This window comes from Natator depressus, chromosome 24 (genome assembly GCF_965152275.1).
Source record: "Natator depressus isolate rNatDep1 chromosome 24, rNatDep2.hap1, whole genome shotgun sequence".
NCBI classification, from domain to species: Eukaryota; Metazoa; Chordata; order Testudines; family Cheloniidae; genus Natator; species Natator depressus.
The window spans coordinates 7,547,880-7,618,669 of record NC_134257.1 but is presented as its reverse complement, the minus strand read 5'-3'; the positions used below and the strand labels follow the sequence as shown (position 1 = coordinate 7,618,669).

Sequence of the window (70,790 nt, the reverse complement as noted above, 5' to 3'; positions counted from 1 at the left end):
GATCATGAGACTCACCTCCTTTGTAAAGCCCTTGGAGGTCTACAGATGATAAGACCTAGGGATTATTATTATTCAGGCAAAACTTCCATGAACATCACTGGGAGTAAGGCCTGAAGTCCTGATTCAGCAAAGCTCTTAAACAGGTGCTTAACTTTAAACATTTGCTTAGACTCCATTGAAGTTAATAATATACCCTTACATTTAAGTGCTTTGCTGTATCAGGGCCTGCCTGAGTAAAGAGCAATGAATAGGACCCTCATATATTTGCAGTGTTGTCGTTTGAACATGCTCTTAATTAGCCTTGGTTTTCCCAATAGCACCCTGTTGTTTTTTTCCTGGCAAACTTTCCCTCTCCTCAGTTGTGATTTGAGACTCTATGAAAAGGACAGTCAGGTCTAATTGTCTAACCAGGCTGCAGCCCCTTTCCTGACAGTCTCTCACTCCTTGAGCAGTTGCTTCCACCTGATTATCAGTTCTCACACTGGGGATTCTCTGTGACTGTCTCAATTAACAGAAATCAGGCCTCAGACCTGTATAATGGGGGGCGGGGAATCCTTGCTTAAGTTACTTTCTGTGCCTTGGAGTATTAAAACAAATTTAAAATTCCCATTGACGTTTCACCATCTACGCTGTTTGCATTTCACTCAGCTAGGATGGTGACTCTTGCTCAGTCAATGTCAAGGCCCTGATTCTAGTCTGTTTCACTTTCCGGGTCTCATGGGACTGCATCCAAAGCCCATTGAAATCAATGGGCCGGTTCCCATTGACTTCAATGGACCATTTAGCACAATGCTGTTTAAATGCTTTCCTTCTGTGATAGGTCAGCGCTGGGGAAAAAACAGAGGGGCTAGATAAATAGACAGCTGTGGGTTCCAGCAAGGCAGAGGCCTCTTTAAATAATGATTTAAAGAAAACACTTTTTGCTGGGTTTTTAAATTATTTCTGTTGTTAATCTGGGCAGTTAAAAAAAAAACCCCGACCTAAATGTTGGGCCTAGACTAGCGTATCTGGCAAACAACCCTTTGAAGTAACTTCTTTGCTGTTAGCATTCAGATCCCAAAAGAATGAGGCAGATGAGAGACATAACACCCACTAGCTATGTGTGCGTTATATTACTATTTACTTGTATTACAGCAGCCCTTATTAGCACCAGTTGAGATCCGGACCTCATTGTGCCAGGTGCTGTACAAATTTCTAGTAAGAGACAGTTCTTGCCCCAACCTAGGTAGAGAAGACAAGGCGAATGGTGGGAGGGGAAACCGAGGCAAAATGGCTTAAGTCACAGCAGGAATAAAACCCAGCTACTCTGAATCACAGGTCAGTGCTCAATCCACTGGTCACTGCCTTCTCTAACAGGCTAGCCCCACTCATTGTTCCCATTCAAAATCCCTAATGCCTGGGTTTTATAACTGGACAGGGAAGTAATTTGCCCTTGGTTGCAATGTCTCCTAGAAAAGATGTAGCCCAGAAAATAATGTGCCAGCATGTTATGCACAACAAAAGGGCCTTTGATACACACAGATTTCCGAGGGACAAGGTAATGCTACCTAAGTGGGAATTTATACTTTATCTTTAGTTTAGGTGTTAACACCCATTCTCTTATTTTCTTCCCTATTAAGGCATAAAAGCTCTCTCCCCCTGTGGTTTGTGGTCATTTCACTGGGGTTTATTTTTCAACCAGAGCTTTATCCATGAAAGAGTGCAAGTCATCCTCCCAATGTATTTTTTTCCATCCATTTTTTTTCTTGGGGAAACAAACGTAAAGAAAGTCACACAAGGATTTATTCTTATTGATTGTTTGTATTGTGGTAGCACTGAGTGGCCTGGATCAGGGCCCCACTGTACTAGGGACTATTGAAATGTAACACAGATAGTCCCTCCCTCAGAGATCTCGCAATCCAGAATTTATTTACCTTTCCTTCTGTATCTGACTAACCGTCCATACCTCCCTTAAAGCATCAGATCCTAATAGGGTGGGATGGATGGCTCTTTCTTATCAGGAATTAGTAATAACCCAGAGTCGATGCTCTCCCATTGTAGTTCATCTAACCATCACTCCATGGGTTTGCTTGTCTCCTTGTTTGTTTGTGGGGTTTTTTTTATCTCAGCCAGTATTTCATAATTATTTTATTAGAAAAATCAACATTTTCCATGTGACCTTTTTCCTCTAGGGACAGAGCGAGTAAACTCTGCCTAGCAAACTCATAAAAAAATCAAATCCGGTTAATCAGAAACGTAATACTATGTGGGTTTCACACGCCATGTGTAAGGATCCACACACAGACATCTGAAAATGTGTTAGGCTGAACTAGCAAAGACTAAATCCGGATTTTTCCACATGCTCTGTGGCTTGCAAGAAGGTGCTATGAAACTGACTAGATCCTTCAAACTCAGCTCTGAAAAAATCCCCACCCCCTGCAAAATACCAGCAAAGAAAAATCTTTCTAGCTCCAGCTAGCCCACTGGAAAAGCTCATATCTGGTTTAGGAATAATTAAATTGGATTGTCAAATTATCCTCTAATGATTATTTGTTTTCATTAGCTGATAAGAGCTGTGTGTGCTGGGGGAGGGGGAGCTTTGGGAAGTGAAAGTATGATCATTTCTGCTTTTCTGATTGAATCTATTGATTGGAATCTCTGTTCGTTAACATCTTGATTAGCCAGGAACTGGGCGGGCATGGGGGCAGAGATCCCCAGAAGAGAAGGACAGCTTTGGAAGCAAAAGGTGGATTCATTTTATTTTACTGGCAAGGGAAAGCTGCAGGAGGAGGGCCGAGACAGAATATCCCAGGGGCAGGAGTCCCTGGGTCCCTTCATCAGAAAGCAGGAGACCCAGCCATGGGTCTACAGGAGAAGAATCACAGGGAGGCGAAGAAGCGGAGGTGAGATCGTGGGAATTTCTGACGGGCACGTAGCAAAGAGGCAGCTGCAGACTGCTGGGTCCCTATGAAGCACTGGGGAGAAAGGGGGCGGGACCCAGACTGAAGTAGCCACAAACTGAGCGTTTGATGGAGATTCTCGCCCCTTCCCCGGTTGATTCAAGGACAGGCAAGTGGGAGGCGGTGGAAACTTTGGGAGCCAGCTTGGACTTGTGGTTTCTTCTTTGGGGAAGACGTGGGGCTGCCAGGCAGGCAGAGGTCTGGATTCCACGGGGCGGAGGGGATTAATCAGAGAGCTGGTGGTCAGGTGAAAGGGTTGGATGGAGAGCGGGCAGCAAGTCACACGCAGCGAGAGTCTGGTTCTCTGCCCCCCCCCCCAATCTCTCTTGTTTCCCTGGGCTGCAAAGTACATACTCCAGCAGTTAGCCTGTGTTTTTATTCCTGCTGCTCTCTCGAACCCTGGTTTTGCTACTTTCACAGGACAAAGGCAAGGAACAGAGGAAGGTTGATCCCACTCCCCCTCGCTTCGTCCTCACCTTAAGGGGGAATTTTACAAAATTCCCTTCAGAGGTGGGGGTAAAAGAAAACCCACAATTGCTGCAACTCCTGAGCTCTTTATTTCTCAAGGAGCTGGCATCTGATTGTTATATAAAACACCCCCTTTTAAAAAAACTATTCCCCCTCTCCCCCCCCCCCCCCCAGCTGGGAGCCAGAGCAGACCGGTCAATATGCATCCGTGGCTGCATTTAATGGTGACGTGTATTTTCCTTGCAGGAAGCTGTACTGTAAAATCTCCCCCCCCCCCTTTGTGTTTCTTTTAGCATGACCTTCTCGCAATTAACCCCCCTCTCCGCCCCTCCCACGAAGCAGAATGGTCATGTTCATATCACCGTGCATCTTGGGGTTAATATTCCAGCCTGCTCTGTCTCCACCGGCTTTGCATTCAGCACTGAGGACGGAAGCTCTGCGCTTTTATTGTTATGATCACGACAGAATCTTTCCTAAACTGAGCACAGACTCCCTCACACCTTCACCTGTGGAAAAAAAAGATCGAGCAGCGTCTGGATGGACCAAACTGTAGTTTTCTGCGGGTGGTGGAGTACATCTAAAGAGATCTGAATTTAGCAAATTGTTTGGTTTTCTGCTACAGCATCCCTGCAACCGAATCTAGGGAGCTGTCTCGCATACACAGCATTAGAGAAATTAACCACAGCATGATCCAGAAGAGAAACAAGACAAATGTGTAGCTCATTTAGGGACGATATAAAATCTCTGCGATTCTTACAAAATCTGCATTTTATTTTATTTTTTTCTGATTCAACTGGTAGATCCGTGCGAACACAACACCCATGCTTTGAGCAAAGGTTTTAGGGATTGGTGGGGGAGGAGAAACAACCTTGCTTTAAAATACATTTCCTACCGATGAAGTGAGCTGTAGCTCACGAAAGCTTATGCTCAAACAAATTGGTTAGTCTCTAAGGTGCCACAAGTCCTCCTTTTCTATTTCCTACCTACTGCATCAAAGATGAAAGGGGGGTGGGCGGGGAAACCGGGATCTAAACGGATCCGTTAAAGTTTCCTAGTTTTGTTTGTTTTTTAAGGGGCTTAGAGAGAACAATAAATTGGCTCCCACTATTAAAGATGAAAATGACCGAGCGTTTTTTAAAAAGTGCACGCCGTGCAATATTGTGCTGCAGATCAATAGACAGGATGGAAATCAATGTGGAGAGGAGGAATACAATAAGCCAAAGGGCTCTCACTAGCCGGTTAGAAATGAAAAAGAATAAAAGCAACCCATTCCCTGACTCAGATCTACTCTCTGCAGTTCCCTAGAATGATCACTACACACGCCCCTGATGTAGGGGTTCGCTATAATGAACCCTACTGCGAGGTTTGGCTAAGGTCTCCTATAACCTTTAGCTTCCCCTGCCTTCAACTCACAGCTGAAGCATAAGCCCCTTTTAGCCCCCCTGCCACAAGCAAAGGGCATCATCTCTGATTAGCAGCCAAATAAGTGGTCTTGCTGAAGGATCTAGTGAAGACAACACCACACAATCCCTATTGATCCCTTTAATGCAGCACTGAGATTTCAAAGAGGAGAAAGTTTGCACCAAGTTGATTTAAAAACCATTAACTCTCTTCCCTGCAGTTTTAAAGCAAAAGGGGGAAGGGGGAGGGGGCTCCCAACAGATTATAGAATAAAAAGTAAAAAGTTTGGACAATACTAAAGATCGTTGGTTAAAACAAGAAGCAAACTCCCCAATGAACGCAGACGTTTTGTCATCTCTCGGCCCTTGTTAATTTCACTCTCATTAAGGGATACTTTATTACAATATTCTATTGATCAGATTTAAACAGCCTGGAAGAGCCATGGGTTCCACTGTAATAGCGTCCAAATTAAAGCTTAACCCAATAGAAGTAGTATTTATTAAGAAACATAAAATACTGTAAATGCAAAATGATTCATAGCTGGGACAGATACTTCACCTCCTTGCTGTCAGGAACTTGATCCATAGCATGGCAAATATAGGAATGTAATTCAATTTCCTTCCCTGCTATTTCCTTTATCTGTAAGGTAAACTACATTGGGGAATAGTCCAGGGAATAGTTTAAATAATGTTGATTACATTAAATCAAGTTAAATTCTCCTTTTTTTACTTACAGCCACTTTTATAGCCCTCTAAAGGTTAACAGCTTACCAGATTTGTAAAAAAATTTCCCTGACTTCAAGATAATTCACTCTGCTTTTTATTAGGGACTTTAAATGGAGAGGAAAGGAGCTGTACTAATTTTCTCTTTCTCTTTTTTTTTTCTTTCTTTTTTTATATTTGTGGACGTGTCGTGTTATAGTTACATTAGGTCTGAATGACCAGGAGTCACTTTCCCCTCTTTGTACTGAGTGGTCTTTTCTTGGCTTATTTAAAAGCCTGTTTATGCAAAGTTAATATTTTCCTCCTCTCAAATAGTATCACTTATCATTTTTATGTTTTATTATTTAAAATACTCAGTGTTTATCTATGTCTTCATTATATATAGGATATTCTGTATAGCTTGATTCTATACAAAGCTGAATAATCAATATGTGAGCAATTATATATATAATTTTCAGATCTCTACTGAATCAGATCCACAGAATATTTGTGTAATTACAACCACTTTACATTTTTCAACTGATAACACCAGTAGCCACTGATAATCAGATGGTGTTTCAGATTGTTCTTGTCTGCTACTTTACTTCTATATTTCATCTCCTGTAACTGCTGTGATGTCTCACTGCAAAATGGGTTGGACGGATTCTGATCTCGTTTACACAGATGTAACTTCCCTGACTTTCCTGAAACGGGTTCACAATATGGTGTGAATGAGATCAGAAACCCCCCAGCGCCAGAGGGCTGCTTTAAATATTGAGTCATGTTAATATTTGTTTATCAGGTGAGAGAGAATTCCTGAGTCTTTCACTAGGTAGCTATTTAATGTTTATTTTTATTTTGGGGGCTGCCTCGCAATATCCTGCAGAACTCTGGTTTTTTTATTGATGAAGTTTTTATTTTCAAGTTTCTCCTTTTAAACCCGTAGCCCTCCTATCAATTAACTACCAACTTGCCAAGTGGTTTCATTGTGTCAGGTTGGATTTGTTTATTGACTGGGGCAGAGTTGTTAAGGGGGAAGGTATTTTTTAAAGGCTTCAGCATAATTCCCAAAGAGTTGGCATTTGTTGGAAGATTACTTAAAATGAGTAAATACAAACAACTCAACGAGCTTTCAAAAGTGAATATTATTTGAGAGGCAGCGAAATGATTTTTTCCCCTCTTGAAATTGACATTAGACATAATTTAAATGTCCCTGTTTGGGTGTGAAATTTGATGTGCAGGTGCATGGGCATCCATATGGGTGCATTTGTGTGTGTGTGTGTATAGATGGTGTGTGTGTGTGTAGGTGTGTAGATAGATATAGATATCACATAGGCACAATCCAATTATCACAGGATGTTTTATCTCTTTAGATCACTGCCAGTTTGAAAATTTGAAGTGTTCGTGGTTAAACATCCATTCAGCTGATCTGGATAGACCCCTGAATAATGTAGACCTCTGAATAAACGCATCTCTCATATGCACTGATCATTTTAAATAATAAACACACTGACACGAAACAAATCTCGAACTCTCATTGTTATAACAAGGACATGCCGAGTTCTGACAATTTTCTTCCTTTGCATCTAAAATGTTACATTCCTGGTTATTTTGAGCTTTTAAAACTATGGTTGGCGATTATTTGCCCCCGAAACGGTGCCTTTTAATTCCTTTAAAAATCTATTCTTGTTTCTAGGATGTTTTTTTTTTCATATTATTTTAGCTTTGAGCATACTTATTTTTTAAACAATTTGAAATAAATCCCCTAAATACATTAGGGCTCTTGACACCATCCGTCCTCTGTGGAGGCTAGATCTGACGAACAACAGGAGAAAGTTGGCTGGCATTTCATTAACAATGTTAGTTATTATTTCTGAAAAGCCCTAAAGAGGAGAAATATTAAATTTATGTAATGCAATTTTCATTTTTAAGGGGGCTAAATTGCATTAAACACAACTTCATTTCCTCGAAGTGAATGATAACTGAGAGAGCCTGTCTTTTCTGCTTAGCCATGGGGGTGGGGTGGGGGAGCCAACCAAATTGTAAAACAAAGTATTTTGTGTCTTTTAATGGGCTAGGGAAAGTATTTCAATATATTCAGTGGAAGGGCCAATGTTCCTGCCAAACAGCAAAGTGATCAATAAAAAGCAATTAATCAACTAAATGGTGTTTTAAACTCTGTTCAGGAGAGCTAAAAACCAAACTGATGAGGCTAGTGCCTTGAAGTGTTTGTGTGGGGGCCATATACAGAGGTGCCGGGAAACTCGGGAGTATGATATTATTTCATAATTAGGTTCCACTGGAATATAGATATGGCAACATTTGTCTCCACCGTAAAGGCAATTGGTTGGTATCTTTGAAGTCATTTGGGAGGCGCGATAAATTTCCAATCGCAGTATTTCCGTGTATTTTAAGTGTCCCAGTTATTTTAAGTTTGATTTACCCCTTTTTACACTTTTTTAAAAAAATAAAGAATATAGTAATCGACTTTTAAATAGCGATGTGTTTTGGACTATGGGGTGTGTGTGTGTGTTTCATTCTTGTTACACGCCATTTCAAATGATTGAAGACGCTGTGATCTGGAAATCGAACACGTCTCTCTTGGCACAGTTCTGACCAGGAATAAAGTTAGTAACCTCATGTTGGCGTCCGCAACAAAACCTCTTTTTTGGCCATTTTATCACTGGATGAAACGAGCTGAAAGTGTGGAGAGAGGGGGACATTCCAGTGGCTAAGAGGTGCCCCTGCAAAACGTGGGTTGCTGAGCGATGGCTGGCAGCTTCTCCTGGCATTTCTCTGCTTTTGGATTCGGAGCTCAAACCTGACCCTGACACCCTCCTTGCAAGCTGAAATCTAAACTGCTTCTCCCGCTGAATAAGTAAGAGCGCGCCTCCTTCTAAAACCAGTGAGCTCATATATTTCTAAGTATAAAGTGAACCCATTTGACATCTCTCTCTCTCTTGCCTGCGTCCCCCAAATAATTTAAAAACTCCCCAAGCCTGCAGTTGTTTCAGTGGGAGAGGTGCCCGGTTTGTGCGTGAGTGTTTGGCTGGGGTACACGCGCTTCTTAACTCGGCTTTATTTCCATGTAGACACAACAAAAATATATTTTTTGCGTTCCTGCCTGGAAGCTTTGGTTTAGCAAAATGATTATTTTTAAAGAGAAAGTCCCTGTATTTGCTGTTTCCATCCGAGCCCCTTTGGAGCTATGGGGTGACTTTGATTTTTGGATATGTTGTAAATATTCCCCTCCCGCCCCGACACCAGTTCGTCCGCCCCAAGCCCCTTCAGCACCGACGGGTTGGACAGCTCCTCCGAGAGCCCTGTCGTCGTTAGGGGCAGATTTGTCAAGGCGGTATCCGAGGGGGCAGTCACTTCAACCACAGGGCAGCCTACAAAAAACTTTCTCGGTTCAGCACTTGGGGAGGGAGGAAAATTACCGCCACCTGGGCTCAGACCCCAGCCAGGGAGCCGCCTCTGTCTAAACGCGAACTGATCTCTCTGGAAAATCTGCCAGTAGCTGCGCATCGATTGGCCTCCATGGGGCCTGTTTTGCTTTGCAGCTAGACACACAAAGTGCAACTGGAGGGGGAAAAAAATCCCCCAGACTCTCAACCCCTCACAACAAAACCATTAACCACAGAGGAGAGAGGATCATGGGGGAGGGGGGCGGAAGCGGGGCATTGCCTCTCTGGGTCAGTGGGTGGGTTTTTTTTTGAGGGGGGGGTGGTTGGAGCATTTTTGAGACGCATTGTGTACTAGGTTGAAATGTGTAATGTTGTGTGGGTAGCGTGTGCGTTGCCCTGGGAGGTGGGGAAGTCAGGCGGGACTGAGTTCAGGTTACCAGCTGGAACCCAGGCGATCTAGGGAGTCTGACTCCAGGGCTGTGAGCCTCTACCCTTGACCTCGCCCAGCAGGGGCTATGACAGTGGGGTAGCCCTTAAGCCTCTCCCCTCCCTGCGTGGCCATGAACCTCCCTCCCAGTACAACACCCGGATCTCTCATGTAGCCTCTTCCCTTTCTAACAATCCCCCCCCACACACACACACACATACACCAGCTCCCCCATTTTAGCCCTACAGCAGGCGAGCCCAATGGAAGAGGTTAGTGCACAGATCTAGCTCGTCTGTTTCACACACACTCCCCTTCTTTCTCCGTTCACACTGACCCCACAGGAGCACGTGCAGTTCCCGGTCCACTCTCTGCAGCTGTTTTGTTTGTTTTTAAAGAGGGAGATGAGCCCATCTTTCAATCCAGCGGCTGGAAATCGGTTGGTTGGTTGGGTTTTGGTTTTTTTTTTGTTTGTTTGTTTGGTTTTTTTGGACAGGGACAATCCTGCCTCCTTGGACCGGTTAAAATGCAGATTATCCAATTTTCCAGAGCGCACCTGGTGAGATTTGGGGCGGAGGGGAAGGGGACACACATTTGTGGTGTGTCCACCCCACCCCGCCCACCAAATCCTAACTTCCTCCCCACTCTTCACTAAACAACCAGTCTCCCCAGTCTTTCTCTCTCTCTCTTTTTTTACGCTGGCTTCGTAGATTGCTGCATACTGCATTGATTACTTCAGTGATGGCTCTTTGAGGAAAAGAGGGTAAATATTCAGAAATGTTCCATGGAACTTAATACTTGGCGTTTTCCAGGTTGTGAACCATAAAGGCTCCAGCTGGAGAGAAGGATACAGCAGTTACGGATCCTAATGGAAACCCCCCAGCCCTCCCTTGCAACTGGAGCTTTTAAGATCCTTTGAAGAAACTGCCAACCATGAACTGATTTCTCTGGGTCCCTGTGTCTGTAGCCCCCCGGACCCCCCTTTGCTCGCCTATTATCATTATCGTCATTTTATTAGGATGCCTATTTGAATACACTTACTTAGATCAGACAATAGGATGAATCTCTTTCCATTTCACTAGGTCTGAGATCCATTCACAAAAGGGGGTTAGGATGTTCCCCCAATTAATCTATACACCGGGGGACTCTTGGCGAGTTTTTACTTTGTCCCAGGGCCGCCGGTATCTACTTTTGTAATTGTTTCAGTTGAAATCATTGTGAGTATAAGGGGAGGGGATTCGGATGCTACATCTGCATTTTGCAGAACATAGATACAGAGGCTTACCAAGATTTAGAAGCTATTAATATTGTGCACAAAGCTAAAAAATATCTCACGTTATTGGCTCCGTGGGATCATTATTGGTCGGACAGGAATGATTTTAAAACGGATGAGTCCCGTTTAAACCGCCTTTCAGCTCTGTGGCTAATTAAATGTCCCCTTATAAAGTGTGAAAGGTTATGAAACTCTCATAGCTTGGATAGTCACACTTTTTCCGTCTACGTATAAGCAAGGCAGAGAGGTGAATATGTGTGTGTGATTTATATATTTAGATTTGTATATATTATATATAGATTTTTTGGTGAGTTCTGCATAAGAGAGAAATCACAAAAATATAGGAACATGCATTTGCAATTTCTATACTATTTAGATTTACATGGGGGTTTTTATGATCTCCTACATAAGGTAGGTAAATCACAAAAATATAAGAATGCACACAGTTGTGTGGCTTTATATAGATTTATAACCCAAGCTTCCACATAGACTCTCTAAGTGGGTTTGTATAGATTCATCTATATTTAAATACAGACTCTATATAGATTATTTGCGATCTCATACATAAGAGAAAGGCATTACAAAAATACAGGTATTATACAGAGGAGAGACAGAGATTTCCTGAAATCCACGAGGGACTTCGCTGTTGGTTCGACGTGAAAGGGGCTCAGATACCACGGTGATGGGCAGCAGTGTAAAGCTAGACAGATATGGTGCATTTATTCAGTTGGATAGATAAAGATATAAATATTTTGGGGGAAGTATTAAATATACATTTTAACCCTGAGCCACGAAGTATTGCAACAAACTGCAAAGTCAATATAATCCAGATTCCCCCCCCCCCCCACCCCTTTTCGCTCTGTCGAAGCCGGGCCCGATCGGGTTAAATCAGGTTGGTCGCTGATTGCACATCTGTCAGATTTTAGGCTTGGTGACGTGTGAGAAGCAGGAAAGCGGAGTGTTTGCTAGTGAAATCGATGAGAGTAGCTATGGGCTGGAGTAGGGCAGTATTCTCTGGAGGGAGGGAGGGAGGGAGAGAGGAGATGTGTGTGTGTGTGTGTGAGTGTGTAGCAGACACAAAGAGGATGGAACTGTTCTGAGCTACACCTATTAAAACCAGAGGGAGCGAGAGATCTGATCCTTCCCCCCACACCACCAAAACACAGCCGGTAGCTAATTGCTGGAGCCCGCTGCTGCTTGCAAGCACTTTGCTGGAGATCTCCTGGACTACCCTAAAAGGGCTGAATGATCAGGGAAGAGGAGACCTTTCCTTCCCCTCCACATTCCCGGACACAGGAGCCCCTCTGCTGAAAGCTCCAGGAAGGGGGGATCTGAACCCCTGCTGCTGATTTTCATTTCTTTAGTATTACTCTTCTTGTCGTCGTTGTTTTTATTTTATTTGTTTATATTTTTACATTCCTCCCCCCTCCCCCCATGCCTAGAAAAAGCACCCGCCGGCACTAGGTAAGCCAGGTTCTTCATGAACTTTCTCACTTTGATTGGGGTTTAAAGGGAGGGGGTGGGGGGAATCCTCCAGCCTCCCTCCTCTCCCCCGCTTCCTTCCCCCAAATCCATCCAGCATTGGGTTAGAATGTGTCCAGTTTCTGATCAGTTTGAAGGGGGCTTGTGTGTGGGCTGGGGAGAAATGATGAGCCCTTGTCTTCCTGGGGCTGCAGCTGAGACCAGTGGATGTTAGATTTCCCACACTGGAGACAAGATCTGGTCGCTGAATACAGAGGGGACTTTCCGCTTTGGCTGTCCATCCCCACTGATAAAGGCAGAGAGGTTTCCTCAGACCCCCTTGAAATCTGGCAAGCCCTTCCCCACACTCAAGAACCGAAAGATTAATGAGTCGCAAAGTAGATAAAGAGAGGATGCACTAGCCGGCAGCCATGAATGTCCAGCTGGGTTTGGAGAACACCGGGGACATGTCCAGCCAGGAGCAGGAGCTGATGCATGGCCAAGGCAGAGCTTTACACTCCGCTCTCTCCAGACCGTCTCTGGTGGCCTCGGTGCTGGATGGCAGTGAGTATCACCGAGCCGAGCACCACCTGGCCACCTCTTTGCACCCGGGGCTTGGCTTTGGTGGGGATTCGCCCACCGGGGCCGCCAACAGCTACACCACCTTGACCCCCCTGCAGCCGCTGCACGAGAAATTCCACCACCAGCACCATCACCACCAGTGCCTGCCGGTGGGCAACGTGATTGGGAGCTTCACCCTGATGAGGGAAGAAAGGGGCCTGGGTTCCGGCGCTAACTTTTACAGCCCTTACCACAAGGATCTTGGCATGGGGCAGAGTCTGTCGTCCCTGCCCAGCCCGAACCTGACCCCCATGCATAGCTACAGCCACTCTGCCGGACACTTGGGCAACGAGAAGATGGTGGCGGCCAATAACTTCGAAGCCCACCCTGCCATGTTTGGCAGGATCGACCAGCACTTTTCCAGGGAGCTTTCCCCCTCCCAGAACTCCACCATGGGATCCCCCAACAGCATGGGCCAGAACCACTATGTCCATGCCCGGCCAGACGTGAATTCCAGACCCAACCAGCCCATCTCCACCCAAACCACCGTCCTCTCCAGCCAGCTGGAGGAGATCAACACCAAAGAAGTGGCCCAGCGGATCATCGCTGAGCTCAAGAGATACAGCATCCCCCAGGCCATCTTTGCCGAGAGGGTGTTGTGCCGGTCTCAAGGCACCTTGTCAGACCTTCTCAGGAACCCTAAGCCCTGGAGCAAGCTCAAGTCCGGGAGGGAGACTTTCAAAAGGATGTGGCGCTGGCTGCAGGAGCCCGAGTTTCAGAGAATGGCAGCTTTAAGGTTAGAAGGTAAGATATTTTTTATGAGCATGATCAGGAACTGAGCCTGGAACAATACAGGGATATATGGAGCTGCCTCTTGATTTTGGGGAGAGAGAGAGAAAGAGAGCAAAGGTCACCAGCTCTGTGACTCTGCTAATCTCTTTGCAAACTGGAAGGCCTGAATGAAGCCGCAATGCACGAATAATTACACCCCGAGCCTTTATTGCTTGGTAATACAGATCAGAGCTATTGATTAGAACTTGCAATGTACACGCCCACATTATGGGGGGTGGGGGTGATTGGGTTGCAAAGGAATCTCCGGATGCCTTCCCTCTCCTGCATTCCCCTGTATTGTTTCGGGGTGGTTTCAACATACACACAAGGGGCTTCATCGTTTTTTCTCCACCTGCCTTCTGCCCTTTATGCTGGTAAAGCCATTTTGTCACCTCACCCTGCTCCTCGTGTTGCCATGGTGTGATTGAATGTCTCAGCCTCACGGTCAAGATGGAGACCTTGTTCTCAATGGTTGTGTACCATATCCCGTGGCGTGGAAGCCTGAGCCAAAGCTGATGGGAGTCTCCACTGATTTCAGCGAGCTTTGGATGGGGTCCAAATAGCACTGAAGACAGCGATGTTTCTGGGCTGCTGTTATTATTGTAGGGTCAGTGGGAGGAAGTTGTAGGGGAGAAACTCCACAGATGGAGGATTTCCAGTGCTGCCCCCTTGCAACAGATGGGAGGGGACGGCCTTTTTCATTATCCAAAACCCCCAAGATTTTCTAAAGTGCGGGCCGGAATTTCAGCTGGTATAAACCAGCGTGACTCCCATTGGCTTCAGTGGCGCAATCCTGATTTACGCCAGAGTCCTGGTTAGGCAAGCCAGGCTGGATCAATCCCAAGGCCCATCTATTTTAGTATCCGACTGGGGCCGGCACCAGATGCCTCAGAGGGAGGTGTAAGAAACCCTGCAGTGATGTGACAACCTGGCGTAGGGGCTTCTCCCCTAAATAGTCTAGAGCTTGACTTAAGTCCTGAAGCAGGAGACTCTTAAGCACATGATTATCATTAAATGTGTGCTAAAGTCCCATTAAAATCAATTAAACTAATATCCTTTTGTAGGGAGGGACTTTGCTGAATCGAGGCCAGTTGAGGATTTGACCCTTATCCAAAGCGAGGCTCCTAAATCCCTATTTAGGCTTCTAAATAATTGGCCTAATTTTTTTCCCCCCCAGCCGTTACCGCTGGGAGCTGGTGAGCGTTTAGCGCTTCCAAAAATGAGACTATTTATTTAGTGGCCTCAATATGGATCTAGGAGCCTAACTGTCGTCCTTTGTTTTGAAAAATCTTGGCCCAAATCTTGGTGGCTGGTGATTCTTCAGATCATCACTGCAGTTCAATGAGTTTGCATGGCTGGTCGGAATGATTCTGCTTCTTTTATGTTCCTTTCTCCTTCATGCTTGCGAGGCTCTCCCGTCATCTTCAGAAGGGATGGTGCGGTTGAAAAGCGAAGGTTAAAAGATAAAGCCAATGCGAGGCACTGGCTGTGTTTCAGGCTCTCGGCCTGGTCCCGATCTCTCTGACTTGCCTCCCGGTGAGCCAGTTAGCGGCGGTTGTGTGCGTATGTCTATTAAAAGCCATGTGACAACGGCCCTGGCCCCATCATATGACACAGCAGGGCCCTGCGATAACAGCTTCTCTTTGCTCGTTAGCCGCTAATGATGCTGTTGGGAGGCTTATGGCTCCATTGGGAAAGGGGAAACAAAATGGGGGTGTTTGTGGCTGGTGGGAATGATATTTAGACACCCTAGGACTCTCCCAACCTGCGAGTTTTATTGCCGTCTCTTAGCAGGAGAAGGAGCAGGCCTGGGCAATAGGAAGCAGGGCAAGCTCAGGGACTGAGCCATAGCCATAGTCCCCCGGTGGCTGCCGTGAGTTTTAGATCCGGCGTTCAGTTATTTTCAGAGGCATCTCGCTCCAGTTGTGTGCCGTGCTTTCCGTCCTCCGGCTCCTCTCGTTTTACCTTGATCGCGGCGCGAGACGTTGGCAGTGTTTAGTCCTGCCGGGGCTCGTGGGAAAGCAGAGGGCTTCTCTTGGGTGCGGTTCCACACACACGTCTATTCCTAGGGCTGGGGACGGCTGTGGGGGCTGCACTAGCTGCGTGAGGCCTTTCCTCACCTCTGATTTCTAGCATTGACTAAGAAAGCCATTGGCGTGGGGTTCTTGTCACAGTGCCCGGGCCCTGAGGTTAGCACCGTGAAGGCCGAGGGCCAGATCCTGTGATGCCGAAAGCATGGCAGAGGGGTGGTTGGTTGTGTTGTCCTGATCCGACTACTGAGCCATGCAAGCTGCTGTCCCGGGAACTGTCGGAGCAGCCTCATGGCTGCTTAACATCGGGCAGCAGTGGCTGTCTTTGATTGTGTCCCCTCTGCTGTAGCAGGGTGGGCAGCCGGGAATGAAGCTGTCCAAGAGGTGTGGGGGGCAGAGAAGGGTATAGAAGGCCCTGCTGCACACCAGCCCCCAGGTTAACCCAGCAGTGGTGAATGTCAGTATCGTCGGTTGTGACTGCGTTCCTGTGGGCTTGTGTTGCGTGATCTGGCCTGCGGACGGTGACCCTGGTCTGCATGCAGGCAGCCACTGTCGCTAGGGCGGAGTTGGTGAGCACCGGGGAGTTAGCTGCAGCCCTGTGTTAGCAATGCCGGTTTGGCTGGGCTAAGAGAAGTGTTCGGCTTCCCGCTGCGTTGGCTGGAGGGGTAGGCTTGGGGCAGTAAATCTCTAGTTTGCAATTCCTATGCTCCCTGGACTTGCAAGTTTGAACCCCAATAGAGTTGACTCATCTCCACCCTTCTGGGAGAGATACACTGAGCTCTACGGGGCCTGTTGCCCTTTGGATGATCCCCAGAGAAACCCAGGTCTGTTCTGCATGGATGAGAAAACCCGCCCGGAGAAGGAGAGTTGCCCTCACAGATTTTAAGGCCAGAATTGCTCCGTTAGATCATCCAGTCTGACCTCCCGGAGCACAGCTGAGTTCTAGCATCTCTTCCAGGCAAGCAGCCAGTTTTGATCTGAAGATATCAAGAGATGGAGAATGCACCACTTGCCTTGGCCGGCTGGTCCAATGGTTAGTCACCTGCACTGTTAATAATGGGAGCCTTTTTTTGAGCTTGGATTTGTCTGGCTTCAGCTTCAGGCCATTTGGTTCTCATGCTGCCTTTTTCCACGAGACCAGTGGTTCTCAACTGGGGGTATGCAAACCCCTGCGGGTGTGCAGAGGTCTTCCAAGGCGTACATCAACTCAGCTAGATATTTGCCTAATTTTACAACAGGCTACATAAAAATCACTAGCGAAGTCAGTACAAACTAAAATTGACAGGAGTTTCAGACCCCGAGCAGGAATGTCTACACTACAATTTTTAGCCCCCCAGTGCAAGCCCGAATCAGTTGACCTGGGCTCTGAGAATCACTGTTGCGGGGTTTGGTCTGCAGTGTAGACTTACCCTTGGTCTCTCCCCATAAGGCATTTTCTCCAGTCCTCAAATAATTTTTGTGTCTCTTCTCTGCCCCTTCTCTAAGTGTTCAGTATCCTTTATAAACTCTGGTCACCAGAACTGGCTGCAGTATCCCCATAGCGAGGAAATCCCATCCCTACTCACTACTTCCCTGTGTTTACGTCCAAGTATGACTTTAGCCCTTTTTTCCCACAGCATCACAGTAGGAGCTCATGTCCAAGTGTTTGCCTCCTATGGTCCTTAAATCCTTTTCAGTCACTGCCTTCAGAGCCCCGTTCCATAGCTATGGCCTCATGTCTGTGGATTCAGTTGATCCCTCCGCCACTGTTCAGCATACTGCAGGCTAGACGGTTGTTTCCACCCCAGAGGTGGCTGCCTACCGGCGATTTATGTTGTTATTTTTGGTTATGCCGTAGCGCCTCGAAGCCCCAGTCACGGACCAGGCCCCCACGGTGTCCAGTCCTGGGCAAACATGGAACAAAGAGGGGGATCCGGCCCCCAATCCAGTCTTGTTGCCTCCACTGAGTAAGAGCCACCCATGAGATCAGCCCCTGTGCTTTGGGCTCTGAGCTGGCCCAGCGAACGTGGGAGACAGAAAGGACCTGGGGGCCTTCCTGTGCTGCTGACTTTGAAGTTGTGCCCGGCACGGGGCCTGGTGGGATTGTGCCCTTATGCAACAGCACACACGTCCCTCTGCCTGCGGCCCACCAGCAGCTGTGCTCACCTGCCACCAGAGGACTCGCGCCCATCAATCCCGCTTGGCGCACTGGCACCATTACGGGTGGGAAGTGAGCTGCAGGGAGGCACTCCGGGGGATCAGGATTGGGGTATGGAGGCAATCCCTATTTCGGGAGGAGGCGAGACTCCAGATCTCTGGTTGGGGGAGGCTGCAGTTCACTGGGCCCGGGGAGGGAACTCAACATCAGGTATTTTTGCCAGGCACTTTTTGCCAAGAGAAGCCGGGCTCGCCGGGGTTCATGGCGAAATCTTGACTTGTGAAAGGGGGCCCTCCATGCCGAGGTATCAGGTTTTGCACAGGGATTGTCCTGCAATGTAAATCGGAAACTTTGCACAGATCCAGTTACACTGCACACAGTGACACATTCCCCAGAAAAACAGCCCTTGTCAGCGGGCGCTACTCCCTGTAATAAAGTGGGGCCGTACTCCTGGGCTCTGTTCCTCCCCCTGGCATGTGGGGCCCCCGGGGAGGGCGCTTTCACCTCTCTGGGCTTCTGCTTCCCCCTCCTCTCCAGATGAAGATGATCACTCATCCGGAAGGGTGGTGAAGGCTGATTAACGTTTGTAAAGCACTTTAGGGTCCTGGGATGAAAATGGAGCATAGGTTTTGTGCCACGCCCCTGAGGCAGGGCGAACTTCACCTGGGAGGAATAGAACCGTTTTTATGAAATTTTAAAACCAAACAAAAACTTAATGGGATCTCCCCCCTGCGCGCGCACACACGCTTTTTAATATACATTTTCCTGTGCTGTGTCAGGACAGGAGCATGGAGCCTGGTCCTGAGAGCCAGCAAATGAAACTGGCTAGACGTAGGTAAAGCTACTTTTGCTGTCCAAAGCTGTGTGAAGTGGAAATCGGAGCATCCGTGACAAAAGTCAGTTGCGGGGGGGGAGGTGTATGTGTCTTAGGGTTTTATATTGCTGCCCATCACTGTGACATCAGAGCACCTTCCCCATAAAATCAATAGCGTGATATATTTACACAGAAAAAGAGAGGGAGATTATTTAAATCAGTGGTTCTCAAACTTTTTTTTCCGCGGACCACTTGAAAATTGCTGAGGGTCTCGGCCGGCCACTTAATGATCTTTCCAAATGTTGATTGTCCCATTAGCTCACTATTGTAAAGGGCTTTGGATAAAAGCGCTACATAAAAAAATGAATATTAATTAACTTTTTTTTGTTCTACAAATAAAAGCACACAACTCATATTTTAATAGCAGCAGTCTTACCTTTCTAATGCGAGGGATGTGCCCTCTCTCCCTCGCTGCAGCAGCCCCCGAGCTGGGGCTGGGAGGGAGGGGGGTCTCTCCCTGGCTGCAGCAGCCCCTGAGCTGGGGCAGGGAAGTGTGGGGGGGCCTCTCTCCCTGGCAGCCATAACCCTGGAGCTGGGGAAAGTCGCCTCTTTCTCTGGCCGCCACAGCCCTGCACATCCCAGATTCCCCCCGCCCCCTCTTCTCACCCCACTGCCCCCTCCCACCTACTCCCTATTCCCCCCCAGGCCACCACCTCACCTTACATGTGCGTCTTCTCCAGGATCCAAGCACCTAATTAGTGGAGCCTCGCCAGCATGGCTCCACTAATTAGGTGGGTGGCCCTTCATTCTTGTGTGCGGCCGCCCAGACAGGCACCTTAGAGGGAACTGTCCGGGGACCACAGTTTGGGAACCTCTGGTTTAAATACATTTAGGTGCCAAAAGATGCAGATTGGCGCCTAGTGGGAGTTTCAAAAGTGCCCACCTGTATGTTCAGGTGCCTAAAAACCTTTACAAATCTGTCCCCGGGCCTTTTTAAAAGATGACGAATGCTTTTAGGCACAAGCACCTGGCCCCATGGGCTCCTGAGGTCTGACTGGGGCTCCTAAGTGCTATCCCAATACAAACAGTCAGTAACAGGTGCCCCAGTTTTCAGACGCCCGTCTTGAGACCTTGTTTTCGGAAGGTGGGAACTCAGGCCCCTGTAAGATGTCTCAGGTTGAGCTTCCAAACTTGCTAGTCCCTTTTGCAAAATTCTCGGCCTTACGCGTGTCACTTTTAGTACAATTAGCTGTTACCATACTATGGGATTGCAGGGAAGGTTGTTTGGGTTGTTTTTTTTTTAAATATTGATTTAACTTGAAATGAGTCTCTCTTTAGTGTAGCTAAATTATTCCTATTGATTTGAAACTGAGTCCCTTTACAGGTACGTGGCAGATACACAGGGTCCAATCCTGCTCACGCTGAAGTCAGTGAGCGTTGTGCTGTTGACTACGATGGTGGCTAGCTGTCGCAAGATCCAGCATCCCGGACTCCTGAGAGTAGCGTTGCTGAGTCCACTGCGATTACTTGCAGGAACAAAGGTTGCGGGATTTGACCTGTTGTACTGCCAACTCTTTGCAATTTTATTGCGATGCTGTTGGGTTTTCTTAAAGCCCCAGCTCCTGGAGTCAGGTGATGATGTAAGAATCTTGCATTGCCAATGACTTTTTTTATTATTATTATTTCTAACCTTTGGAGTTGTAGAGAGAAGCTTGCAAATGTGGCTGTTAAAGGCTCCAAGAGGAGATGACAAATAAAAACAACCCAGGATTTATTCTAGTTAAAATTCCATGCCTTTAGATCCAATCACGTGATTTTTTGGGGAGAAGGCATTAACTCATGTTGTTTGATTGCTTGTGGTGGGCAATACTAACACCCTATAAATTAATAGCTTTCCTGAAACAGTGGGAAAATTACAACTAGACATCAGCTGAGATCTTATTAATTCTGCACCATTAAAGTCTATGTAGGTTTTGCCATTGACTCTAAGGAGTGCAGGATCAACCCTTTAGAGACTAAATTTAAAAACGAACTTGCGGGACTTTCTCTGTTTCAACGTAAGGCAGCCCCTTTCCAAAACTGAGGGTGATCTGAAATAGGGCTCCTAGAAGGACAGTGCTTGTTAGGAAAAATACAGTAATACTTAGAGGCCGCTTCTCTGCCTGAAGAATACATAATAAAAAGTCGGCCCACACTAGACCTTAATGTGCAGTTTGACCGTTTTTCCCAGCTTCCTTAGATAAATGTGCTTTGGATTTACAAACAACATGCAATTGCGATGAGGCTGTCAAAGGGGCAGGTACCCTGCCTAGCCTGAGCCTCCAGAAACTCAGACTGGTCTGGTGCCTAGGGTTTGGGACTGGACTGTCTTTTTGTTCCTGTGTGCAGCACCTAGCACGTGGGGGCTGGGGTCCAGCCAGCCAGGGCGCTGAACGGGGGTTCAGGAGGTCAGGGATCCTGCCTCTCCTCCTGGGCGAGTCACTGACCCTTTCTGTGACTCAGTTTCCCCTCCCACCCTTTGGCTTGTCTCTTTAGCTTGTAAGCTCTTTGAGGTAGGGACTCTCTCTCTCACTGTAGCAATAGGGTCCCAGTCTTGACTGGGGACCGTAGACACTACTGTAATACGTCTCTGGCTACGTCTGTCCTTTGAGAAGGGAGTGTGGTTGAGCTAGCATTCTCACAATAGAGTGTAGCCTGGCTGGGCACGGGCCAGGAGGGGCCAACTGCCCCAATATGATCCTGTCTGAGATAGGAGGCAATACTCAGGGCCCCCAACCCCTCTGCTCTGTTTTTATCACGCAAGCTCGATGGCAGCTAGCATCAGCATCAAGCTGGGAATCACGCCACCAGCCTGAAGTGCGTCCATACTCTATGTTCTAGTCTAGCTCGCTGAGTCAACTCTCCGCCCTGGGTGCTACCTCCGTTTAGTCTCCTGAGGGTTGTGATACTTTGGTGTAACTCTGGTTATGGGGATGAATGTGGGGGCAGGTGGGAAGTGTTCATGGCTATCCAGGAGGTCTGGGAGGATGATCGGTGGGTCCCATCTGGCCTTTGATCTATAAGCAATACAGACCAAGGCTATTGCCGTATAAGTAAGAGTTGGATTTCGATTTACTTATGGCCTTAGCTGTGTGAAAACAAGTACCGCCCCAGACTTCAAACCCAGGCCAAATGGAGCCATATGCTGGCAACTCATAATCAGTAGAAACTTTAACGCACCAATAGTGGATAGTACGTCTCATCCGTGGTTCTCCAAGGAAGGTGAGTATCGTTAGCCCTGTTTTACAGATGGGGAAACTGAGGCACAGAGCAAGGCTGTGGGCAGGTTAGGGATGGAACCCAGGAGTCCTGATTCCCAGGACCCTAGCTACCTCCCACAGCAGTTCTGTAGCCATTTTTCACCTTAACTGTGCTTTACAAATATTAATATGTCCCCTTGGCCCCTCCTGGGGCGGGTCAAACTATGGGATTGGCCCAGCAGCCTTTCAATCAACTGGTGTTTCCTCCCCTTGGTGTTCAGGTCTGAGTCTCTGTGACCCATCCATCTTCAGGAGCCCAAAACGGGGGGTGCAAAGCGCGATTGTCCTGATTTGGTTGCATTCGCAAGGCGCAGGGCTCGGACGGCTGGGCCCTAATTCTGGAGAGCGTGTTGGGGAGCAGGAGAGCAACAATCCCCCTGATATGATGTATCGAGGGGGAAACATCGGTCTAGCTCTGTAACAAATGTGCTGGCGAGGCGTCAGTCCCACAAACCGTTCTGTGCTGTAGAACCCCGCCCCAGAACCCCATTCATGTGACCCGGGCTCGGTGCGGGTGCAGGGATCCACACGCAAAGCCCAGCTTCCCGGGTCTGAGACCCCGCTACTTAACAAACTGTACTTTGTGCTGCAGGGGGTAGTCAAATACTGATAATCATGGAATATCAGGGTTGGAAGGGACCTCAGGAGGTCAGCTAGTCCAACCCCATTTTAAAGCAGGACCAACCCCAACTAAATCATCCCAGCTGGGCCTTAAAAACCTCTCAGGATGGAGATTCCACCACCTCCCTAGGGAACCCATTCCAGTGCTTCACCGCCCGCCTAGCGAAATAGTGTTTCCTAATGTCCAGCCTAGACCTCCCTCACTGCAACCTGAGACCATCGCTCCGTCGCAAGCCATTATTACTTGTATTGGACTAGAGCCTGGAGACATTGTGAGCGGACACAGAGTGAGAGGCAGTCTCTGCCCCAGAGAACTTAGGCAAGACAGGCGAAAGGTGTGTGGGGGAGGGAAACTGAGGCACCAAGCGTGGATGTCCCACTCCCCAAGTCACTCAGACAGGCCCATGGCAGGACAAGGAATAGACCCAGTCTAGTGTCTTAGCCCTTAGATCTGAATGGTGAGTAAAAATGTTGTGGTATCATGGGTAAGTGTGATGAAGTTGCAGCAGGAGGAACACTCTGCTGTTCCAGCCTTGCTGGGAAAAGGGGAGAGGGGGCTGCTTTGCGGGGGTGTTGCATTAGGGGGTGCACAGGTCAAGAAGGGCATAGATCCCCCCCCCACACACACACACACACTCCTCCAGCTTCCACACCAGAGCCTCCTGGCCTGTGTGTTTCAGCGCAGAAATCCAGGCCCCCCGGGGGAGTCAGGCTGGCCATTCCAACCCCACCTCCGCCGCAGTGAGGCACGGCGCGTCCCCTTGGCAGAATCTGCTCCAGTACGTGACCCACAGACAAAACGCTGGGCCTTGCTGCTGCAGAGGAATCGAAGAGCGAGGCTGGGAATCGACAACGGCGGGGGGGGCGAGCAGCAGCAGCTGCAGCTGCAACGGGGGCTAAACAGAACCGGCTGGAAAGCAACCGAGTTGCCCCTGCTCCCGCTGGAGCCAGGCCCCTGGTTTGAAGGGGAGCAGCCTGGTGGATGGAGACAGGGATCCCAATTCTTGTGCTAATGCCGGTGTGGCTCCGAGCCAGAGCCCACTGAAAACCCTGGAGATTTGCTAGTGTAAAACCAGGGAGAGACCAGAACTGGGCCCAGTCTGTCAGCCCTGCTCTTTGGAGCGATCTCTGGATCGGCTTCCCCCTGGAAACCAAAACCAGGTGCCGCTCAGGCCAAGCTTCCCCTGCCCCACACATCTCTCCTCCCCACGCGTCTCACCCCCTTCAGGGGTCCAGGTCTGGGCTCCACAGCCTGGTCGTCAGTGACCCAAAGCTGTTTCCCTCTGATGGCTGCTTTGTGTGAAATGACTTGTTGGGTCTCAGCCCCTATTATCAGAGACAAAAACATCCAGCACCATGATGATGCCCTTGGGGGGGGAACTACCTGAAATGGCTGAATTGAAATAAAAAACCGGGGGGTGGGAATCTTTGTTTCAAGGCAACTCAAAATGTCCAATGAACGTTGAGTTTTCTGATTCAATGGAAAAAATAGTTTTTGGCTAGGAACGATTAGGATTTTTTTTGGGGGGGAGGTTTTGGTTTGGCCCCCACACCAAAAAATCCAGTGGTCGCTCAGCATTATTTTGAAGCACGGGAATATTCCCTGCTGAAGCTCTTTGGGGCTGGAGGAGTATCTGAATTCTGCCCGACAGGCGGTCAGAAGAAATCATGTAGCTCTAGGGTCTTTTCTGGGCCACCTTCAAACACACTCAGAGAGCAAACAGTCTAACAGCTGTCATCCTTCGCCCTAGGAGCGCCTGTGATTGCAGGGTCTCGTAGCACTTTCCTAGCATCGGTTAATATAGTCATTTGCAGGAGGGGAGGGTCAGCACCCCCATTTTACAGATGGGAAAACTAAGGCACAGAGAGGGGAGGGGATTTGCTTGAAGGGACACAGGAGGTCGGCTGCAGAGATAGGAAACCCACACAGGGGATGAGACTGGGAATCCTGAGTTCTGTTCCCACGTGTGCCAGTGGCTTCTTTTCTGTGAACTCCACTTTCCCCGTCCGCAAAATGGGGCAAAAGATACTGACCTTGTGGGGGGGGGCACTTTGAGAGTCTTACTGGAAAGGAGCCGCTATTTGTGGTATTATAAACACACCCCTTTCCTGGAGCTGGGAATAGAACCCAGGTGTCCTGTCTCCCAGTCCCCTCCTGCTCTAACCACTAACCGCGCTCCCTAGTCTAGTGTCAAAAATGTAAATGAAACATGCATGTCCCTGAGAGACAGAGCAATTGACTCCTCTCCTGTTTGAATGAGGCGATGCTCTGTAACCTAGACCAAATGGCTGGGGTAAAATCTCAGGGGCTGGGGGCGATACGTGGGAGAATGAAGTCAGACAGCTGGGGACTGGCTGGGCTGCACGTTACCAGTGAGAAAATGTCCCCTGCTGTGGCAGTGGCTGCTGCTCTGTCATCTTAGGATCTGTGCCAATTCCAGCTGGGGGAGCCATGAGCCGGACTTCAGGGAGCCGGGTAATTAGCGAGAGGGGAGCTGCTCTAGATTTGACGGGCAGGTCGAGTCAGGATGTTGGCTGGGTGCAAACAGAGACAAGAGAGGGAGAGGGGCTGGGGCTGGGGCTGGGGCTTAGGCCACAAGCCTGTCATTTAGGAGACGTCCCAGCTAGGCTCAATTCCTTCTGCCACAAACTTCCTGACCCTGGGCCAGTCACTGAGAGTACCTCTACGCTGCAGTGAAAAACCCGCGGCCGGCCCGTGCCAGCTGATTTAGGCTCAGGTTCAGGGGCTGTTTAACTGTTACACAGATGTTCAGGCTCAGACCCTGAGTGGTGGGAGGGTCCCAGAGCCTGGGCTGCAGCCCTCACCCGAACGTCTACCCTAAGCGTACATCTACACTGCAAAAAACCCCTAATAACCATGGCAACCAGCCTCAGCACCCGGGTCTACAGACTTGCAATGGCACGAAACATAGCTGTGTGGCCGTTCCTGCTCAGGTTCTGAAACCAGGCTGGAGGGGGCGGGTACCCTCTGGGATGTCTACCCTGCCTTGTGAACCTGTATCTGTGGGACCTGGACCTGTGGACTTGGTGTTTTCAAGCATCCACGCTGCGTTGTAAACCTGGGTTTGCAGCTGCTGGACCCACGTCTTGCAGCGTACACACTGCCCTGTGCAAACCTTCTGGCTCAGGTCTGCGGTTTGAGCTGCGTCCACACTGCAAAGTGACAGGGCTTTGATCAGAGTTTCAGCGGGACTCAGGCTCAGACACCCCCCAAGACGGGCCATAGGATACAGGTCCTCAGGGGTTGCTGACCCACATCAGACTGATTTGTGTGGCGATGGATAGGGGGTTGGGGCTCAAACCTGAGTCTGACCCAGCTTCACAATGCAGTGTAGACGCACCTAGATCTAGCTCCTGGGGGGGGTGGTGGCTGCAGGGCTTTACGGACCCCATGTCAGCTGAGGATGCAGACAGGACCAATGAGTCAAATCTGCCCAGCCCTCCATCAAAGTGGCAGCTGCTCCCAGCCAGAGCAACTCTGAACATTGGGCAAGGAGAAGCCCACAATCGGGAGAATTTCACTGAGGGACACGGTGCAGATTTCTGGACTGGTGGCTTCACGCTGAATGGAGAGCGGCTCCTGCAGCCAGGCGATCCCCAGTGCCCCATTAAAGCAAGAGAGCGGGGTTTAGTGATTTGAGCAGGGGGAGCCAGCATTCCTGGGTTCTAGTCTCTGCTCTGGGAGGGGAGTGGTTCCTAGTGGTTCATAGATTCATAGATATTTAGGTCAGAAGGGACCATTATGATCATCTAGTCTGACCTCCTGTACAACGCAGGCCACAGAATTTCACCCACCACTCCTGCAAAAAACCTCTCACCTATGTCTGTGCTATTGAAGTCCTCAACTCATGGTTTAAAGACTTCAAGGAGCAGAGAATCCTCCAGCAAGTGACCCGTGCCCCATGCTATAGAGGAAGGCGAAAAACCTCCAGGGCCTCTTCCAATCTGCCCTGGAGGAAAATTCCTTCCCGACCCCAAATATGGCGATCAGCTAAACCCTGAGCATATGGGCAAGATTCACCAGCCAGATACAACAGAAAATTCTTTCCTGGGTAACTCAGATCCCACCCCATCTAATATCCCATCACAGGCCATTGGGCGTATTTACCATGAATATTTAATGGTTAGAGCAGGAGACATGGGCTGGAGGACTCCTGTCTTCTGTTTCCAGCTCCTGAGGGGAGCATGAACTAGCATCTGGGCCTGGGATCCAGGACTCCCGGGTTTTATTCCTGGCCCTGAGTCTCTGCATGCCCTCAGGCAGTAGCATCCCCCTCCGTTTACCCATCTCTCCTAACACCCCACAGTGCGGGGCTGGGAAGCTCCATGACATTCCCATGGAAAGCACCAAGTAATGTTGCAATCCCTGGGTCCATTGTTTCGGCGGGGCTGGGGGCTGGGTACCAGATGGACGTGGCAGGGACGCAGACTGGCGAGCAAGGCAGGTACCAGAGTCCATCAATGCCACAGAGACCCAGGCTGCCATGGGGGAAGGGAGGAGGAGAGAATTCCTGGCTGATTTCCAACCTCCCCTGGGGTGCTTTATTTAAGGGAAGCCATTGATTTTTTTTTCTCTCTCTCTCCTCCTTGCAGTCAGTCAGTCAGTGACAGTCACAAGCTAGTAGTCAATAGCCCACAATTCCCTGCGCCCGATTCCCCAGGGGGGCTTTTCTGCAAGGGAAGCATTGATTTTGGATTTGCCAAAATTCGCCCCCTCTTTTTGCATCCCTCCCCCAGCCTGTGTTTATCCTCTATGCAAAGCGAGGGCAAAATTCTCTACGGAGGCAAGTCCCTGGAAGCCGATTCTCGTTCACACGGTGGATCTGGGAGCGGCCTGAGAGTGGGTGTATTTACAGGAGCGACGAATAAGAACTGGGCCCAGCTGAGAGACAGCGTCAGCAGAGATTCTTCCTCTCAGCCACCTTAAAACCCAACCTGGCCATGGCGGCCGGTTAGCCACGGTGCCATGATGGAGGCCATATTGCTGGAGTCCTGGGCCAGCCAGCCTTCCTCTGGGGGCTGGAATCTCCATCCTTAGAGGTTTTTAAGACCCAGCTTGACAAAGCCCTGGCTGGGATGATTTAGTTGGGGTTGGTCCTGCTCTGAGCAGGGGGTTGGACTAGATGACCTCCTCAGGTCCCTTCCAACCCTAATCTTCTATGATCCTATGAGAGAGATCAGGCTCTTTGGACTCAGCCATATCTTCTCCGTGGGCCAGCGGCTGTTTTTTAGCTCAGTAAGGTTTCGTATCCTAGCGAAGATGCTTAAAGGAAGCGTTGGCTGTTCCCAGTGTTTGTTCTCCTTCAGGGCTGGGGAAGTTCCCCTAGCTATGGGTCTTTTAAGGCTTGGGGGCTGGATCCAGTTGGGAAAGGATTGGCCATGGGGTTTTCAGGGGGCGGGGCCAGAGAGAGCAGGAGAAGTGACCTTAAACGACAGCAGGTCGTGTGGGAACAGCGGAAGCAGGTGCAAATTAAATCGGGGAAAGAGGCCACGTGGAAGGAGCATGGTCCACCACTGAGTGCAGGGGGCTGCCCCAGAGAACAGAACTGGCCCTCCTGGGCGTGAAGGTTTGGGACCTGGTGACCATTGCCCTGACCCAAAGTGTGTGTGGGGGGGATGCTGACTGGGGAGCAGCGTACCCCCCCAGCACCAGTATAAATGCCCGCGAGAGGAGCAGGGCAGCCAAACGTTCCCAGGCGTGAAGGGGAAAGGTTGCATCCTTTCCTTGGGCATTGACTCTCCCAGCCCCTCACCCTTCCCGGAGGGTGGGGGCCGGTTACCCCGGTGCCCCTATGTCCAGAGAGGATCCTGCCGATCTGCCTGGCCTTTCCCATTGCTATGGCAACCCCCGGTGGGCGATTTATCTCGGCAGCGTGATTCATGGCCACGCTCCCTCGTTGCCTGCGTTAACCGTGATGTCACCTGCTCCGCTCCCAGCATCTCTGTCCTGGTGTCTAGGTACAAGGACTAGAGCAGGGACGATGTGCCGGACCCCCACAGCCCCCCGGCACGAGGGACACCGAGAGAACAGGCTCCTCTGGTCCTTTGGGTGAATCGTAGCGGTAGGGCCACCGCTGGAGCCGACCCAATGGGATTTGGGCACCTAAATCACGTAGGCATCTTGGGATCCCAGCCTGGAATCTTAGGGCCAAAATCCCCCTCTCAGTCACACCCGTGAAATGGGGAAGTCAGTGACCTTACACTCAGGAATCTGAAGGGAGCTCAAAGCCCTGACTGAGGTCAGGGCCCCGTCGTGCCGGGCACTGCCCAGACACACAGTGACCGAGATCAGGGCCCCATCGTGCCGGGCCCTGCCCAGACCCACAGTGACCGAGATCAGGGCCCCGTCGTGCCAGGCACTGCCCAGACACACAGTGACCAAGGTCAGGGCCCCATCGTGCCAGGCCCTGCCCAGCCACGTCCCTGCCCTGACGTCTGGACAGACGAGTGAAGGGTTATTATACTCATTTTAGCGGCTGGGGAACTGAGGCCCAGACAGAGGACATGACTCGTCCAGGGGAGCCTGTGGCAAAGCTGGAATCAAGCCCTGCTCTCCCAGTTCTACTCCAGCCCCATCACCACGAGGCCAAGCGCCTGCTGGGGACTTGCTGTGTATTATAGAGTAAGGGCTTTTAGTCAGACAACTCGCCCTGACTTTGCTAGGCGCTGGGCTGAGTCCGGCTTTCAGGCCTGACCCTCAGCCCCTAAGTACATTCAGTGTCCCTACGCCTCGCGACCTGCCAGGGCTTTAGCCCTAGCGCTCAGCGGCTCATCCTTTCCCGTGTTCAAGCCAGTGCCGCAGTCAGAGGGAACCCTGCCCCGCTGAGCTCCACAGGAACTTTGCGTTGATTTCAGTGGGGCGCAGGACCTTTGGGCCTGATTTCCGAGGGACTCTGAGCCTCCCCCCAGCTCTTGCCAAACCCAGGGGGAGTCGCAGGTGCCCAATGCCAGGGAAAAATGAGGCCTTTGAATTTCTGCCGATCCAGCCGTCTTGTGAATTTCCGGCTGTGGGCCCATTGTGACATTACCAGCAGAGCTGTTATGGGGAATACGCTGGTGGGAGAGGGGGAGCAAGCGGGGGGCAGGAGGGGAGTGAGACTGGGGTTGCAATCGGCTCTTAACAAGAGCAATACACAAAATGGGGTGGGGAGAGAGACAGAAAAGCAGGAGAGTTTCTTTGCCAAGGGCTTTGAGATCTTCTGTTGGAAGATGTCCTGGAAACAAAATCTTGTCCCCTGGGCTCTCTCTTTCTTTGGAGCCAGTGGGGCTGGTCGCTGCGGGGAGGCTGGGTTACTTGGCTAGGAGGAGATCGGTCCAGATGGACAATTCCTGTCATCCCATTGTTACTAGTTAGAACTAGGGATTGTCACCAGTATCACCTCCACCCATCCCGGACCCAAACTCCTCCCCATCGAAGTTTGAGGGTGTTCAAAGCCTGGATCTGAATTTTTGTGGCTGGCACCCATCTTGTGTCAGACCAGTCTTGGGTGGGGTCTTTATGTACTAAGACAGGAGACATCCCCCTCCCCCCGCCACACACACACACACAAAATAGCTGTTCATCTATTCGGGGCCTCTTTGGCTTTGAAAGGGGCATCTGGCAAGAGGACGCCTTGTGTGATGGTGACAGGATAACGGCTGCCCCTGTGCACTAGAGCAGCGGGTTTGGCTCGAATCAGGCACCCTCAGGGCCGGATTAAGGCAGAGGAGCGATGGGCCCCAGCTCCTGCCGTCGCTCGAAGGGAGCAGGAATGAAGAAAAGCTTGAAAACGTGACTGATGCCTGCCTGAGTTCGCAGCCAGCCTGAAACGATAGCTCCAGGAGGCGTGAGCCCCGTGAACTGCCCCATTCTGCTTGACTCTGGAACCTGCTGCAACCTCAGTGGGAGGTTTGGGTTACAACTGACAGAGCAGGGGCTTCATCGGAACCAGCAGAGCTCGGCCCCCGGTCCCCTGCTGAAGGAGACTATGCTCCTTTCAAGCCTCCCCCAGGGCTGCTGAGCAAACCCCGACCCCCACCCCCGCCAATTCCATCCGTGGCTGCTTCAAGCCCGGCTTGGCAAGGGTTAACGTGAAAGAGGCTGTTGCTTGCAGACGCGCTGCTTGGATCTGATCAATATTTTCTATCAGCGTGCGGCCCCAGACGAGGAGCCAGGCGGGGAGCGGGGGTGGGGTGGGGGCTGGTTGGGGGCGGGGGGCACAGCAGGAACTGGGTGGGGGAGGAGGGAAAGGCAGGGCCCTCATGTTTCACAGCCGTAAGACAGACACATAGATCATCGCTGGATACAGTGGTGCCACTTGGGGAGAGAAGCCTCTGTACAGCTGGCCGGGGGGGCGCGTGGGGCAGGAGGCTCGGGGTGGGGGGGAGCGAGGGGGTGTTGCATCACGTGGTACCCTGCCACCGGTGCTCTGGTGCCACTGGGTCACAGGTGCGCCAGGGCTGACAGAGACGTGTGCAGGCCCCGCTTACACCGGCTAGACCAGCAGGTGCATTCTGGGTGGGTGTGCTTGGCATGCAGGGCAGTGTCGCCAGCTCCCGTGCCGTTTGGTGCTTAAAGTCCCAGCTCCTGGAGTCAGGTGATTCTGTCAGCTGCAGAGAAATGCTTGAAAAGGGGACCCCGAACGGCTAGGACAACAGGAGACAAATCAGAAGAGCCTCGGGCTTGTTGCTGGCTTAAAAAATCTCATGGTTTTTAAGGCAATCTCAGTGCCGTGGCAGGTTCTACCCGCATGGGCTGGGTTTGCTGGGGGGCACTAGCTCCCTTCTACGCCTGGCTTTACAAAGAGGAAGTTTAACTTAAGCTAAAACATCCAGCCCTCCAGCTAGTCCTTCGTGTCTGTACCAGGCCTTCATCATCCTCACCGCTGATTTCAGCCCAGCTGCAGCCTCCATCTGCAGTTCTCCCACTAGGAACTACAGAGTCACCTGTTTATCCTCTAGCGACTGACTGAGGCCCTGACTTCGGGCATGCCTGTACACTAAACCAGGTCCAAGGACAGCTGTGCTCAGGTCCCAGAGCCAGCCTTAGAACAGGGTTGGTTGAGTGGCTAAGGAGCAGTTCTGCAGACAAGGACCTGGGGATTACAGTGGATGAGAAGCTGGATAGGAGTCAGCAGTGGGCCCTCGTTGCCAAGAAGGCCAATGGCATATTGGGCTGTATTAGTTGGAGCTTTGCCAGCAGATCGAGGGAAGTGATTATTCCCCTCTATTCGGTACTGGTGAGGCCGCATCTGGAGTACTGCATCCAGTTTTGGACCCCCCACTACAGAAGGGATGTGGACAAATTGGAGAAAGTTCAGTGGGGGCAACGAAAATGATTAGGGGGCTGGAGCACATGACTTATGAGGACAGGCTGAGGGAACTGGGCTTATTTAGTCTGCAGAAGAGAAGAGTGAGGGGGGATTTGATAGCAGCCTTCAATTACCTGAAGGGGGGTTCCAAAGGGGATGGAGCTCGGCTGTTCTCAGTGGTAGCAGATGACAGAACAAGGAGCGATGGTCTCAAGTTGCAGCGGGGAAGATCTAGGTTGGATATTAGGGAAAACTATTTCACTAGGAGGGTGCTGGGTTCTAGAAGCACTGGAATGGGTTCCCTAGGGAGGTGGTGGGATCTCCATCCTTAGAGTTTTTAAGGCCCGGCTTGACAAAGCCCTGGCTGGGATGATTTAGTTGGGGATTGGTCCTGCTTTGAGCAGGGGGTTGGACTAGATGACCTCCTGAGGTCCCTTCCAACCCTGATATTCTATGATTCTATGAAGAAAAGGAGGACTAGTGGCACCTTAGAGACTAACCAATTTATTTGAGCATAAGCTTTTGTGAGCTACAGCTCACTTCATCGGATGAAGCTGTAGTTCACGAAAGCTTATGCTCAAATAAATTGGTTAGTCTCTAAGGTGCCACAAGTCCTCCTTTTCTTTTTGCGAATACAGACTAACACGGCTGCTACTCTGAAACCTATGATTCTATGAGTGACCTTCAGGTTGGCCCAGTGATTAGGGCACACGCCTGCTTTTCAAGAGGTGCCATTCCCTGCTCTGCTGCAGAGTTGGGCAAGTCACTTGGCCGCTCTGTGCCTTGGTTTCCCCCATCTGCACAAAGTGGGTGATCGCCCTGCCCTGCCTCACAGAGGGGTTGGGAGGATCCAGCCATTAACGATCACGAGGTACTCAGATACTAGGGTACAGAAGAGGTGCAGCAGATATAAGAGACAACGGCCCGGTGACCCTCTGCATCGCTCAGACGTTTGCCTGACGTCCCCCAGCCTCGGCTGTGCTGTAGGATATGGAGTCGTAAGTGCTTAGCTGGCCTTGCTGGGTCGCAGCAGGTCTTAGCTGGGCCCTGTCGATCCAGGAGCCTGGCCCATGAAGCACTGGACTGAGGACTCCCAAAATAGCTCTGCCTGTCTTTCAGCCAGGATCTGTGGCTGAATACGGCAGCATTTAACAGCTCACCCCCACCCACACGCACACACACCCCCGTCGGCCTCTTGCTCATCACTGGGCTCCCTGGGCCCATCCCATCCATCACCCCCAACGCGCCTCCTAAAGTGCCTGATGCAATATTCATGGCGGGCGGCTGCTCGGACCAGGCTCGAGTGAAGTGAAGTGACGGTGCTCATGCATTATTGGTTTCCTGAGCTGCGAACGGCTATCGACGCCCGACCTGAAGCCGGGCTGCGGTTACTCCCTCGGAGCGGGTGGGGAGGCCGCTATAACATGTGTCAGGCTGCAGTTGCGTGGGGTGTGGAGGGAGAGGGTGGCAGCCCTTTAAATAGTCTGCAGGCCCTCTGCCGGCGCTCACCAGGTTCTGTGTTTTCAAAGCTAGCTGGAGTAGCAGCCTCGGTAGCAAGGTTGGGCACAAGTCAATGTCCAGCACGGGCAGTGGGCGGGCAAGCTTCAGCGCTCTGCCCCCCGGTGTGTTCATTTTACCTGCTCTTCAGCGGCTGAGCTCATAACTGGGGTAGGCCTGCTAGGCCCCATGTTCTGACAACTCCCCTCCGCCCTGCCCTAGACACCAGCCTCTCTGGTCCAGTCAGCCACTGGCAGCTCTACCGAGGTGGACAAGGGAAGGGCAGGGGGTGAAATAGATAAATCATCCACACAGCTGGCACTAACATAGACCCCCGCCCACTGGGACTTAGCCTGACCCACCCCTGCACCCCATCCAACCAGCTCCTCACTTGGTCACTCCAGCATGGGGCTGTATTTGAACCACTGGCTTCGAGGTGAAAGGTTCCGCCTCCCACTTATGATTAATAATAATAACTCGTATTATTAATTGTATTGTATTAGCACCTGGTAGCCACAATCACAGACCAGCATCCCACTGTGTCAGGTGCTGTACATTGTTATTGCTACTAGGTGTATTACGGTAGCAACCCCTGCACTGCACCTGTTGCGCTAAGGGCTGTCCAAATACAGACCAATAAGAGATTGTAAATTCTGTGGGGTCTTTTCGTTCTGTATTCCTACAGCACCAAGCGCAATGGGGTCTGTTTCTCCCCACTGCCCCTGCTGGCTGCCAGGAAGATGGCGGGGCTCTTAAAGCTTCAGCCATCCAGGGATTGTTAATGAAAACAGAAGATTTGTTTAAAATGAAAGTGCGCGAGGCTTTTACTACATGCAATCAAATCCCTTCACGTTAATGTTTGTTGGACTCCTTGGCCAGGCGCCCAGCTCTGTCTGGGTCTCTGGCATGGATTCTGGCTTTGCAAAAATACCCCAGGGGTTTAACATTGCGATGGAGTTGAGCGAACCATCTGCAGAGAGGACCGTCTTTTTTTTCTTCTTCTTTGCAACAGCTGTAATTTTGTGGCCATCCCCAGAAAGAGGCAATGGGCCTGAGTCTCAGTCACTCAGTCCCTATGCTCATGGAAGCGTTGCAATGGTTTTAAGCCATCTTTGCGTTCCCCGTACTCTGGAGCCTTTTCCAGCTGGGTGTATTTTAGAGCAGCCTCAGAGTTGCTCTAACTTGCGCGCTGCTCCTGTGGCCCCTGGGAAGCAGAGAATAGCCACGCTGAAATGCCTCCCCTTATGCCAGCTCCACATTGGCCAGAGAGACCCCTGCACTGGGGTCCATCCCCTTTAAGGCCCCTTTACGCTGCCAGAGCAGAGACCTTGGGGGGTTGGGCCCACCAACTCAATGCCAGCTGGGGAAGCTGCTATGCAGGGGAATTCCCTGTGGGGGCCATTGAAAATGGGGTAGGAGGAAGGGGGTGTTGGTCACAGTTTTGTCAGCCGTCTACCTGCGGTTTGGGTTGTAGGTTCAGGCCCGGTTGTCTCTGAACTGGTTGTCCCATCCCCAGTTACTTCTGCAGCCTGGAGCCCACTGTGCCCACAAACTGAACCACAGCTGAGAGCTGCCCTGTCCTGGCGGGGTTAGATGGGTTTTCCATTCATTCTAAACAAGGGATTTAGACACATTTTCCATGTGTCGACCCAGTGTCGCCGCAGCCAGCCTTCCTCCCAAAGTCCCTTTCTGAGGACCCCGAAGGGGGAGCGATGGGTGGAAGAGTTGTTATGAAGAGTTGGATGGGTGTTCTTTTATCCCCCAGTTAGGCCTAATGTCTCACACCAGTTCTGGTCCGGTCTCACACAGCTCTGGCTCAACGGGCGTGATCTGAACTCAGTCCTTGAGTTATATCAGGAGACCTGTTTTTCTGGACAAATTCAGTCTCTGTCTGTCTCACTTCTGCCCCTTTGCCCACCCGCGGTTCTTGTTCTAGGTCGTCCTGACATCTTCTGAGCTCCCGTTCACTCTCTGCAGCTGAGCTGACAATTAGGGGAAACTCATAGGCCCGGCTATGGCAGCAGGGCATGAGTTGTTGGGGCAGGGCCCGGTTCTCGCTGCGTGTCTGTGCGGCGCCCAGCACCCCGGGGTCCTGAGCCCAGTTGCAGGCTTGTGTGATATATGTTTGCACTGGTGTAAATGACTGCACACGGTGCAGGGCAGAGGAGACTCATCCCCGGAGGAGGGAGGAAGGAGACTGGGGACATGATCTAATGCCGGGGGCGAGTCTCCTTTGCTCTGCACCTTATGCAGTCATTTACCCCAGTTCAAACTTATATCCCATATATTCCCCTATCGGCAACTGCGAGGTTCTGACCCCTTCTTCTGAAGCAGCTGGTACTGGTCCCTGTGGGAGGTAGGATAGCCGGCTAGCTGGACCTTGGTTCTGATCCAACCAGGCAGTCCCTATGAGCCCATGAGGTTGGTCTTGTGGTTAAGGAAACCTAGGTCAGGGCCGGATGAAATTCCCATCCCCTGCCAGGGGATCAGGCGTCCCCTGCTGGGACAGACACCCTCCTCCTTCAGGGCAAGCGCCAAATGGGGGTCAGGAGGAAACTTCCCGTGGGGCAGGTTATCCCTTTGCTGCAGGGTTTCTTAGCAGCTGGGAAGCTGGACAAGCCCCTGAGCTAATCCAGTTGGGCAGGTCCCCCCCGAGTTGAGCTTGTGGCTGAGGATCTGGAGTGGGGCCGGGGGCTCCAAGCAGCATGTGGGAAGCTCGCCAGGGCCAGGGGTAGCCGGAGGATTCCAGTCTCCGGGGTTATTGGCTGGGCTGGTTCCCTGGCCCTAAACCCACCCCACCCACCCAGCTTCAGTGCCTCTGGGCAGCCGCTCCCCACCTCTCTGATCGCGTCTCCTCTTCTCTCCTTCTGCCGCAGCCTGCAAAAGGAAAGAGCAAGAGCAAGGCAAAGCCGACAGAAACCACGTCCCTAAGCGGCACCGGCTGGTCTTCACGGACATCCAGCGCCGAACGCTTCACGCCATCTTCCACGAGAACCAGCGGCCTTCCAAGGACCTGCAGGTCACCATCGCCCAGCAGCTGGGCCTGGAGCTCTCCACCGTCAGTAACTTCTTCATGAATGCACGGCGCCGCAGCCTGGACAAGTGGATGGAAGAGGGGCGCCCCCCATCCTCGGGCACCCACGCCTCTTCTGCCATCACTTGCACCAAAGCATGAGGGGAAGCCAGGGTGCTGGACAGGGGGCACCGCGCCAGGCTGGTGTCAATTGGGTGGGGTTTGATGGGGTGGGTTGTTTTTAATTTCTCCTCTTCGGTGGTTTCTTTCCCCTTCCCCTGCCCGAGTTTTTTTTCGGCTGTTTCAACAGAACCCACATGGCCCAGATCCTCAGCTAACATAAATCAGCTCCTTTGCATTGAGTGGGGGCTTGCTGATTTACCCCAGCTGGGGATCGGAGCTTAAATAATCACAGGCAAGATCCTCAGCTGGGGTAAATGGGGCCACGCTGATTGGCACCAGCTGGGGAGCTGGGCCCCCCCTCCCCGGTTCCAATAACACTGCCTGGGAGGCAGGGGAAGCCCATGGCTGAAGATTTGGGTGCCTGGGGGAGGTCGTGGCTCTTTAAAGAGCATTTGTTTCCTCTTGACGATTGAGCCCATGGTTGTTTCCTTTTTTTGGAAGGCGGCGCTGCCCAGAGGTGAGAAGCAGAGCCAGGAGTCCTGGGTCCTATTTGTGTCCCTGAGAGGGGTGCGGTGTGGGGTAGCGGGGAGAGTTATCTGGGAGCCAGGACTCCTGGATTTGGTTCTTGGCTCTGAGAGGGGAGTGATGTCTAACGGTTAGAATGATAGCCTAGAAGCCAGGACTCCTGGGTTCTGTCCTTGGCTCTGGGAGGGGAAATGCAATTTAATGGATAGAGCAGTTGACTGGGTGCCAGGACTCCTGGGTTCTACATGTGGCTCTGACAAGGTTTCTAGTAATATCACCAGAAGCTGATGAGTCAGGAGCCCTGGGTTTTGTTCCTGACTCTGCCACTGACTTGGTGTGTGACCTTGGGGCACATCGCCTCCCTGTCCTGTGCCTCAGTTTCCCCACCTGTCGGAGTCCTTACAATTGCCCTACCTCTCTGGGGTGCCAGAACGCTGAATGAGCCAGTGTCTGTCAAGTGTTGTGAGAGGAAAGGTGCTCTGGAGATCCCCCTCTGGGATATGATGATTGGTTTGGGTGGAGGTTTGAGGGGCAGAAGTCCCAAGGCGAATGGGACGTTCCTCCAGCCTGGCTCCCCCTCTCTTGCTGACTGGCAGTAAAGTCAATCCATCAAAATTATCTCTGGCAACTTAATTAAGGGTTTATCTACAGGTGAGGTACTCCAGGATATCTATTCTGCTTTAAATTCATGCTCTACCTTAATCTGGATTAACTTTCCTGTGTCGACAAACCTGTCTCCTCTTCTGGCCTAAGTGTCCAGACTGTGGGCCTGTTTCTGTGTGAGCCTCATTCCCCCATGCCCAGCACCTTGTGCTGCTGTTTGCACAGGTGCAAAGTGCATTCAACGCACTACTATGCTCAAAGAGGGCGGCCTTGTCCACCCGCTCGGCACTGCCGTCTACGGCTGCGCAAGGTGCTGTACAAATGAAGCCTTGAACCCAGTGCGTGGTGGCAAAGAGCCACAGCTTCTCTTAACACTAGTGGGAGGTGGGGATCCTTGGTGCCGCTCAGGCTCAGGCACCGGGGGCAGGGGGGCGTTGGATTGCAAATCACGCCTTGTGGTGCGGCTCCCCGAGTGGCTTCTCCCCAGTGCGCATGTGGAGGTTTTCCCAGGGAGCTTTTGGCATATCCGTTTGAACAGCAAATCCCTGGGAATATGAGTGGTCCCTTCGGCAGGGGGGATGGCTGGCAGCCAAGTGCTCTGCACCCAACTCCCCTGTGGTCCTGCCCCATGTGAACAGCCCAACAGCATCAGCTGACCGCTTGCTAAGATCTGTGAGCTAAAGTCCAGATCCTCAGAGGCATATAGGCACCCAACTCCCATTGGTTTCCTGTGGGGAGTTAGGCACCTAAATGCCTTTGAGGATCTGAGTCTTGGCGCTTTGAAATCACGAGTCCTGATTCTGTCGCCTCGGTGCCATCACTTCCACTCGCGCAAAGTGAGTGTGAAACGCTCCCGTGCTGATGTGCTCGTGGTGCATGACTGGATCAGAACAGTGCGGGGGTCTCATGCTCGCTTTGCACTGATGCAGCGACCGCATGGGGTGCGGAACGATGGGGAAATCACTCGGGGGGAGTGGGGCAAGGAGCCCATTCTGCCTGCAGGGGGGAGCTTGTACCCATCTGGATAAGACAGACTGGCTTTGAGCTTTGCCCAAATGTGACCCAATCCCCCTTCTCCTCACAACCAGGATGCCTGGAAAAATCAAGGGGTCTTCTGTCTTGTGTCCCTTCCATGGATGCCTCTGCGGGGGTGGGTCCAGGGGGGTTTTCTGGGCCCATAAGAGCCATGGGCAATCTCTGCCTGGCCTAGAGGGGACTGGTGCGGTGGAGAGGCCTGGGCATGTAGATGAACCAAACCCATCCTGAAAGCTTCCCAGGTGCAGAGCCACCAAGGATCTGGGCCGTAGCGCCCAGTCAAGTCAAGGGGGATCTGGGTTTTTGGGGCGCTTAGAGGACTACGGACACCCCCTCCTCCCTGCCCTGCTTGAGCCTGGGCTAAGGGCGTTAGTACGGCCTGGACAGACCAAAAAACCGGCTCCAACCCCCTCCGGGAGCCTTGGGAGGGTGCAGAGCTGGAGCTCGACTTCATAGCTAAGACCTGATGCTTTAAAAACCCTCCTTGGGTTGCCTCCCAGCGTCTCCACCCTGCCTCCGCTGGAGTCGCCCACCCCCCAGGCCCCGGCGCCTTGCTGGGGCCCGGAGCGGCTCCCCTGCTTCAGGGAGGTGGCAATTCTTAATTTATTTGCCCCGCCCCTGTCTGTGCATGACAGACACCCTCCGGTTCCCTGTTCGGCGGAGCTCAAGGGGAAGCAGGATGCAGCAAGGAGTAGAATCAGAGTCTGACTAAGGTGCCCATCACCCTGGTATCTGTGCGCCCTGTGGGTGGCGGGGCGAGGTGATGCCCTGAGACCATTTCGAAAGCGAATGGGATCCCCATGCTGGGAGTCGAGAGCACGCGCCTGGGGCAGGACTGAAATCCTGGCACAGCTGACATTCGTGCCCAACCTCCCCAGGGGCTGCGGGGGGCTCTCACCCGAGATGGTTCTGCACCAGTGTCACTATGCTGTGTGGTGGACACGTTGAGCTGTTGTAAGACGGGGCTGGCGCCAGCGTCACTGTGACCGATCAGCTCCCAGGGTCCCTCCAGCGGGTGGGAGCCCCATTTTGCACAGGGCAGCATGGCTGCAGGAGCGGGTTGCAACCTGGGCCAATTTCCCTCGTCTACCCCAGCACCCGAGATCTTTGCTTGGCAGGCATGCTGCCTGCTTCTACAAGATGCGGGTGTGATTTAGGGCTTGTCTACACACACGCACGCTTGCACTCGATTAACTAGACCGCCGTATGGACATATTCTATCCAGTTCAACCTGGTTTAGCTGCCACATTGGGCCAGACTAAACCCGCTATAGGTCAGGCTTAAAGCCATGCAAGAGCGTCAACACACAGGAAGGTGCACCAGTGTAAGTGAACTGGTTTCAAAATCGCACCTGCGGTTGACCCGTGATGCTCTGATCTGAGTGGTTTGTCAAATGGTTGACGCTTCTGGGGTGAAATGAGCGAGCCAGAGGCAGCCTGTCCTTAATGATCTCCACTAACCCCTCCTGTGCGGCGCTGCCAGGCTTCCGTTTCTATGGAGCAGGGCTGATCCCAAGCTGGGACGACCACGGTCACGAATCAATAACCACGCGGCTGTGCTGAAAGGCCTCAGCCCTCCCGACACAGTGTGCGCTCGTCCTGATAAATAGCACAGGCCAGAGCCTCTGCTTCTTTGGCGTGATGCTCATTCCCCCAGCTGAGAGCCTGCCCCATCCATCTGCTACACCAGGGCCCTGGGAAATCCACCCCCAACTCTTGGAGTCAGTTGCACATAAGGAAGGATCTGACCTAGAAAACCCTGCCCCGGATTCTGCATGAACGCATCAGACCCGGCCGAGACTCTGCTGGCTCCATCTCCCCTTTGCTGTCTGAAAGCCTTCCCCAGCGCAAACCGGAGCGACACCTCCCCGGAGTCGGGATCCCGCTGCCTGCCCAGCCACTCCTCACCCGAATTTGTCCTCATGTGTGTTGTGCGAATCTATTGTTTTGTCAAACTGTGGCAAATTTCTACCTCACTTTGTCTCTTGCACCAAAGATACCAAAGATTTTGCAAGGAGTCTCCGTGTGGGCGCCTATGTGGGCCTGCAGGCGTTTGTCGATAGCTATATTTATAGATATATATTTTTTGCATGGCTTGTCTCTTGAAGTGCTCTATGGTGTCGGACTGTCACCCTGCAGAGCTAGTGATGTGACCTAGATGCATCATCTGTCCTAACCCAGACAACCATTCTGTGACAGTCCCCACGGTCCCCTGCTCTCTGGATGTTACCAATACAATGCACTTTAGTGAGACACCTGTAACAGTGGTTAGGTTCCAGCCGTGGCCGAACAAGGGACAGACCGGTGCTGTTCTGCTAAGGAGTCACTCTCCGTAAAAGCAGGATGGTGGGGCCAGATCTGTGTTTAGTGGGGCTCCGGATTGGTTTACAAGGCCGTTGTGCAAAAAGATCCAAAGATTATTTTTCTGCTCGTTCCTGCCCCCCCTTAACTGAGCAAGAAACGTCCTCGGGGCAAAGATGTTTCCCCACAAGCTGTCAGTGCTGCAAACTCCTGCTGGGCTCTGAGAATCAAACTGGGTTCACTTTGAATTGGAAATCATCCCCAGTCACAAAGCCTCTGCCTGCTAAAAATCCTGCTCTGGGCAGCTCTGCTGTCTCCATTGCATAGCATGCCCCCATGTCATTCCAGCCAGCGCACGCTTCCCTGGCTGCACAAGTGCCTAGGACCTTTGCTGGCTCCTACATCTGTGGGGGAGATTTGCAATGGGAACCTAGGAACTAACTGTATTCATGAGGCCCAAGCCAGGCTAGAACCTGGCTCCGTCCCCCACAGCCTGCAGGGCAATTGGGAGCATTAAAAACATCCCTTTGCCCCTCAGTTCAGCCGCTATGAGCCTGAACGCGCCCAGGGAGCAGAGCTACTGAGCAGGACTGCAACCCATTCTTGCAGTTGCGTCTCTGACTCCCCTGGGGACAGTCTCTCAACATTCCCGTCAGAGCAAGGGGCAAACCCGACGGCTGGGTCCGGATCAGCGTCCCAGAGTCCTGGGACAGATCCAAACCCTCTGCTCTGCCTGTGAATGAAATCCAGGCCCCTTTGGGAGGTTTCTCAGGGGACTCTGTCTCCATTTACGTGAGAAATACGGCAGGAGCCTTCCTAGTGTACCGGCGTCCCTGGGTGGGTCACGAGCGAATGCAGAACTGCTGGATCTGAAAGCCTGAGCTGCCCCTGCCTGAATTAGATAATGAAGGGTGAAAGCTTGAAATCAACGGGAGTTTTGCCAATGACTTTAGTGGGGCCAGGATTTTGCCCCAGATCCGTTGGCTTAGAGAGACTAGTGGGCTGCTGAAACTCTATACGCGGTCTTGCCACGGGGGCTGGGGCAGGGAGCTCCTGTTGGCTTGGGTTACACAAGCCCTTTGGGGGTGCTTCCATGTGGAACCAGGTGAGACAGCCGTCACCGCCAACACAGACAATCCCCCGGGAGCAGGAAACAATCCAGCACTTTGAAATGGTTCTGCTCAGGGGCTTTGATTGCGTTTCAGGCAGGGCTTTATTCTGCCCGAGCTACTTCACCACAAGCCGGGAAGGTCAAGACGGGGATCCCCAAGGATCAGAGCTGTTTGGGTCCAGGTTCCTGCTCACTTTAGTACCCCGATTTCCCTCTGGCCCTTTGACTCTCTGGTGGGGACGCTCAAAGGAGCTTTCAGGCATCTCATTGAATGGCAGTGCGAGCTGGGTGCCTAACTCCCTGAGACTCCACTGGAAATCCCAGTCTCTCTCCAGTAATCCCAGTTGCTGGGAAATGCTGGTGATTCTAAGGACATGAACCTCGCCCACTCCCCACTGGTGTCTCTCAAGCAGCGGCTTTGTCTGCCACTTGGGAGGTTAAAGGGCATCTCTTTTAACTTCCAGATTTACACTGGAATTGGCAACATCAAAGAGAGAAAGAAAAAACCTGGACAATTCACCCCCCAGGGCACAAAAGTGGGATTCTGAACCCATCCGTCCCTAAACTTGTGATGATAGATACCATCTTCCCAAGACCACCTACCTGCTGACTTTACCTCTAAGCCCTACCTTTTGGTCTTGGTCAGGGGAATTGTTTCCCCTACACAGGCCTGCCGGTGGGAGCATGGGGATAAAGGGAAAAGGCTGTGGAAGCTCTCTGTGCCCTCTTGTGAGTCAGGCATGGTAAGATTCTCACCCACTACTGCAGTCCAGCTCTGAGAGGTGCCTCTGTCAGCCAGCCCCTGGCACATCTCTGCTGCAGAACTGGCAGAAGCCAGTCAGAGAGAACCACAGTGTCTGGCTGGGTCCAGCAGCCTCAGTCAAGAATCCCCTTTATATTCACTGCAGCCCAGCCTGGCCTCTTCTCCACAGTGGGGAACTGGGAATTATCTAGCAGCAGCTCTGAGCATCATTTGTTTCTAGCCATGCGAGCACCCTGCCCTCTGTTCCTATCTGTGCACAATGCAAACAACTGCTGTGACACCCCTTCCTTCATTTCCCTGATGCCACGTTCTGGCTGTGGCAGGCTGCACAGATTCATACAGAACGGTGGGCCTGATTCTCAGTTACATGCAGGCCTCTTTGTGCCACACTGGTAACATACAGGGGGCCTTAAGGTGGGTGGGAATGGGACTAGCCCCCTGAGCATAGCTGCCCTGCCAAGGAGCCTCCTGGCTCCGTGTGGCTGCTGCTGGGGGGGCGTCAGGTTCTTTTGATCGCTGTCCAGAACTGGGCCCTGTGTCATCCCACTGCAAACACATGGCCGCCGTCCCCAAACCTACATCTGAATTCTGTCGCTGAATTCCTTTCTCTCTTTTTGGCCGACCAGCACCGATTCACAAAAACAGCCAACCAAGCAATGACCCCACCGGAAGCCACTCACAAATAATATGTGACGCTAAACTCGACCAGCCCTTTCCTTCCTTTCCCGTTGGTAGCGTGCTGTGACCATGTGTGAAAAGCAGTGCATTGCTATATATTCACTTGAATGTTTCTTCTTCGTTTCTTCTTTGTTGACTGTGCTAACTAACCAAAGTCTCTTTGCCTGTAAACATTTTAAAGACATGTACATTTTATACCAAAGTTTTTTCTTGGATACCTCAGTCTGTACCTGTTTGTGTTGATATGTTACCCACAAAGTAAATGTCCTTTATTGAAAAGCTCCAGGCTCGGTCGATTTGCTTTCATGTGGGGCCGTGAGTCTACCATTTGGGGTCTTTTACAAATACCTTGACCCCTGAGTGCATTGTAGAGGGCCCTATTCATAATTAGGCTGGATTCTCTTTTCCACTAAGGCAGTGGTTCCCAAACTTTAACAACCTGTGAACGCCTTTCACTAAAATGTCAAGTCTCGCAAATCCCCTCCTAAAAATGAATATTTCCAGGGATTTTCTCCTTTACCTGAGTATAAATGATAAAAGCAGTGATCCTGGAAATATAAAATCTGTTTTTAATGACATGCTTATTACACACTATTTATTAATAATTATTATCTATCATTACAGTATTTTTATTACATTATGAAAATGGCAACACTCTTCCAAGATCTCACTTTTGTAGCTTGTATCACTTTGAATAAGCCTGTTATAAGACAAGGCTCCTAGGTTTCATCAAGGAGTATCAGATGTGAAAGGGATTTAAGAAGCCAACTCAAAGAGTTCCTCCTACACAACCATTCAGGTCTTGAGCAGTCCAGGCAAACAACACACGTTACAACAAAGCTTAAACTTGTTCATCATGATAATTTTACAAACAATACTAGCTGCCTATTTAATTTTAAAAACAGCAAAAAATATCCACCTCCCTTTCCATTTCTTATAAGGAGTCTTGAAGTTTAAATCTCCTCAGTGTGATAGATATACTCACTTTGATCTGCTTAGCTCTAGGCAGTCCAGGGGCTCCGGGCTCCTGGCCCCATGCTCCCTAGGGACAGCTCTGTCCGCCATTAGGGAATTTCTCCCTGAGAACCCCCTGTAACATTTCGCAAACCGCCAGGGGCTCACGAACCCCAGTTTGGGAACCACTGAACTAAGGTCTGGTCTAGACACACATTTTGTACAATCTATCAGTTAAGGGGTCTGATTTGCAACAAATAGTTTTACCGTAAGAGTGGACCCAGCGCCATGAGTATAACAGTGCCTTATAACAGTACAGCTTATACTGGAATCACTGTACTGGTAAAAAGCCCCTTTATATAGCTGCATTCACACTAGGGATGTCTGTACTTCTTCAACGATACTCTACTGTAGGGAAGCAGTGTGTCATAGTGGCTAGTACCCTGGATTAGGACTCAGGAGACCTGGCTACTATACCTGGCTTGCTCACTGGGCTGCTGGCTGACCTTGGGCAAGTCATTGTGCCTCTCTGTGCCTCAGTTTCCCCATCTGTAAAATCGAGATAATGATACTGACCTCCTTTGTAAAGTGCTTTGAGATCTACTGAAGCTAGCACCACACAAGAGCTAGGTCTTCTTATTAACGTACTGTTGAGTTCAACAGGCCTGCTCCCAGGAGTAAAGCATGTGTGTGTTTGCAGGCTCAGGGCCTTATTGTTATAATCTGCTTGGCTTTCTGTACAGTGCCACAGAAATGCAGCCATGTCTGGGGTGAAGTGAAGCAGCCGGGTAGAATGGGGGAAAATTAATTTGGGGGGCTTTTTTTGTGCGTCAAACTTCCGTCCAAATTTTGACCCAGCTCTAGAGTCAGTTGCAAAATGAAGGTGGAGGGAGAATTTGTGAAAACGGGTCAGCTTTTTTCCCTATTCTTTTTTTTTTTTTTTAGTTGAAATACGTTATTTGGAAATACTGGTGAACTACTGAAAACTTTCAACAGCTCTGCAGCCCTGTGCATAAAAATGGGGTTTGTGGGGGTGGAATTTTGGCCATGGATAAAGCCCTACTCGGCGAAGAAGGGCGAGGGGACCAGAAAGTCCACGCAGAGCCTGGATTTTTAAAGTTTTCTTTGAGAAACTCTCACCCAGCCTGCTGCATGGAATTCACATTTAGCTACCACTACAGGTCAACTCAGCTAGAATTTGAACCTACTGGAAGGAGGGCCCATTAAGCTAAGCCCACTCCCTCTAAAAGGCATCAGAGTACGGTCTCTGGCCCACAGACGAGGGAAGGCTCACGCCCGTCACTCCTAATGCTGGTGGTTGATAGCTGCGCCAGAATTTTCTGCTGCCTGATACCTTGTGCATTCATTACAGCAGTGCAAAGTGACTGGGAGTTTTGTACCCACTTTACACTGAAATAAAAGCCAGCACAAATGATGAATTGGGCCCCGGGTGAAGGTTAAAAAAGATTCCCAAAATGCACCTGGCCTATTGGGTCATTCTGTGCATGAGGCAGAAATTCCTGCTGGACGCTCATGGCGATCAACTCTTGCCCTGGAATGTGAGAATCAATTCCCTCGGCGTAGCCTGCATCGGTCATAACATTGTTCACCCCCTTTTCAAACCCAGCCACCTTATCTGACTTTCTGCTCTCCTGTAGCAGGGAGTTCCGCGGATTCCCTTCATGCTGTGTGAGAGATGACACCTGGAGGAGGAGTTGACAGCATGTGAGCCCTTTGAAGGTGGTGTGGGAGCTGAAGGCCAAAGGAAAAAAGTGTGATTGCCTCTCCCCCTCAAATCAGCAACTCTGCCCAGCTCTGTGGTTGCTAAAGAGGCCACAAGTAACTACAGATTGGATGGAGGTGTCAGTCACAGATTGGCACTAATGAATGAATGAATGAATGAAACTCACTCAGGCAAGTGCATGGGGAAGCCCTTTGTGGAGTGAAGCAGCATCATACTTATAGCAAGGTGAGAAGGCGAATTCCCTTCCCATCAGCCTGGCCTGGCCCGATGAAGCTGCTGCTGAAAAAGAAACCCAGCCAAGAGCCAGTCTGACTTGCTTCCCTGTTCAAAGCCTTCTGCTTGGATCTTCCCACCGGCCCTGTTCTTGGCGGTGACTTTGAGAGCCCATGTGTCTTCTGGAAGAAAGAAAAGGAGGACTTGTGGCACCTTAGAGACTAACCAATTTATTTGAGCATAAGCTTTCGTGAGCTACAGCTCACTTCATCGGATGCATACTGTTATGCTCAAATAAATTGGTTAGTCTCTAAGGTGCCACAAGTCCTCCTTTTCTTTTTGCGAATACAGACTAACATGGCTGCTACTCTGAAACCTGCCTTCTGGAGAGGTCTTATCGCTGCTTGGCTGGCCAGAAGCCTGGATTTAAAGTTCACGGCAGAACTAGGATTGTCCTCCACAGTCAGCAGTCTCCTACACTGGGGCGTCTGCCACCTGGGTAGCTGCACTTGCCCAGAATGCCTGGCGAAGATGTGTACTGCTGCCCCGGTGCAGTGCAGCCCTCAGCCAAGCCTGTAAAAGTCTCTGCAAAATGTGTCAACAGTGGCATCTAGTGGCCCTAATGTGTCATGCCAAGTGCCTTGCAGAGCGTGGCTTCCCTTCAGCGCAGGCAACGAGGAGCCTGGTGGCACCTTAAAGACTAACGGATTTATTGGGGCATCAGCTTCCGTGGGTAAAAAACCCACTTCCTCAGATGCCTGGAGTCCTTCAGCAAAGGGAAATGTTGGCTGAACCTCAGGGAGCAGCATTTCCAAGCAGCGGAAGAGGAATTAGGGAAGCCACATTACCAGGGGAAATTCAAACAGGACTGGAGAATAAAGGAGGGACTAGGGGTTCCCAGCTCAGATTTCTCTAGTTACATTATTGTGTGTGTTACGGTAACACCCCGGGAACACACTCAGGGCCAGCTAGGCACTGTGCCGATGCCAAACAGAAAGACAGTCCCTTCCCCCAAAGAATTTACAAGCTCAATGATCTTTGTGCTTTGGACAACTGGGCCTTGGTTAAAGACAAGAACCTCTCTGCTATAACAGGTTTCAGAGTAGCAGCCGTGTTAGTCTGTATTCGCAAAAAGAACAGGAGGACTTGTGGCACCTTAGAGACAAACCAATTTATTTGAGCATAAGCTTTCGTGAGCTATAGCTCACTTCATCAGATGCATCACGAACCCTCATGCTCAAATAAATTGGTTAGTCTCTAAGGTGCCACAAGTCCTCCTTCTCTCTGCTATAAAAAATCTGCAAGTGCCAGGTATAAGTTGGATGGTTAAACACATCTTCCCGGCTTGATTTGTTTCATGCCACTCCTGCATCAGCTGTTTAATGTCACACTCGGCACTCAAGGCCACTAGAGAGAGGGAGAACCCCTAGGGTGACCAGATGTCCCGATTTTATAGGGACAGTCCTGATTTTTGGGGCTTTTTCTTATATAGGCTCCTATTACCCCCAACCCTCTGTCCCGATTTTTCACACTTGCTGTCTGGTCACCCTAAGAATCCCTGAAATCCCCAACGGAGTGTCTAAGCGAGCTTTTGGTTGGTTTGCATTCAGCACGGCTCTGCTAATGGGGCCGGTGGAGACACGGTGCCGTCCGGGTAGCAGACATCAAAAGGAGCAATGGGGAGTGCTTGAATGTTTAGTAAAAGAGGAATGTCACTAGCAGGGTGTTTGAAGAGGCAGCGAATGCTGCTGTTGGAGTGATCTGAATTCAAGTGACGCCAAAGGTGTTTTAAACCTTTGTCCCGGAGTCCCAAGGTCAGCGCTGTGTCCCAGCCTATAACCAGTCCCTTGGGAGTGACCCCATTCGCGGGCCGGGCCCCCAGGACCTACAGCAGCAGGCCTGTGTCCTCCAAGCCTGAAACTGGGCCTTCGACTCTAGCGTTCCCCGTCTCTCTCCCTGCAGCAAATCGAGCCCAGCCAGACACCTGTGGGAGGCTTGTACTGGGCCCCTTCCAGACCCCTGGGCCGTCAGAGAGTACTCACAGCGACACCTTTCCCCTCTGTTGTCCAGCTGGGGTCTTTGCCCTGCTTCCCTGCAGGGAGGTGGGGGGGAAATACCTTCCTCTTGGGTGGTAGCTGGTCAGCGTGAAAGGCCTGGCAGGGAGGCGGGAGGTTTTCCCATTGTCTCTCCAGTAATATGGGTTGGTTTCCGCCCTGTCCTTAATGACACAGAAGGTCTGTACATGACACATCACCTCTTGTCCCCTGCTGTGCCCCCAAGAACAGCTTTTTAACCCTTTACACCCTGTGCCTGGCGATGCACAGTGGGAAACTGAGGCACACGCAGGACTCACAAATATATGGTATTACCAAAATTCCCACTTCATCATACCCTTCTCCAGGGAAAATAACAGTAACAGCCAGCCCTGTGATTGTTTCTGCTGCACCATTCAATACCCAGGCCTTGACTAGGCCTTGTGATAGGCCTTGTTTATGCCACTTTAGCAGCATAAATGGGTCTTAAAATGGGTGGAAACGGCTCCCTGGGTGTTGCCTTGGCTGGGATGGAGCTAGCATAAGCCCTCTGCATTGGTCCTGCTCCCAGCCCTCAGTACAGAGGGTGGACTGGGGGCACAGCTGGGGCCCGCTGCACTGTGGCAGTTCTCCAGGGTCCATGGGGAGCAGAGCGTAAGTTAGTGCAGCCCTGAGGCTGCACAGCCTCACAGTACAGGGAGCACAAAAGCAGCATAAAGCCACCTGAATCCTCCCCTCCCATCCCTGTTCCTGGCCCAAATACAGGAAAGGGGCCCACAGAGGAGCTGCCCTGATCTCTAGGGGGGAAATAGCAACCAAAACACGCTGCTATTCTCCTATTCTCAGTAATGATCTAGTAGCATTTGGAGCCCCATGGCGCTCGGTGCTGCACAAAGGTGAACCTATCACTCGTAGGCTCTGAGTTTAACCCTCCTCTTGTTTGCACAAGGTGGCCACGTTTGAGATGGTGACCCTGCAGAGCAAGATTCTTAAACATTTGTTTTCACCAACTTTTCTTACAAGGATGACAAAGAGGATCAAAGTGGGCTGGCTTGGCCTAGTTTTTTCATCACCTTGTTCTCCAACAAACCCAGTTTTGTTCCAAACCAAAATTAAGCTTCTAGTTGCAAACAAAATCATCAAACTGCGAACCAAGTGTAAACCGCTGCACTGCTTTCTGCCCGAGCCTGCAGCCAGCCTGAAACAATCACTCTGAAAGATGTCACTTGCCTCAATTAACCTCAGTAGACTGTTGACTCTGAAACCTAATGGTGATCATTTGATTGGCAATGTTGCAAACTACTTCACTGCTGTGCAAAGAATGCAAGAAAGTTGATGGATGATGATCAACTCCTCTCGCTGTGCTGCAGAGCACAAAAAAAAAAGAAAACTATATTAGGAAGGGCTGCACAATTCATTGTGGCACTTCAAAGGGGCAGGGCTTAGTTTGAGGGTGGAACCTGGGAGCATAGCACTACTTTTCTCCTTCAATTTCATCCCTGCTTTTAGCTGAAGAACCTGGATCCAAACATCCCTGAACATTTGTAAGAACGTAAGAGCGGCCATACTGGGTCAGACCAAAGTTCCATCTAGCCCAGTGTCCCGTCTTCCGACAGTGGCCAATGCCAGGTGCCCCAGAGGGAATGAACAGAACAGAGGATCATCAAATGATCCACCCCCTGTCACCCATTCCCAGCTTCTGGCAAACAGAGGCTAGGGACACCGTCCCTGCCCACCCTGGCTAATAGCCATTGATGGACCTCTCCTCCATGAATTTATCTAGTTCTTTTTTGAAACCTGTTATAGTCTTGACCTTCACAACATCCTCTGGCAAGGAGTTCCACATGTTGACTGTGCATTGTGTGAAGAAATACTACCTTTTATTTGTTTTAAACCTGCTGCCTATTAATTTCATTTGGTGACCCCTAGTTCTTGTGTTATGAGAAAGAGAAAGAGCCTCTTGGCTGAGGCGTCTCCCTGTTCTGGGCCCGCTGCCCAGGGTCCCCCTCACTCTCCCCAGCTGCTCATCGCACCCAGCTCCGGACTGCTCCAGCCCCAGCTGCACCACTCTGTCTCTGCACTGCTGCTGCTCTGTCTCCAGCTCCCTGGGCTGCTTCTCTGGCCTGGGCTGCTTCTCTGGCCCCTCTGGCTCTGACTGCTGCAGCTCTGCTCCCAGGACAGGTCTGCTCTGCAGGCTGCTTCTGTGACTCTGCTCCCAGCACTGACCTGCTTCTTGGGGTGCTTTTCTGGCCCCTCTGGCTCTGGTTGCTGCAGCTCTGCTCCCAGGGCAAGTCTGCTCTCTCTGGGCTGTGCCTCTGGCTTTGGGGCTGCAGCTCTGCTCCCAGGGCAGGGTCTGCTCTCTCTGGGCTGCTTTTCTGGTCCCTCTGGATCTGGCCCAGCTCTGCTCCCCAGCTCAGCTTGGGCCCCTGCTTTCTTCTTAGCTCGGCTCCGCTCTGTCTGACCCAGGCAAATCCAGCTCACATGGAGGACAGGACCTCCCTGGCCTCCTGACTCTCTGATTAGCCTGCCCGCCCGCCCTGTCATTCAGGCTGACCTGGAGCATTGGCCTCTCCCCATTGTTCCTGGGGGCTACCAGTCTCAGGGTCCTGGTTTCCCATAGACCCTTCCCCTTTTAGTACTAGGAACTAGCAACTAAAACACCCCCACTGAATGTCAGTAAGGGGGCAACACTCCCCTTACACATAGTAGGCAATGAGGTTTGCTACAGGGTTTGGTTCCTGGGTTAGTGGTTCTGTGGTGTGGTGTGTGGTTGCTGGTGAGTATTTGCTTCAGGTTGTGGGGCTGTCTGTAAGCGAGGACTGGCCTGTCTCCCAAGGTCTGGGAGAGTGAGGGATCATTTTCCAGGATAGGTTGTAGATCGTTGATAATGTGCTGGAGAGGTTTTAGCTGGGGGCTGTACGTGATGGCCAGTGGCGTTCTGTTATTTTCCTTGTTCGGCCTGTCCTGTAGTAGGTGACTTCTGGGTACCCATCTCGCTCTGTCAATCTGTTTCCTCACTTCCCCAGGTGGGTACTGTAGTTTTAAGAATGCTTGATAAAGATCTTGTAGGTGTTTGTCTCTGTCTGAGGGGTTGGAGCAAATGCGGTTGTATCTTAGGGCTTGGCTGTAGACGATGGATCATGTGGTGTGGTCTGGATGAAAGCTGGAGGCATGTAGGTAGGCATAGCGGTGAGTAGGTTTCTGGTATAGAGTGGTGTTTATATGACCATCGCTTATTTGCACTGTAGTGTCCAGGAAGTCGATCTCTTGTGTGGACTGGTCCAGGCTGAGGTTGATGGTGGGGTGGAAATTGTTGAAATCTAGATGGAATTCTTCAAGGGCCTTCTTCCCATGGATCCAGATGATGAAGATGTCATCAATGTAGCGCAAATAGAGGAGGGGCACTAGGGGACGAGAGCTGAGGAAGCGTTGTTCTACGTCAGCCATAAAAATGTTGGCATACTGTGGGGCCATGCGGGTACCCATAGCTGTGCCGCTGACTTGAAGGTATAAGTCGTCCCCAAATCCAAAATGGTTGTGGGTGAGGACAAAGTCACAAAGCTCAGCCACCAGGTGTGCCATGGCCTCATCAGGGATACTGTTCTTGACAGTTTGTAGTCCATCCTCATGTGGAATATTGGTGTAAAGAGCTTCTACATCCATGGTGGCCAGGATGGTGTTTTCAGGAAGATCACCAATGCATTGTAGTTTCCTCAGGAAGTCGGTGGTGTCTCGAAGACAGCTAGGAGTGCTGGTAGCGTAGGGTCTGAGGAGAGATTCCAAATAGCCAGATAATCCTGCTGTAAGAGTGCCGATGCCTGAGAAGATGGGGCGTCCAGCGTTTTCAGGTTTATGGATCTTGGTATGGTAGCAGATAGACCACCCCTGGTCGGGGCTCTGGGGGTATGTCCATGTAGATTTCTTCCCGTGCTCTAGCAGGGAGTTTCTTGAGCAGATGGTGTCGTTTCTTTTGGTACTCCTCAGTGGGATCAGATGATAGTGGCCTCTAGAATGTGGCATTGGAGAGTTGCCTGGCAGCCTCCTGTTCATAATCCGACCTGTTCACTATGACAACAGCACCTCCTTTGTCAGCCCTTTGATTATAATGTCAGAGTTGTTTCTGAGGCTGTGGATGGCGTTGCGTTCTGTACGGCTCAGGTTATGGGGCAAGTGATGCTGTTTGTTCACAATTTCAGCCTGTGCACATCTGCGGAAGCACTCTCTGTCGAAATCCAGTCTGTCATTTCGACCATCAGGAGGAGTCCACACAGAATTCTTCTTTTTGCAGTGTTGGTAGGAGGGTTCCTGTGGGTCAGTGCACTGTTCAGTGGTGTGTTGAAAATATTCCTTGAGTCGGAGACAATAAAAGTAGGCTTCCAGATCACTGCAGAACTGTATCGTGTTAGTGGGGGTGGTAGGGCAGAAAGAGAGTCCCCGAAATAGGACAGACTCTTCCGCTGGGCTAAGTGTGCGGTTGGATAGATTAACAATATTGTCAGGTGAGTTGAGGGTACCACTGTTGTAGCCCCCTGTGGCATGTAGGAGTTTAGATAGTTTACTGTCCTTTTTCCTCTGTAGAGAAGTGAAGTGTGTGTTGTAAATGGCTTGTCTCGTTTTTGTAAAGTTCAGCCACGTAGAAGTTTGTGTGGAAGGTTGGTTTTGTATGAGAGTCTCCAGTTTTGAGAGCTCATTCTTGAACTTCTCCTGTCTGCTGTACAGGATGCTGATCAAGTGGTTCCTCAGTTTCTTTGAGAGTGTGTGGCACAGTCTCTCACCATAGTCAGTGTAGTTTGTCGATTGCAATGGATTTTTTACCTTCAGTCCATTTGGTATGATGTCCATCTGTTTGCACTTGGAGAGGAAGATGATGTCTGTCTGTATCTGTGCAAGTTTTTTGTTGAGGTTGATGGATTTCCACTCCATACGGCTAAATTTAGTGCCTTGCATGGTGTCAAGTATCAGGGGGTAGCTGGGTTAGTCTGTATCCACAAAAACAAGGAGTCTGGTGGCACCTTAAAGACTAACAGATTTATTTGAGCATAAGTTTTCGTGGGTAAAACACCACTTCTTCAGATGCATGGAGTGAAAATTACAGATGCAGGCTTTATATAATGACACATGAAGGGAAGGGAGTTACCTTGTGTTAGGATATAGCTATTTAAGCCTGTTTGTAAAAACCTATACCTTAAGAATTTAGGTATATGTTTATTATTTAGCTAGTTACACAGGTATAAAAGAAAGAATCTGTGTAAGGGCGTTCTCTCACTGTGACAGTCTGAGGCCCTGGTCTTAGGCTAAGGCCTTTGGCTAAGCAGCAGAGGCAGCCATAAGCTGGGAAGCGATCAGTCACATTCTTACATTTCAAACCAGTTATATTGAAATAAGGCAATCTGGGGCTGTTGGAAAGGTGATTCGATCTATTACCTCCAGAGAAAGGGAAGAGCCTAGAAGATGTAAAAGGAAATTTAGTTTGATAGTTTTCTGTCTGATAAGAACTCACTTATTAATAGACACAGCTGGGAAGCCCTTATGTCTTTATAGATGTAGTTGTAAAATTCTTACTTTTGTATTGTTTTGTTATTATAGTTCCCCCTTTACTATTGTTTATTTGCATGGTCTCTGTCTGGTTCTGTGATTGTTTCTGTCTGCTGTATAATTAATTTTGCTGGATGTAAACTAATTAAAGTGGTGGGATATAATTGGTTAGCTAATCATGTTACAGTATGTTAGGATTGGTTAGGTAAATTTCAGTAAAATGATTGGTTAAGGTATAGCTGAGACTATTACTGTATAAATTAGGGGCAAACAGGAAGTAAGTTGGGATTCGAAAATAAGGAAAAAGGAACTTGGATTTAAGCTTGCTGGAAGGTCACCCCAATAAACATCGAATTGTTTGCACCTTTGGACTTCGGGTATTGTTGCTCTCTTTTCATGCGAGAAGGACCAGGGAAGTGAGAGGGTGAAGGAATAAGTGGAGAACCAGTGTTGGCAGGGCCAATTCGATCAGGGTGGATGCGGTCCACTCCCAATAATAGATGACGAGGTGTCAATTCCAGGAGAGGCAAAGATGCTTTTGTAATGAGCCAGCCACTCCCAGTCCCAGTCACTTCCTTATTTTCTTTCTCCACACCGGTCATGACTTTATAGACCTCAATCATCTCCCCCCTCAGCCGTCTCTTTTCCAAGCTGAAAAGTCCCAGTCTTATTAATCTCTCCTCACACGGAAGCCATTCCATACCCCTCATCATTTTGGTTGCCCTTTTCTGAACCTTTTCCAATTCCAATATTTCTTTTTTGAGATGGGGCGACCACATCTGCACGCAGTATTCAGTATTGTGTGTTTGAAATTCAGATCTTAAATGCAGCTGGAGGAGTCCATTTCTAGCTATATTATATTGTGCAAATTTCCCCTTAACCTGAACAAAAATCTACATTTTGGGCCTAAATTCAGGCTCTAGCTGTCCCCAAGGGCATAAAGAGCAGCTGGATTAAAGAACCATATTCAAGCTAGGCTGCTCACTCCAAACTGGGATCAGAACATGTTAACGACAGGCATTCACATGGTTACACACTAATTGTGCAAACATCATTTTCATCCAAGTTTGGACCCATCCCAAATTCCCAGGAACAGGAGGACTCAGCGTTGAATCACCACAGAAGACACAAACTGTATGGCACCCAGGGTAATATGGTGTGGGGGTGTGTGTCCTGAGGTGATGTCGGGGAGCAGGCCCTGGGGTGATGGGGGGGCCAGAGGGTTCTGAGGGGGTGGGTCCCAGGAGGGCGGAGGCAGGTCCCAGGGTGATGTGTGGGGTGGGTCCTCGGGGGCAGTGGTGGGGATATGGGTACCATGAGGGCAGTGGTGGGTCCCAGAGGGTCTTGAGGGACAGGTCCCAGGGGAGCAGTGGTGGGTTCCAGGCTGATGTGGGGGGCAGGTCCCAGAGGTTCCTGTGGGGTGGTCTTGGGGGGGGGCATGCCAGTAGGTCCCAGGGTGATATGGAGGTGCTGGGTCCTGGGGTGATGTGAGGGCGTATCCCAGGGTGGTGGTGGTGGGTCCCAGGGTGATGTGGGGGGTGGGTCCTGGGGGGCAAGTCCCAGGGGAGCAGTGGTGGGTTCCAGGGTGATGTAGGGTGCAGGTCCCAGAGGTTCCTGGAGGGCGGTGGTGGATCCCGGGATGATGTGGGGCGCATGTCCCAGGGTGATGCGGGGGCGGGTTCCGGGGGGGCAGTGGTGGGTTCCAAGGTGACATGGGGGTGCAGGTCCCAGAGGTTCCTGGGGGGCGGTGGTGGATCCCGGGGTGATGTGGGGGGGTGTCCGGGGGGGGCGGTGCTGGATCCCGGGGTGCTGTGGGGGGCATGTCCCGGGTGATGGGGGGCGGGTTCCGGGGGGGGCAGTGGTGGGTTCCAGGGTGATATGGGGGTGCACGTCCCAGGTGGTGGATCCCGGGGTGATGTGGGGGGGGTGTCCCGGGGTGATGGGGGGGTGGGTTCCGGGGGGGCAGTGGTGGGTTCCAGGGTGATATGGGGGTGCAGGTCCCAGGTGGTGGATCCCGGGGTGATGTGGGGGGGGTGTCCCGGGGTGATGGGGGGGTGGGTTCCGGGGGGGCAGTGGTGGGTTCCAGGGTGATGTGGGGGTGCAGGTCCCAGAGGTTCCTGGGGGGCGGTGGTGGATCCCGGGGTGATGTGGGGGGGTGTCCGGGGGGGGGGGGGCGGTGCTGGATCCCGGGGTTATGTGGGGGCGTGTCCCGGGTGATGGGGGGCGGGTCCCGGGGGGGGGCAGTGGTGAGTCCCAGGGGGTCCTGGGGGTGGGTCCCAGTGGATGACGGCGGGTCCCGGACGGGGGGTTGGAGGCGGGGCCCCATGCCTAGGGGGCGGGGCTCACGCCAGTCCCCGCCCTCACACCCAGGCCACTGCCCGAGCCAGGGGCAGGACCGGGCGCCACGGAGCTCAGGGCAGCCAATGAAATTTCCCCCGCCACAGCCAGGATCCGCCTCACCCCGCCCCCTATTTTGGTTCCCCGCCCCACGGCTTTCTCTTCGTCTCTTATTGGTCCCGCTCAGTGTTCGTCATTCCCAAGTTTTGCCCTGCCCGGTCTGCTCCTGCCTCACTCTCCATTGGCCCTTTGCCCCATCTGTCTCATCTCAGTATCCCTCCCCCCTCGTCCCGCCTCCTGAGGGCTGTGATTGGTTGGTTATGATGTCACCCCGTCCTTCGAAGCTTTCTTATTGGCTGCTCTGCTTGTCAGTTACCAGGCTGAAACGTTAGGGGGGTGGCGGCGGCCATTTTGGTTACAGAGTGAAAGTGACAGGAGCTGGGGAGAGAGTGGGAAGCAGAACGCCGGCCCTTCTCTCAGCCACGTCCCTCTTCCCTTCCCTACCCCACCATGTCGGAGAAGCTCGGTACCGACAGCCGGTGCGAACAGACGGGCGACGAGAAACAGGTGAGGGGCTGAGTCGCGGCGGGATCGCTCTGGGCTCCGATTGGCCGCTTGGCCTGCCCGTACGGACCCGCCGCTCTGTGATTGGCTGCCGTATTCGTCGCTCCCGGTAATGGTGTTTGGTCATTGGCTACAGGCCTGCTGGGGTGGTACTTCCGGGGGGTGTTAGTCGTGGGGTAGATAGGGCTTAAGTGCAGAGTGAGTCTGGGCGGGTGAGGGGTGGTGGATTGTGGGATGCGGGGGGTGTGGAGGCCTCTGGGGCGTGGGGCAGCTCTGAGGCGGGACAGGGTTGGGTCAGAGCAGGGTGGTGGGATACTGGGGGTTGTGGAAGCTTCTGGAGCAAGGGGGCAGCCATGGGGTGGGAGAGTGTGATTTTGGGGGAGCTCCTGGTCTGAATCCAGGCTCGGGGGTGGGTCCACTAGGGGCAGGGGATTATGGTGGAGGGAGGATCTGGGAGTGCTGGGTTGGGCCTTGGACTTCAGCATGGGGGGCTCCGCTGTTGGTTGGAGCTTGGGGGGCTGCGTCTTCACCTGGGGTCAGGTTGGTTTAACTAGGGCACTCAGGGGTGGAAGTTTTAAGTGTAGACCAGGGCTAAGGTTACAGGTCTCCATGAAACCATGATTACATGTATGTGGAGCGAGACAAGATGGATGAGGTAATATCTTTTATTGCACCAGCCAGTGTCTGTTGGTGGAAGGTACAAGCTTTTGAGCTACACAGAGCTCTTCTTCAGCTCACCTGCCCTATCAGGTCATCTGAAGAATCGAAAAGCTTGTAGATCGAAAGCTTGTATCTTCTACCAACAGAAGCTGGTCCAGTGAAAAATACTGCCACACGTACCCATGTGTGTCTCCTGGGACCAACACAGCTACAACTCTGCGAACATATATGTGAAATGGCTTATAATAAGTATCCCTCTCCCCCCTGTTAAGACCCCGATGGTGGGACAAAGCTGACTGCCCAGCCCAGTGACAGCCACGAGAAGAATTAAGAGTGCAGGAGTTGCTTTAAAAGCAGATGGTTTGGTGGTTTCAGTATAAATAATGTCCGTTCACCTCAGTTTCATGACTTCTCCGTAAATAATTTTTCAGGCGAGGCGAGATCAGGTTTGCATGAGTGGAGGTAAATTAGGATTATATAATAACGGCTGCTTCAAAGGAAGTAGGGGAATTTCCCTTTGGTATTAAGGGGGAGGGATGTTTCTCTCAAAATACCAGTTCAGGCTTGCAGTAAAGCAACCACTTTGTTATAGCCAATTCTGTAGTTATATGCACAAGCTGTTGATTTATTTGAGGGTAATAAAGTTCCTTAGGCTAAAGCAGAATTCAGGGGGGCGGCCCGAAAATGCAGCTGCAGTAGATGAGAAGAGGCAAAATTATTACTTTGGGGGTGGCTTTAAACTGTAGTGGAGGTTTTGTATTAACGCTGCGGGAGTGAACTGTAGTGAGTAATGATTTAAAATTATCCCACATAACCCTTCTGCACAAAAATTATTGTTTTGCCTTTTGTCTAGGGCAGCTTAGCAGCATGGTGTGCAGCTCCCCTGAGTCATCGACTTCCTTAGAGCGTTGCCCACGGTGTCGTGAGGGGAACAGCTACTCAGATTTATCCACTTTATTTAAAGACTGTCTTCCAATTGTTCTTTTCTCTTGATTCTCTTTAAGTGGATGGTAACCAAAGAGAGGAGACGCTAGCTTTAGGGAAAGGAGAAACGTGACTTAAATGGTCTCTTCCAAAATGCCTTGGCATCGTCTGTCCTAGAAATCATATATGTTGGGATGGGGGAGAAAGTGTTTCCAATCTGAAACCTTAATTTTAAATATTAACTCTTTTAACTCTTGGTTTTTAATATAGGGAAATACTTGCTCCTAAAGAGTCTCTCAATTTAAAATGCTAAAATGGGTACAACAGAGGATGTAACTTCCCAACCTCAGAAGGCATGGTTTCTCTTAATGACTTTTGCAGGGGACCCTGAATATCAAATGCCACTCCACCATCAGACTTAATTTTAAAAAATCTAAATGTTTCTGAAGCTTGTGTATGAGCATAATCCAAATCCCATGGAAGTCAGTAGGAGACTCCCATTGATTTCAATGGATTGTGGATCGGGCCCTATATAGACCAGTTGGGAAGCTATGCAAAAGAGAACTGCATTTGTGCCTGCAAGCGTCCAGAACAAGTTTTATACTAAGTAAATGGACTGTGACAGCTGGCTAGACATTTTCGCCCCAGCAATGATACCGTCCAACCACTTACTAACGGCCACTGCTAGATCACTGCCACAAGATTGAGTTCCCGTGATGCAGAAAATCTTTGACCCTTTTACTTGTGCTACCACAAACAGCTATATGGTGTGCAGCCTGGAGGTTAAAATCTTTCTACTACTCTGGCACACAAATCCTACACAAAAGAAACATTTTAACCACCCGTAACACTCGCATCTAAATGCTTTCTCGGAGCTCTCACCCCATCTCTAATAGTTGTGAAGTGGAAGAGCATTCTGGGTAACAGAGTTTGCAAGAACACCTCGAAGCCTGTTTTGTCTCAGAATTTCTATACATAGCGCTGCCATCTCAAGCTTCAGAACTGGAGCAGGATTAGCACAGGCCAGGTGTTCTCATACAAACACATGGCCAGCTCTCAGCCAAACTGGTTATTGCCCAAACTAATGGTGGCACCAGTACAACAGAGATCTGTCAGAACAATAGGCTTTCCGGCTCTTACAGTATTAGAATACAGGCTAACAGTCATGCAGCTAAAACCTGCTGGCCATCTGGGCACATGTGTTCAGTGATACAGGTCCTCTGAGAAAAGTGGCAGCTGTGTATCACTGTTAATTTTGAACAGTGACTAAACATTAACATCAGCTCTGTGGCAGTCTGTATATAGTGGCAGGACATAAGTGTGTCCTATGTGGATCCTGGTGGCTTAATCTATCTTGATAGGCAGGTGGTATCACACTTTTGAAAAGGTGCCATTGTCTCTTTGTTCAGGTCCATTGCACTGCTGCACATATAGCCATGCTGTCCAAAAAATGCTAATTGGTATTAATTTCCCAGCTATGGTGTTGGCCACTGATCTTATTCCAATAAGTAGAGTAAAGCACAAAGCCATTGACTGTAAAGGGCCTGATCAGCAGTTTAAGATCGCGTACCCAGGATAATGGGAGGGAAATAGCCTTTGTGGCCATGTATGGAGATATGACTTAAAAATAAATAATTGAGGGGAGGGGAGGAGGTGGGATTGAGTGTGTCTGGTAAGAACTACTGGGCTATGGGTAACACTGCCAGAATTCCTGCTGAGAGACCAAACACCGCTTTGGAACTTGTGCTTCTCTCTTTAATTCTCTGACAGTAAAGAATCTCTTTATTTCATGGGACAGTGTCTCTTTGAGTTGTAGATGGCTGAGTGGCATCTGTCTACCTGTATCCACTTCCTAGAAAAGAAGAACTTCATTAAGATAGCCAGAGCGATAAATCTCCATTAACCCTAACACCATTGGAATGAATACTATAGCAGAAAATATCTGAACACTTGTGGCTTAGGTTCCACAGCCAATTTCTCAGCAGCTGTCAACTGCCTTTAATAGACCAGATACCAACTTGTATGTTTCTAGTTGGGCTACATATAGTCACTAGCCACCACCTGTCATCCACAGAGCATCCTCCAGTGTGCCTGTCTGTGCTGGGCCAGGCACATATCTTGCCTCCTAGCTTCCAAGCCTCTCCATCCCAGTTTCTCATATGCTTGATAGATTGGCGAATAAGATACCTACACAGGTAGGAAACATCGTTTCTACCCACTATCTCCAACCCGCTATTCAACTATCAGCCAGGGTACTATCAGTCTACCTCCCCCTCGACCCAGCATGGACTCTAACTGCCAAAATACACATTCGCTATTGGTACCACCAGCAGTACCAACTTCCTCCTGTACTTCTCTCCTTACCTGGAAGGACCAGACCCAAGACTGAGAGCTTTCAGTGTCTGTCTATGGCTCGATCAGTCTGAGACAGTGAACAGTTATGATGATGTGGATTTTGAGATGTGGGCATGCCTGCCTTCACTTTCTGTTGGCTAATCTATTAATTTGCAATGGCTTCTCGAAATATGTTGCCTCTCCTTCCAGTGTGTTGCCTGGTAATGGACCAAATATCACAGGTTGGTGCAGGCCAGCAACAAATAAAATCTGAGGATCTTAGATATGCTGCACAGGCCTTCTAAATTGAACTGAGTTCCCACTGTGCAAGATCTTACTTTTCTGGAATTGGTGGCAATAGTGACTAGCAGGAATGGAGGTTTCCAGAAAGGCCTAGTGAGTGCAGCAGGGAGAGAGAGCTGACACAGCCCATTAGGCTGCTCTCTGTAGAGAAAAATCATCTAAATCCAGATCTTAAACAGGCCAGTGGCCTCTGTTCTAAATCTTTGAAAAACTTAGAGACCACTGAAATGCCTTCCAACAGCTGACTTCTCAAGAATAACAGAACAGCAAGATTTCTTAGGATGGATTGTGCCATTCTATTTCTGGCCAGCTACTGTTGACCCTCCAGTGTAATAAGCAGTATAGCGCTAGGAAATGGAATTTACTATATTTGGTAATTCATATTCTTAGGGCTTTTATACCATTGAGTCTGCTCTCAAAGCTGTATTTAAAAATTCTGAAAGAACTGAGAAACGTAGTCACTCTGTGGTTCTGCTGACATCCACGCTCTGCTTGACTCATGTCTACACAGTCCTCTTTACTTAAGCAAACTCCGCTTAAAGAATAGGGCTGGGTTAAGCACTGTCTTGGAGGACAGAAGTGTGACAATCCTTCTATTCCTCTTTCCTCACATGATTGGAGGGGCAGGAGTGAGTAATACATCCCAGGCAGCCCCCAAACCTCCTCTACCACTGTGCTGAGACAAATAGTTGCAGATGGCATCAATTTTGAAGTCATCAAGAATTTCTGCTCTTGTACAGCAACTTCTTTACAATAGTCCTGACGTTGTCACTTAAAAACCAGTCTACATTATCAGATATTTACAGGCCTCCACTAATTTTCTAGGTTAGGGTACTGATTTATTTCTTTTTTTGTTAATTTTTCCAATTTGAAAGTTTCACATGTCTGTTTCAGTAGCGTTCCATCTATATATTTCTGAGGAAAGGTGTCTTGAACTCAACAATAACGTGCCCAATCCTAACCGTTAAGGCAGAAATTTGCCTGTTCTCTTTACTAAAATCAAATGTAGACTGTCTAATTGGATGGATTCTGACCTGCCCTTTTAGCAAGAGGAACTAAATGTAATTGGAACATAGGAGTAGCTAGTTTGGATCAAACTCATGGTCCCTCTAGTGACATTGAGCAGAATCCTGTTTCTTCTATCTCCATGATCTTGCTCTAGCAACTCTCTTCGTGACCATATTGACACCTGCATGCCAAGCTGAAGATAAAGGTGTTTTGTTTTTTTCCCCTTGACTCCAGCAAGGACATGGAAAATCTCAACCCTGTTTTTACCTTGCCTAATCTACTCTGTGCTTAGGCAATAAGCCTTTGGGCCCAGGGGGATGAGAAGGAACTTGCCACAGAACAAGTCAATGCCACTTCTTGATCAACCAGAGATATGATATATATAATATGTGGTGTTCTGCCCCTGGGGCTGAGCTTGCTGCGTCCGCAATACTGGATGGCATAGATGATCGATAATGGGTTTGGAGTTGCCAGTTTGAATTTGGCCTTGGTAGAAACTGACTTGAGTCGGCATTGTTTGGTTTGTACGACACAAGTTGCAAAGTCTCAGTCCAATTCTTAGTAGACAGGTGTGCATGTTGCAAAAACCATCGCACCTGAGGGATTGGTGGGGACCTCTGCAGAGGGGCCAAAGATTCATAGATCTTAAGGCCAGAAAGGACTGCAAGTCTGACCTGTGTAACGCAATCCATAGGACAAAGAGTCTTGGATGGTGAAATAACATCTTGCTCTGGAACGGTTTTCTCTTCAGCATAGGGCTGAGGCACACACAGGGGTGGGGTGGCTCAGGGTAAACCTCTCGGATATGATCTGTGCTGTGTGGATACAGAGACCTTCTGGCTTCCTGGGCTGTCTACATGCACTCTTCAGCATTATGGAATTCCCCTTCATGAAAAAATATGCACTAAAAACATTGATTTGCCTCTTGTCCTTTTAATGATTCTTAGTGATCAGAGAGCTCAGTTGTTTAAAACAACTATCTTTAAGCAATGCTAGGAAACGGCACTGGGGAATGTTGATGCATTGGATACATGTGAATAACTACTCCATGTTGAAGCAGCAGAACTTGATCTCTGTGACCCACCTGGTGAGCTGTTTCTGGCATGTTGCTTGCGCTTGAGTATAAAAGCTTGGTTGAATTTCTAGCCACCGCCCGTATTGGCTGAGCCAATTAGCTGCTGCTGTGTGGAAAGGTTAGAAGAGTTAGAGATGGCACCACACTTAACTGGTGGGACTTGATGTGAAACTGATGACTCCCTGCTGAATCTCATTGCCTGGGTTGAACTTACCGATGGCTCCTTATCAATGGCTGTCTCTCTCACCTGGCCCATTTATCTGTCTGCTTTCTGAGAAAGCTGCTCCCCCTGTGGGTTTAGAATTGAGTTTACAGTGTTCTCAAAGTATGTTTAAGCATTTAAGGGGCCACACCTCAATTAGCGAAACATTAGGCTTGTAGTTATAGGACAGACATTATATAACTAGATTTCCGAGGTAAAATAAAGGTGTCCTCTTTCATAGGGTTGAATAGCTTTAATCCGTTTCTTGTTTTTCAGGATACACAGGAGAAGGAAGCAGTCATCCCTGAGAAAGCAGAAGAAGCAAAACTAAAAGCCAAATATCCTAATTTAGGACAGAAGCCAGGAGGGTCAGACTTCCTAATGAAAAGACTGCAGAAAGGGGTACTTACCTGCTCAAATGCTCTTGTCTTGGAAGCTAAGCGTCGTCATCACTAGATGGTGTACAGAAAAGTGTATAAGATATAGACAGTAGCATTTAAAGTAGTCTAGACATTGTTAGTAAAGACTGAATTGAATGAGAGATTTGGATTCAGTATGTACATAAGGTGCTTATATTTCTATCTATTGACCAAACCGGGCCAGTGACCCGAACTTGTTATGCCATTTGTATCCAATACATTTATACTCATTACCGTTGGTGGCCTGGGGATATATCAGGCATGAAATAAGTTGGACAAGACCACTTGAAAAGTATTCAAATGTAGGAACAAATGTAATTTTGATGTAAATGTCCAGAATGAATGAGTTTACTTGTACCTTGAGTGACTTTGTGCTTATGAATGTTATTGATGATGCAAGCTTGTGCCAGGGGTCTGTAGGACCTGATTAAAGCTCTTTGGGATTGGCCCCATCTAAAACCCACTGAAGTCGCCATAGTGGAAGTCTGTGTGGCACATTCCCCTGTTTCCCAAGCTCTGCACCTCCTGATCTAGATCATCCCAGGCTGTTCTTGTCTTGGGCCTTTCATGAACAGCGATGCTGTCTTTTGTATGGTGGGTTTTGCTATGTGAATATTGTTTCAGTGGCTTCCCATTTCTCCACATTGTGACCCATCATGCTTTGGACTCTGATACTTAGAAACTAGTGCACTGACTTCCTTGTGCCACCTGGGCCTCTCACTGGGATCTACCTTAACGCTATGGGGCTGGTCCTGCACCAGCCAGTGATCTGGCAGATCAGATGTTCCAAATCTCATATGTGGGTTCAAAGTAGAACTCTTAAAGAACAATGATGCAAAATTAGAAACTTTGGGCTTGATTTTTCCATTGCCCTGCACCTTGTGCAGTCACTTAGACCTGTGCAAAGTGGGTGTAGAAATGCCACCAGCTCAGAATGGCCGTATTTTACACCCACTCCGGACTGGTGTATGACTGGCCAAGGTTCAAGGCAATGGTATATCAGGCCTCATGACTCCTCCGTCTGAGGAATTTGTTAAAGCCCTCGCTGAAATTCAGTAAAGCAAAGCCTGGCATCTTGTTTATAGCTGTAATATTTTACAAAGCTATTGTAAAGCAGTCTGGTACAGTCTTATCCCCTTCAGGTTGTATAAAAATCCTCTGAGAAGTTGGGAAAACGCAACTATTTTGCTCTTTTTTCCCATTTAGAACACAGGGATTCTGCCCACTGCCTCTGCTTTGCTTCACTGGAATTAACATAATTGTTTTCCTTTTATAGCTTTTATTTATAGCCTTTCATCCTGCCAAAACATGGTAGTGTGCCAGCATTATCTCTTGCTGTTGATGTTACTCTGCTAATATTGTTTTAGGTAACAGCCTGCAGGGCAAGCACAAAAATAATGATTATTTAATTTCTTGGCATGGAAGCAGTTGGGGTTTTTGTTTTTAAATCCAATATTTAGGGCCTGATTCTCCTCTAATTCTCACCAGTGGGAGAGCAAAATCAGGCCCTTCTCATTTACACCAAAGCCCCTTTATGGTGCTCTGGCAGACATGACATTTACACCCACTTTAAGGCTTCTTTTATGCTACCAGAATGGTGTGAATGAAAATTGGGTCCCAGGGTCTTTCCCCATTAGGGTTACAGCATCCGATGAAGTGAGCTGTAGCTCACGAAAGCTTATGCTCAAATAAATTGGTTAGTCTCTAAGGTGCCACAAGTCCTCCTGTTCTTTTTGCGAATACAGATTAACACGGCTGTTACTCTGAAACCAGCCATGTGACAGTAGGTCAAGTGTTTGGGCTTTAAAAGTCCCTTTAAGGAACTTAGTAAACACAACAGAGATTCCCTGTTCTAAAGGTTTATCAACTGCTGTTGTACTTGGTGACTTGTATTTCTTTACAGTACACGTTAGTAAAGTGATAACCATGATCATTTACTTCTTTAAAATAAGTATTACAGAAAGGCCAAAAATTCGTTGGGGGTGACTGGTTGTGTTACAAACTTACTTAAAAGTATGTGTATAAAATATGAAGGTGGATTTCCTTGTGTGGAAGGAGCCTGCTTGTCCGGCTTCAAGTGTTCTGTAACTATCTCTTTAAAGTGAGGATTTAGTGCCTGTTCTTAGGCCAGGGCTATACATAAATCTTGCCAGCATAGCTTTGCATGATAGGGGTGTGAGTTACTTTGCTTGGGTTTGTTTGTTTACAACATAGCTGTGCCAGCAAAAACCCTAGCGTAGATGTGGTTATTCCAGCACAAAAGCGCTTTTGCTGGGGTAGCTTATTTTGCTCACCGAACCCGAATGAACTAGACCAGCAAAAGCCCTCTGTTGCTAGTACAACTGTCTATACTAGCAGGGTTCTGCTGTGGTAGCTATAGTTTTATGGCTTTACTGGAACTTCTAAGTGCAGGCTAGGCTTATCTAACGAGTCTGCAAATTCAGTGACACAATGGTGTACATTGACCAAGCTACTACTTAAATCAAGAAAATACATTCATGGTTAGATAAGTCTTCTATGTTCACAATATTCCAACAAGTCTTTGGGCAGTATATTTTCTTAAGACTTTGCCAAAGTAACCTGAAATCCTGTCCCTCTTTCAGCAAAAGTATTTTGACTCGGGTGACTACAATATGGCCAAGGCAAAGATGAAGAACAAGCAGTTGCCAAGCACCGGGCCTGACAATAACCTGGTGACAGGAGACCATATCCCGACACCACAAGATCTTCCACCAAGAAAATCATCACTTGTAACCAGCAAGCTGGCAGGGTAAACCTGCACTTCTGTTTTTGTTGTTGTTGTTGAGTTTTTTGTTTTTGTTTTTTTTGTGTGGGGGTGTGTGTGTCAAACTGATTGAACTTCACTGTATTATAGGGCTGGGATGATCGGAATTAATGTAATCATTCAAATACTTACAGTAATCAAACAAAAGGAAAGCAAGTGAGATGTGTTTATAGTCCTGGGTGTGTGCAGATTTTTACAGCTGGTGATCAGTCAGCTGAGTGGATCCTTTCCATACAAAGTCAGTTTGCTGCCTTAGTTTGCATGCAGCTGAAATCCCTCAGGTATCAGAGGAGTCATAGCAGAAGTGTCTGAACTTTGCCACCTCACTATACAAGCAAGGAAGCTTATAAAAGCAGAATACTGCACTAAAGGATCAGTCCACTGTGGGCTCTCAGCTTGGTTGCACAACTGGAATGCAGGTCCTGAGACTCTAGGGGCCTCTTGCTGTTCAGCTACTAGGTCCAAGGTACTGAGAGGTATGGTGACTGTACAGAAGGCAATGAGAGAATTGGCCAGGACTAGGATAACCAGTAAACAGGTGGCCCGTGGGTATATGTATTATGCTTGAGCTAAATGAATAGTGGAACTCCTGAACAAGAAATTAGTGAGAATACAGAAAGTAATTCAGCAAAATGTGTGTTTGGTTTTTTTTAAAGAAATGTCAAGATTTCCTATTCTGCTTGGCTGAGCAAATTGGGAACTGTTCCATAGTCACAGGTACCAATGTGCTTTGGCAAAATTAGCGTAAGCCCTCTTGACAGAAGACTCTCAAGTTCTACTTCCTGGAATCAGCAGGTTTTTAATCTTTGATTTCCTCTTTGAAAATCCAGTGTTCTTAATTGTCAACATTTAAAACCACCTGCTTACCTTCAATCAGAACTTGTACCTGTGACTAAATCGCTCTGTCTCAGGAACTTGTATGGCCCTGATCACCGTAGTATCTGAGCACCTCACAATCCTTAATGTATTGATCCTCCTAGCACCCCAGTGAGGCACGGCAGTACTATTATCCCCCTTTTACAGATGGAGAACTGAGGCACAGAAAGACTAAGTGATTTGCTCATTGTCACGAAAGACGACTGAGGCCGAGCAAGGAACTGAACCTGTATCTCCCAAGTTTCAGACTGGAAATAAGGTGTAAATTTTTAACGGTGAGAGTAATTAACCATTGGAACAATTTACCAAAGGTTATGATGGATTCACCATCACTGACCTTTCTTAAATAGAGATTAGGTTTTTTTCTAAAGGATCTGCTCTAGGAATTATTTGGGGGAAGTATTATGGCCTATGTTTTGTACAGGAGGTCAGACTAGATGATCACAGTAGACCCTTCTGGCCTTAGATTCATTCATAGATTCCATGATTCTGAGTCCTAGGCTAGCACCTTAACTAATAGCTGAAATTACAGAATAACTAACTCTGCACTGCAGCCTGTTACCAATACAAATATTTTTAAGTCTGTTGGAAAGGATTAGGAAGAGTGTAAAGCAAACGTGGCTTTTGTAGTTCAGAAAAATGGGACAATAATTATGACCCTTCTAAACACATGAGGATGCGTGGGGAAGAGGAAATTCTCTTTGAAGATATAGGATTTCAGGATAGAAGGTCACCAGCCTGTTTTAAAAAAACAAAAACAAAAAACACCTGAGAGGATGGAGTGGAAAGAGGCATAAAAGCAAACTTGCATTAATGACATAACACATTAGTAGCTTGGTTTTTTGTTTTGTTTTTCCTGCCTGTGTCTGTTTCAGGCCTGAAAACCATGTTGATTCAATGGATGCAGCCTGTGGAATGCAAGATCACAACTGATAGTGCATGTCAAATATGGTCTTCGTGTGGCTTAGAAAATACAGCATTTCACTGGGAACAGAGGATCGGACTGCATTTATCATCTTGAGGAATATTTTAGCAGAGATGCAATAGTGTATTGGGTTAAAGGGTGTTTCACTGGAATGATTTTAAGATTTCAGCATGCAGCTTGCTGTGCTAAAAGCAAACATGAATCTCTGTTTTAAGTCCAGAATTTAAAGATTTGGGTTTGTTTTTGGGGACAGGGGAGGGAATCTGAATCAGTTCATTCTATAGGATACCCTATCAAGGTCAAGAAAACCAAATGAAAGGTAACACTTGAAACTCCACAATTGATGTAACTTTGTCTACATACATTCTCTACTATGCCTTACTTTAGGGACTAAAAATTCATACAAAGGTCTGCTTCAGTTGACCATGTTTTGCTAATGATGATTCTAAATGGGAAAACATGGTATTGCATCTAGCTAATCGGTATTCCTAAGAGTCCTGCTTCAAAAAAAGTGTAAAGCCAAGCCTGACATATCGTACAAATCAACATCCATGTTTCTGAGGTTGTAAAGAATCATTTTTTTCTTTTCATAGACTGGTCAATAAAAAGTCAATTTCACCAGAGTGAAAAGGAGACCGGGTTTAGCGGGAGTGGGGAACTCCTTCTTTGTAAATGTGTAATTTCATTCTTTAGTCTCCGTCTCCTCATGCCTTATGTCCAGGTTCCAAAGCAATCTGAGAAGGTTGGGGGAAAAGCTGCTGGTGTCTTGTATAATCTCCTCAAATGTCTTGTTGTTTGTTTTGTCCCAGCCACATTGTAAATAGATATGAATCATATATATATATAAATATATATAATTTTTTACATCATCTTCATCTCTATCTTCTATTCTATGCTTTTTTTCTTCAAAAAACAACAAAAACAAAAAACCCCGCTCTTGCACCACTAAGTACCTGTCAGCTGTTGGCTAAATCTTCATGGTGTTGATCTCAGTGAAGTCTTATTGACAAAGAGAACAGAGGGGAATGAACATGTCAAACCATTCCCCCCACTCCCTCCAGGATTCAGGAAATACCAAGTGTATTTATATATAAAGGAGGAAGAAATTACCTTCAAAATACTGGGTGAGAAACATCAGGAGAGAGGATTATTTTAAAAAATAAAGATGTCTCAAACACATACTGAAGTCATTTTTTGTTCAGTCATGAAAACTGAAACAGTGGGGAAAGATGGACCCTAAAAAGGGAGCGTTATCTATTTCACAGTGGCTTCCTTCCAATTCTACTCCACTGTTTGGCATTTGCAGCTCAGCTTCTTGGTGTGCAGCCTTAAATGTGGAAACGGAATTAGTGATCTTCATTGGACAGTTGCACCACATACAACTTTAGGATACAAATATTTTGTCCTTGGAATGATTTCTCCTTAGTCTCAACAGACTTCTGGGAAAAACTGAAGCATGGCTATAATTTTTTATATATATATTCCCTCTTCTGGGGAAATAACTGAAAGTGGAAACTTCTTTTGTTTGCTTGTGAAAGGATGAAGCTAACTATTATTAATTAGAAATAGAAGCCCTGACAGCAAAACAGTAAAGGACCTCTGCGTGTTTAATGAGCTAATATGTTTGGATTTGTGTTTTTCTTCATGGGCCAAGCTGACTGATACTTTCCTAGACCCAGATGCCAGGATCCCAAAAAAGAGCTGACTTTTCATCCCAAAGGGTTCCTTGCTACAATTCCTATGGAATCATGTTTCCTGAAGAGAGGGTGGCATCCAGATAAGGCACAATTATATCAAACCAACACTCATGCCCATTATTTATCCACTGCTGGACTACGGTATAAAAGGGATCGCAAGTTGAGCTTGCCTTAAAGGTTGAATCTGTTGGTACTATTTGGAGGATAAGTAAGGTATTTGGATGCCATGGAATAAAACCCTAGATAAAATGGCTGAGTAGTCTTTTGTTTTAACTGGCTGGAAAAAAACAACACTTGTGTCCAGTTGAAATTTTGATAGATCAGTGTCTGAGCTAACAGAAGTATTATAAATCTTGATTTTTATTTTTTTTTTAACTGCAAGGAAACTTTCAGTTCACTGTTAGTAGGATTTCAACCAAAGCTTGTTGAGCAAAGTAGCTGTATTTACAGGATGATGCTGTGCTGTAGTTTGATTGAATAGGCATTGCAGAAATGTGTAAACGGTAGCTCCACAGAGCCATTCATACTTCTCTGGGAGTGGGGGACTTTCAATATCTGAAATACATTCATTTGCTTTGGAGTACTTTATCTTATTGCACAGGCAGGAAATGCAAACTAGATTTGTTAATGTCTCAATATTATTAAGTCTTTCAGGTTTTTTAGGACTGGAATGCTAGGTTTGTCCTGAAGATTTGGTCTTTTGCATTGGTGCAAAACACCATCTTTCCGATTTTAAACTGGTGTAAATGATTGTACAAGGTACAGGCTGATGGAGAATTGAGCCCACTAGCGTTTAAAGGGAGCCTGTAGCATTCCTTTTTGTGAGCAGCAGAGGGCAGAAGAAATGTTGTTAATCTTATTTAGCGATTAAAAAAA

At 49.3% G+C, this 70,790-nt stretch overlaps 2 protein-coding genes across 2 annotated transcripts in view; both read left to right on the top strand.

The window, feature by feature from the left end:
- The first annotated feature begins 12,056 nt into the window (after window positions 1–12,056).
- Window positions 12,057–36,350, top strand: LOC141977219 (hepatocyte nuclear factor 6-like). Its single transcript, XM_074938586.1, has 2 exons — window positions 12,057–13,439; window positions 36,052–36,350. The coding sequence occupies exons 1-2, from the start codon at window positions 12,506–12,508 to the stop codon at window positions 36,348–36,350; spliced, it is 1,233 nt and encodes a 410-aa protein (XP_074794687.1). The 5' UTR covers window positions 12,057–12,505.
- Window positions 36,351–56,525: 20,175 nt separating this feature from the next.
- Window positions 56,526–70,790, top strand: part of ENSA (endosulfine alpha) — a 14,348-nt gene continuing 83 nt past the window's right edge. The window contains exons 1-4 of the mRNA XM_074938123.1: window positions 56,526–56,709; window positions 63,489–63,614; window positions 66,235–66,401; window positions 68,168–70,790. The exon at window positions 68,168–70,790 is cut by the window's right edge and continues 83 nt beyond it. Of these exons, the coding sequence (XP_074794224.1) occupies window positions 56,653–56,709; window positions 63,489–63,614; window positions 66,235–66,401; window positions 68,168–68,225 (408 nt within the window). The 5' untranslated portion in view covers window positions 56,526–56,652 and the 3' untranslated portion in view covers window positions 68,226–70,790. The remainder of the gene's footprint in view (window positions 56,710–63,488; window positions 63,615–66,234; window positions 66,402–68,167) is intronic.

Excerpts from the sequence above, each read along its gene's own strand:
- LOC141977219 (XM_074938586.1), top strand. The coding sequence starts at position 12,506 with ATGAATGTCCAGCTGGGTTTGGAGAACACCGGGGACATGTCCAGCCAG. Across the intron at positions 13,440-36,051 it reads GGCAGCTTTAAGGTTAGAAG|CCTGCAAAAGGAAAGAGCAA; the intron begins GTAAGATATTTT and ends CTTCTGCCGCAG.